At 34.2% G+C, this 72,089-nt stretch overlaps 3 protein-coding genes across 14 annotated transcripts; 1 reads left to right on the top strand and 2 right to left on the bottom strand.

Annotated features, from left to right (window-relative positions):
* Positions 1-6,509: 6,509 nt before the first annotated feature.
* Positions 6,510-17,970, bottom strand: LOC127846951 (opioid growth factor receptor-like protein 1). Of its 7 annotated transcripts, none has more exons than XM_052378402.1 (8): positions 17,688-17,970; positions 13,926-14,924; positions 13,564-13,633; positions 12,699-12,774; positions 11,728-11,797; positions 8,910-9,061; positions 8,116-8,569; positions 6,510-7,449 (listed from the first exon to the last, which is right to left on the bottom strand). In XM_052378402.1, the coding sequence occupies exons 2-8, from the start codon at positions 14,511-14,513 to the stop codon at positions 7,441-7,443; spliced, it is 1,419 nt and encodes a 472-aa protein (XP_052234362.1). In that variant the 5' UTR covers positions 14,514-14,924; positions 17,688-17,970; the 3' UTR covers positions 6,510-7,440. The 7 variants fall into 7 exon arrangements, with proteins under 7 accessions (XP_052234362.1, XP_052234365.1, XP_052234361.1 ...); XM_052378405.1 differs by having other exon boundaries at positions 13,926-14,884; XM_052378401.1 differs by having other exon boundaries at positions 13,926-14,594.
* Positions 17,971-39,713: 21,743 nt separating this feature from the next.
* LOC127846954 (opioid growth factor receptor-like protein 1) lies at positions 39,714-43,975 on the top strand. The gene is made up of 6 exons (XM_052378409.1): positions 39,714-39,903; positions 40,393-40,465; positions 40,996-41,071; positions 41,655-41,724; positions 42,608-42,759; positions 43,430-43,975. Exons 1-6 carry the CDS (start codon positions 39,748-39,750, stop codon positions 43,665-43,667), a joined length of 765 nt encoding a protein of 254 aa, XP_052234369.1. The 5' UTR covers positions 39,714-39,747; the 3' UTR covers positions 43,668-43,975.
* A 2,658-nt stretch (positions 43,976-46,633) lies between these two features.
* Positions 46,634-71,055, bottom strand: LOC127846950 (calpain-5-like). 6 transcript variants are annotated; one of them, XM_052378392.1, is made up of 16 exons: positions 70,913-71,055; positions 63,057-63,283; positions 62,130-62,261; positions 61,543-61,754; positions 60,879-61,068; positions 60,106-60,296; positions 59,592-59,669; positions 58,104-58,284; positions 57,265-57,387; positions 52,800-52,996; positions 52,138-52,155; positions 51,455-51,472; positions 50,228-50,346; positions 49,181-49,320; positions 48,074-48,134; positions 46,634-47,742 (listed from the first exon to the last, which is right to left on the bottom strand). In XM_052378392.1, the coding sequence occupies exons 2-16, from the start codon at positions 63,207-63,209 to the stop codon at positions 47,621-47,623; spliced, it is 1,935 nt and encodes a 644-aa protein (XP_052234352.1). In that variant the 5' UTR covers positions 63,210-63,283; positions 70,913-71,055; the 3' UTR covers positions 46,634-47,620. The 6 variants fall into 6 exon arrangements, with proteins under 6 accessions (XP_052234352.1, XP_052234354.1, XP_052234353.1 ...); XM_052378394.1 differs by lacking the exon at positions 70,913-71,055 and adding an exon at positions 67,903-68,034; XM_052378393.1 differs by lacking the exon at positions 70,913-71,055 and adding an exon at positions 66,287-66,484.
* Between the last annotated feature and the right edge of the window lie 1,034 nt (positions 71,056-72,089).

Below are 72,089 nucleotides of genomic sequence, written 5' to 3'. Positions count from 1 at the left end.
TTTTTTTGAATGACAAGAAAATAAATCATTGTTACAAAGCATTGTAGCTTTTTTTCTATTTACCAACACTTAATGGCATCTGTTCTGCTCCACATACAGAACTTTCCACAATGTTTTAATTATGTCAAACTTCACACTATGAATGTCCTACTCTTAGACAGTTGTTATAATGAATTCAAAACGTTATATGATCAGCTGGACGTTAACGTTTAATTTTCATCAACTGTGACGGATCTTGAGCATATAATGGGCAAATAAGTACATCTTTTTGCTTCAACGTCCTGGTATACATTGTTTAGGACTTTGAGACCATAGGGCCATTAGTTTGTGGTTATAGGGTCTTAATGAAGCCTAAAGTGTTCGTATGTTTCCGAAATTCGTTTTGAAAAAGATTACTTATTTTTTAAAAATAGTTAAAAAAAATAAATAAGTAACCATTTATACCATTTTGATTTCTTTTTAGAATTTATGCACATTAGAGAAGACTCTGTTTTGTTAATCAGTGTTCGCTGTACAATACACTATTAGCACGTTTTGAGCAATGCTAGGCCTCTGGTATTATCCATAGTAGCAGACAAATAATTGTTTTGTAAAAAAGTCAAATATTTTCATTTAATTTGCTCGATTTATGAATGGTAGAATGTTAGAATGGTAAAACACACCAATTTTATCAAGATTTCAATAAATAATGATATTTTATACCGTTCTTATTGTTGATTTCACATTCTATAAATTTTTGTTTCATAGGAAAACAAAGTGTGTGCGCGCATACTAGTGTCGGGTTGAACACCGTATAAAATGATGTATTCCCGTGACTGATCGAAAAAGGTGGTTATTGAAAAACGTGGTGGGAATACATGTATGTTGTATCATATTCATGTAGATCAGTCACTGAGTTTGGTCAATGAAAGTGAATTTTCATATAAAATGCTCTATAAATTCAGTCTCTGAATACATTTAAAAACTGACCAGAATGCAGGAGTTTACGTTTCAACATCCCCTCCCGCACATACTCCACATACTCCCTTCTCCACTTCGTTGCTCAATAACAATCGTCTATGACAAAACTTCGCACCCTCTTTTCAAAACCCTGGCTACGGGCCTAAACCAAATGTCAATCAATAAATTTATTGACTAATATGCATTTTAAATTTATGAATGAACAGTATGTGTTTATTATAATTATGTTTATATGTATCATACACAGTAAACATAAGAATAAACAAATCCCTTACAACCATAATACGTACTTTTAATGTCAGTAACAAAATTGGATGGCTTTTCGAACGTTTGAGGCAGCCTTGTTTACTCATGTAAGCAGGGCACGCTTGATCCGCTATTGTCCTAATTCTTCATTCCCTTTCGATGGTGCAAAATCTTAACAACGAAACAAAACCGAAATGGTGTTTTGCCGGAAGAAAGACTACTCAATGGCCTTTAAATACATGCATATACTTCTAACTTACCAACATAGTTGTAAAATGTGGCCGCGCTAAATGTCAAACCTCTTGCTCGTTTTAAAAGAAAATACGCTGAATATGCTTTCTGCAAAGTAACATATACAGTAACAATGATAACTATTTATCTTTATACGCATTCTTGAATATCAAAGTGATCCGCTTTTGGTAATGATCCGTTAATGGTAACTTGACCGTGTATGTTTTAATCTTCAGTTCAGTATAGAGAGAGATCTCCGTTGAAACCACAATAGTATATACAAAAAGCGAAAATTGGCTGAAAGTTTTGTGTCATATTTTGATGGACTTGGGTCCAAACAGAATAACGAAGACTGTTCTATTCTACACTACATTCGCAACCCGATGGCTCGAACTCGCCGGGACCGACAACAAAAGTACGAGCCATCCGGAATTCAAGCCATCCGATTTCTAATATTATTTTGTTTACTAACATAAGTCTGCAATACATTTGCACCAGTTGAAGAGTTTTCATACTGCTTGAACTCCGTACTATTGCGTACTACTTTATCCTTTCGAATTAATAAGAACCAAATATACTCTTAATATTTTTATTAACCAATATGTTACAACATGTATACTTTCAATCAAACACATATCATATACATGTAGTAAATTATATAAGCATGTTTTACGGTGCACATACACGGGTACATGCTACAGCGCATTTAGAAACAAAACATGCATTCCTAATTATTCGTCAATTTCCGCTTTTGTTGTTTTTGCCTATATCTACTGCCAAAAAATGGCTTAATATCTGTCTGTGTATTTTTTTTTTAATGTTTAACTTTCTCTTTGTCCCTTTACTTCCTACAGCTGACCCTTTTTTTGTAGTGCCTACTTAGATATCCACCCGAATTGAGTACCTGGGCCTTCTCTAGATTAAGCCGTTTCAGCGTAATACTACGTCTACGAGAAGCCAGATTTTATACGAAATGTCATCTTGTACTCAAATCATTAACGATTGAGTCGATGTTTGCAACCTGTGTGACATCAGTTTTTGTATTCCTTTTATCAAAAGGTTCCAATCGATTAACAGTTGTATGTGACCCGAAGCGAGTTGTTCGAGACAACCGAACAAAGGAACTTGTGAAAACTGTGGAAGAGACTGTGAAAACAGTTCGAAACCGTCCGATCATTCGAGCCAAGCGAGTTCGAGCCCTCCGATAAAAATTATATAAACATAAAGAAATACAAAATCGGTACTTCGAGGAGAGTTCGAGCCAATTCAATGAATAAAAAAACGGGGGTAGGAGAACTTCTTAACGATATAAGCAGGCAAATCACAACAATCATTTGTGTAGGGACACACAACGTCTTACCATCCCTTCCCTCAAGCGCTGTTGGTGGTGGGGTTAGAAAATAAAATGAATACTAGGAGAAAATATGGGCATTAATGTTTTCATTTAAGGCGTGCGTTTGTGGTGTTATGATAAAAATGTAACCGATTGTAGCTGTGTTTTTTTCTGTTTGTTTTTCTGTTTTTTTGTTGGCAAATGTCTAGATATTAATGTTGGTGAGTAGCTGGTTTATTAAAATACAGGTTTTAATGTTTTTATTGTGAATTTAACAGGCATGTCGCTTCCTGTTGTTATTTGACAGTTTGGTAGAAGTAGATTATACTGGTTGTGATGAAGTCGGCATATTAAGACGAACTTTATTGTGTTCCTAGTGCTATGTAAGCTGCTTTTGATCATAATGACCACGGCCTTACGTGCCGAAAAGTTTTGCTGTAGATGTTTATAAATGTGATAAATCTTGTGATGTTGTTGTCTGTTCTGGTTGCTGTTGTATTTTATGTCGTTTTCAATGTAAGTCAAGATGAACATAAATTATTATAATTCGTGTCGCTCTTACTTGCTGGAAGCCGACGACGACGTAAATAGTCGTAACATGAACTTTCTAGTAGTGCCAGCGTTTTTTGTCGTTGGGAATAGAACGTAGCGTCCTTTTTTAGCTCCACGCCTCCGTAAATACTTCTCGAGCCTCTGTACTCGGACTTGAAAATTAGGTCACCGTTCATGTGTACCCTGCTCCCTCGCTTGCTCTCGCTCTCTCTATCTCTCTCTCCTCTATCTCTCTCTCTCTCTCTCTCTCTCTATCTCTCTCTCTCTCTCTCTCTACTCTATCTCTCTCCTCGCGCTCTCTCTCGTATCTATCTCTATCTCTCTCTCTCTCTCTATCTCTCTCTCTCTCTCTTTCTCTCTCTACTTTCTATCTCTCTCTCTATGCCATATGTTAGTCGTCGGAGGTCGTTAGCTGTAGAGCTGTCGTGTGAGTGACATATGGTTAATACTTATCGTATGTGTGCATTGTTATTATTTTTCTAAAAGAATAACGGAAACTTTATAGATAAATAACATACACATATAAATCCGGGAATATTTTACAATAAAATGTTGTTTACATTCATCTCAAAAGAATATTATTTGGTTTACCGGTTTCTTATTAGAAATGGAAACTAAAATACTTTTTAAATAGTTTGTATGTTCTATTTTGCTACTATACTTGAAGATATAATTTTAAAATGATGCAAACATACAGCTTATAGATTACATATCAATGTTTCTTCCATAAATTGATGTCAACGTGTGAATGTTGTATTAATAATTCCGCGCTAAGTGTGAGGTAGTCTACCAATCAAACAGATTTTAACCCCTAATGCTTTAAATTAACCTTTACCATTTTTAAACATGGTTGTATGTTACAGTTTTGTTTTGTTTGTGTTGTATATTGTATAGACATTTGTTTACTTGCAGTAAATCGACGACTTGCGGAAAATAAAGAGAATTTCTCTTCTTATTTTTAATTGTTTGCATAAATATTTAAAACATAGGATTAAACAATTCAACTGTATTAGTGCCCCCTTCGAAGACGAGGGCGTAAATTTTTTTTCCTGGATGCCGGTCGGTTTGCCGGTAGATCAGTTCGTTTCCGATCAATAACTTATGAAACGATTGACAAATTGGCTTGATATTTCTTATGTGCATGGACAGAATATGATCTCCAGTGAAATTATTAAAGTGGGTAAGTCACACTTATATGACTTAATTAACTTTTATGATTATTGTTGCATAAAAGCCTGTGTCAAGACCCTGTTTTGGGGAGGCATCGGTGTTTGACCGCCGAGCTCTTGGTTAATGTTTGCTTATTTTACAACAAACATGTTACAAGTGATGATATCACTTTTAATTGATATAATAAAACACAATAAGTTTCTAACATAATGTTAGGGTATATATGAATCCTGATAGGATCGTGCCAAAATACAACTATGGTTTCATGTTTGAAAATAAATGTTCATGTAACTGTCCCTTCTGTGTATGTAAAATGTTTCAACGTTGGAGATGAGTTACGTGTTAGGGTGGGGTATATAACTGTGAATGAACCATCTTATTGGGGGGATGGAAATTTCATAGTATGTTTGCGTCATTCTGCATCGTAGCTAGGCGCGCACACCGGAGTCTCCAATGGAAATATTTATGTTTGTGTGTATGTCTGTGTATCTGGTTGTTCACACATATGTTTCTCCCTATATATAAAAAAACTCGACTGTGAACGAGTATCTAGTATTAGATTCCGGAAAAGGGAAATGACGTTGATGTGAAATATAATTATCTCCCTTTTAACACAGAAATACTCATAATTTCACTGTATCTTCTAGATCCAACGTATTTCCGCTGTGTTTCTAACATAGTGTTCGGGTATTTATGAATCCTGATCGGATTGTGCACAAATACAATTATGTTTTCATGTTTTAAAATAAATGTTCATGTAGCTGTCCCTTCTGTGTATGTAAAATGTTCCAACGTTGGAGATTTGTTACGATGTTAGGGTGGGGTATATAACTGTGAATGAACCATCTCTTGGGGAGATGGGGATTTCATAGTATGTTTGCTTTATTCTGCATCGTAGCTAGACGCACACGCCGTAGTCTCCAATGGAAATATGTATGTCTGTTTGTATCTCTGTGTATATGGTTGTTCACACATATGTATCTCCCTATATATAAAATAATTGACTGTGAACGAGTATCTAGTAATAGATTCCGGAAAAAGAAAATGACGTTGATGTGAAATATGATATCCCTTTAAACACAAACATACTCATAATTTCACTGTATCTTCTAGATCCAACGTATTTCCGCTGTGTTTCTTGCATAGTGTAGGGTATTTAAACTATTTATGAATCCTTATCGGATCGTGGCCAAATACAACTATGGTTTCATGTTTGAAAATAAATGTTCATGTAACTGTCCCTTCTGTGTATGTAAAATGTTCCAACGTTGGAGATGTGTTACGGTGTTAGGATGGGGTATATATCTGTGAATGAACCATCTGTTTTGGGGATGGGGATTTCATAGTATGTTTGCTTCATTCTTCATCGTAGCTAGGCGCACACACCGTAGTCTCCAATGGAAATATGTATGTCTGTTTGTATGTCTCTGTATCTGGTTGTTCACACATATGTTTCTTTTATATATAAAATAATTGACTGTGAACGAGTATTAATAGATTCCGGAAAAAGGAAATGACGTTGATGTGAAATATAATTATCTCCCTTAAGCATCAAAATACTCATAATTTCACTGTATCTTCTATATCTAACGTATTTCCGTTGTGTGTCTAACATAGTGTTAGGGTATTAATGAATCATGATCGGATCGTGCCCAAATACAACTATGGTTTCATGTTTGAACATAAATGTTCATGATACTGTCTCTTATGTGTATGTAAAATGTTCCAACGTTGGAGATGTGTTACGGTGTTAGGATGGGGTATATAACTGTGAATGAACCTTTGAATCTTTTTGGAGATGGGGATTTCATAGTATGTTTGCTTCGTTTTGCATCGTAGCTAGGCGAACACGCCGTAGTCTCCAATGTAAATATGTATGTCTGTTTGTATGTCTGTGTATCTGGTTGTTCACACATATGTTTCTCCAAATATATAACAAAGTCGCTTCTAGTCGTTTATAAAAAAATAACACGCGTTGATTAAATTTGTCGTAGCAAATATACAATAAAATCAATAATAGAATTAATTATGCTTTAAATTTTCAATTATATATGCATTTATGAAATAAAATACACAAACTCGACTGCGATACATATTCGTTATTATATAGAATGGTTCATTTCTAGGCAACGATATCGATTAAACCCCGTAAAAACAAGTCAATATAACAAATAAGAAAACCTGATGACATTTGTATCGTCACATGTGATGTCAATCCCAAAAGTGGCAACACCATTTCCAAAATTAATGAACAAATAGAAGAACTAGTCATACCTCAACAATACAATTTTGTTATATATAACATGGTACCACTCATAGAATGACGTTTTACATTAAGGTTCTCATATCCCAAATAAAATAAAGAAGCAATGTTTATTCACCGCACCAATGGAGTCAGTTTTTGGAACAGAATTAAAGATCAATGGAATATGCCTTGTTGGTGCAATGTTTGGACATGAAAGTCTGTTTAAGTCGGTGATTCATTGCTCTGGTATATGCTAGTGACTATAACGTGATAATCAAAATGTTTGAAAGATTCAGTTCTACTGGAGTTTTTACTTTGCGCTTCAGGATTATCATTCGACTCAGGATGTTTGACTGAGTCTTTGATGTTGACATTGTTATCAATAATGTTTTTCTTCGATGCTATCTCCTCAACAGTTGTGCTCGGTATTACCTTTTCGTCATGAACAACGATATCGTTTGATTTTTCTTCTTCTGGACTTATATGTATACCATCAGTGTGTGCCTGTGGAGTTGGATGCCCATTGCTGCAAAGTGTATTGCGTGCGTCTTTTATCGCTTCAATTCAATATCTCATGCTATTATAAATATCTGGTAACTCTTCATTCACTTTTGTAGCCAAGAAGTTAACTAGCGCATCTTTATACCGCTTATAACCAAGATCACCGAGGCTCATAACAATAATTGGTAAAAGACGGATTTCATCAACTGATCTGGAAAAGTCAAAAGAATATGGTTAATTTAATGGACAGAATACAGTCCCAGTACATGAAAGGTTTTGTGGAGTGGGGAAAATATACCGGTAATCATTTTAACCCCACACAACGTATTGCAAACACAGTTTGCTGATAATAATTTTATTGTGTTTATATCAATAAAATGACGAGATCTTTTAATTACAAGTTACTTATAAACTTTGCAATTTTGCAAACAAAAAGGTTAGTAAACTTATATTCATTATTATAATTTCTCTATTTTACAATTATATACTTCTCAGATGTTATTACATTGGTACCAACGAAGTGATTAAATCAATAATATCCACCACTGCATCTATGTTAATGTACATATATGTATATTCAAACGTTACAGCGATTAGCAAATAATAACACGATTATAAATGCAATGTTTGAAAACGTGAACATGTAAAATCAGGCTGATATATAGAAACCGGATCAACTATGTATTGATAAATGTTAAAACTTTTGTTTTGTCTACTTTCCAATAGTATTCAGCTGAAAATGAATATTTGAAATGTAGTGAGTGTTTTATAAAATGGAGAACCACTGACATAAATTAACAAAATTCCAATACTGACTTTCGCCGACTTTTCTAAATAATTTAAATAACATAGATTAGTCTTAATAAATTTTAATTACCGCATCTGCATATTTTGGGGTATTTTGATAGCTTTTATCCGAGGATTCTATCTCATTTTCTTCTTTCGCTGACGTATGGTCAGATTTGCTGTCTTCAACCTCTGTGATTTTCGGTGGTTCCCCCGTCTTCGCCACTGCATCAATACCTGCAACCATGCCACTCTGCTCTGCCAATTTGTTTTCTGAGTTATTTGATTTAACATTACCGAACTCATCAAAGTTTTCGGGGTTTTCGCACGTCTCTTGCCACAGTTCATACATCTCAGTCATTTCGCTGTGGTCTTTGATGGCATTTATCCAATAGTTCATACTGTCAGCGTTCAGGTTAGACAAATTTTTAGTTATAACCGCCTCCGCAATTATGAACTTTACAAGCGGTTTTTGGTATCTGTCGTACCCTAGTTCTCCAATACTTTTAAGTATTCTTGTTATTCGAAGGTAGTTGTGAAAGGACCTGTATTCAAATGTTACGATTATTGTAAGTTAAATGTAACCCAGCGGTTTAAGTATATCGTTTATGTGTTTTATTAGCCTCAGTATGGCTTTATATCTCAATGAAAAATATTTTAATTACCGTTCTTACAATATTTTGATTGTCCGTAAACACCATTTAATTATATTGTGTACGCTGCGTTGTTAAAAACAATACGTAATATGAGCGATGTTTGTATTGTCCTCAGATATTACCCTTATGTTTAGCGATATTCAAAATAAAACTGTTAGAGTCATAAAAGAACATTTAAAATATTTTGAACAGAAAAACTAATATGGTTCTCAAACATTGAGTTAAATACCTGTTTAGGTGTTCAAATCTTTCTACCCAGTTGGCTTCGCATCTACGTATCTTTCCACTTGTCTCATCAACAAGATCCATTCCGTAGAAATTCAGCATCATTTTATACGCACGAAGAACTCGATCAAGTGTTTCTTTGTTATTCCGTATTTCCTGATAAAATCATAAGATACGTAAAGAAAATATTTCGACCATTGATTATCATCATACATATAACTTTTTTTAACTATGATGTCCTGCAATAAAACATGTTCGCTTAATATATCCAGATATTTTCTTAATTATTGTGGCATTTAAGATTCATAAAATTCAAAATAAAACTTTTCATTTATTTTTGTATATTTAAGGTTAACGTTTTTTTGACAGAATACTATGGTTTTACATATTTTGTAATATGTTGCATGTTGAAGCATTGTGTTAAATAATAAATTAGTCATATTTGAAATGAATTTGTTTGTATATAGTACCAATTCTAAAACGTATCGTAATTTGTATTTCTTGCCAGACATTTTACGGATAAATACATGATACTTGAAAATATCTCCAATCTTAAGATGCCAAGTGTTAGAGATATTGAGAAAGGATAAAGCTCAAGAAAACACTATCATGAGAGAAGTTCTTATTCGGCAGTCTTTCATTTAAGGCAAACGGTCGATCGCATAGACAATACAAGATGATATTAACAATACGACATTTAACATAGATTATAGGGTCGAGATGGTCCTTAAGCACTAAACAAGGTTCACGGACACAAGGTTTTGAAGGCCTGACATGACTAAAGTTACGAACTGAGTGAAATAATAATAGAATATACCTAAATGAACAAGAAGTGTATCCATAGGGCATATTTAACACTCCGCCCCATTAAACTTTTCTCTAAACTCCGCATATGTCAAACACTAGCTGTTTATGTCTAAACGTTCCTTTTTACCTTTATGTGAGACTTTGTCCTGTGAGTAAATAAGAAAGGATAAACACGCTACACGCATTCCCCTGATAGTAAAAAATTGTTCAAATTCAATAATGAATAAAAACGTCCCAGCATGGAAAAGCTGTTTGTTAGCCATATTTGAACTTTGACCTCTAATTACCATCCTGACTTTTTAAGTAGAGTAACACTTTTGACACACAAAATGCCGTGTCCTTACGGTTGTCATAAGTGATAAGGTATCTTAAATAGCATGGCACGTTGCCAAGAAAAGTCTGAATAAGCTTTGGTATTGCAAATTTGACAAGTGACCTTAACCTGTGAGGTATGGAAACGAGTTAACACGTCTTCTCAATATGAATTGTGGTGTGCCCAATTTTTTAACAATCCATCAATATATGGTACCGTTATTGCTAAGAAAGGAGATTTCAAGCTTGTATATGCCCATTTTGACTTTTATTCTATAAGTATTACTTTAAACTTTCAGATAAAGAGACGGTTTCCACACAAAATGCCCTCTCCTCATGGTAACCTTTTGTAGTATTTATATTAAAATATTATTATGAATGACACATTTACATTCCGAACAAGCTGTTTCATTGCTTAACTTGATCTTTGTTCTTTTAATGGTTATAATAACGTCTGAGGTAAAAATCGACTTGTCGTCTTAAGGTGGATAGCAATTGTATGAAGTAATTTGAAAATCCACAAATACATGGAAACGTTATAGTGGAGGCAGGACATAATAAGATGTTTTATAGCCAAAGTTGACTTTTGACCGATACGTGTGCACTCGAAATTTGAGGTAGAAAGACCGTTGATATACGCAAAACGATTGTTTACTTTTCTACAAGTTATACAAATTTCCTCTATATATTAAGCTGTATTGGCTTACACGGGATTTTTCAGAGATTTTAAATCCTAATTCGACCTTATACCTTGAAATTGAACTTTGATAAAGGAACTTGGGTGCTACACTTCGTCTTATAATGGTGGACATATGTGCAAAGATATTTCAAAATCCATCAATTGTTGCAGAGGTATGTTTGAAACGGGAAACTATACACAGACATAAAAGACAAAAGGACGAACATGTCGACTGCTATATGCCGCCTTTTTCGAATGGGAGCATACAACAGTTGAACCTCGAATGACAATAGCACACACATAATACAAATAAGTAAATTAAACCATCATAACTACATTCTCCTAAGTTATGACTAAAGTCTTAACGAGGTTTTTTAAGAGTTGACCTGGTGACGTAGTTTTAACGCACTTGACCCAGATTTCACATAGATATTTTTTAAGATAAACACTAACACCAAGATTCCTTAAGATTGAGTCATACAAATGGCATCGAGTGGTAGCTTCGAACCAGGTGACATAGTTTTTAGACGCACTTGCACAGATTTTAATCTCGCCCAATATAATGTCAAAGTTGTATCAATATTAAATAACTTTTTCCTCACGAGTAGTAATTTTGTTTCTCAGATTTGACTTGAAGGCTTATTTTTGACGCACATGACTCAAAATCGAAATCGGGCTACATGTATTTATAGTCCGAATCACATTCTGTTTAGGTTTCATCGATATTTCCCTAACTGAGACATTCAGAGTGATAACAACGTTTTTTCTAAGATTTGAAATTACCTTACCTTTTATTACGCACGTGACCAAGATTAGAACTCTTCCTAGATAAATGGTAAGGAAAAAGTTTCAAAACATTGGAAGAAAACTGTGATAACGTATTGAAAGACTGCACAACGACAAACACCGGAAATAGCTCACCTGGAGCACTTCGTGCTTTGGTAATCTTAAAATTATAAAAGCATCGGTTTTGACCGATCTATAAAAAGCTTTAGGGTCTAAACCGTTGACCATTGCTTGTTACCTCCGCTTCGTATGGAAACAGTTCTTGTGCAGAATAGTTCAAACCAGATGACTCCGGAATCGGAAACAACCTAAAAAGGTAAGTTAAATACATTCATGTGGTAAATAAAGTGTCTTCATTGTAAATCAAAGGTTATTGGTTCGAATATATTTAAAGAGCGCTTATGAGATACTTCCGCTCTTAATAATATGACATCAATTAACCATGTTTTACTTTTTTTATAAAATCATGAAATTTTTAAACGGTTGCCACATGATACACATACAAATATTGTCATTTGTATGAGTATGATTTTTTATCTTATGTGATTAATGTTAAAATATAACCAGTGGGCACTTAATAAATAATTTTAAGTATTAACCGTGTATCACTGCCCTTGAATTTAAATAGTTTTCAAATGAAAACAAATGCATTGCAATGTAATAAGTGAATGGGTTAAAGCCACACACTTTTAAATGAAATACATAAATCAACACATATAGATGCAATTTGAAAGTGTGCAATATTGTTATTAAATCTATAGCCTAGTAAGCAAGTAATTTATTTATTTTTTACATTTTAAAAAACAAAAGTAGGATTTCTATACGTATACGTCCATTTCGACAAACGCGATTATTTTAAAGTTTTAAAGCGTAAAAAAGACGGATTTCTACCTTTGATACACCAGATATATTATAATTGGCATACATAAAATTAAATCTATAGCCTTGTAAGCAAGTAATTTAATATTTTTCAAACGGTCCCTCTTTTAAAACCGAAAGTAGGATTCCTAGACGTATACGTCCATTTCGACAAATGCGATTATTTCTACGTATAAAGCGCAAAAAAGACGGATTTGTACTTTGGAACCACCAGTTATATTCTAATTGGCATAGATAAAATATGTTTATTTATTATACTTAAATTTACTCTGCCATTCATTTCATTTCAAGGTGTGTGGCTTTAATGATCAACAATATTTTGTAACATACCACTGAATGTACGAATGCCCGTTTTCTAATTTTTTATAATCGCCGTGCCATTTTAACATTTCTTCAATATCACTGCCTGAAATGAGAGGTATTAAGATAAATAAAGTTTGATGATTGTAAGTTATTAAAATATGTAAAAAAAAACACCTCACATGTCAATTACACAAACAATAAAAACGATATATAGTTTTTTTGTGTTGATCTGACGACGTTAAGCTCGAAGAGAATTGCTAGATTTCAAATGTGAAATAAACTATAATTATCGCTTATTTTTATAGAACACCAGTAACGAGTTTTACCTGTTCGTGAAAACTGTATACAGCATGGCCGATACGTTTAAACTTGATAAAATATAGTTCTAAATTTAATAGTTCACCAAACAAATTTATCACAGAAACGCAGTGTGCAACTGTAGCTGCACCAGATCAAATCACGTTTATATTTACAAATAAAATAAACAAGTTATTTGAAGGTAAATAAACAGCTTTAACAATGTCGTTCAGATCATAATTATGTAAAATGAAAGACAAACTCTATGGTATAAAAATATAAACATTAATTATATATGTTGAATTCGATTCAGAATTAAGAGCTAATGACATCCAGTTTTATTTGAATTTTTGAAATTAAAATGCAACAAAATTATTTAAGGACAGTACAAATTGTAAGCCCATAACACGCATTACATTTAGTACATGTGGGTGCCCAATGCGCACTAACATTATTTATTTCAGACTTTATCACTTGCTTTGTCTTATCTATTAATTTGTTGAACCATTGTTTAAAATAGTGCCGAGCTTTTATAGCAATTCTTAGCATTTAAAGATATGTAAAAAAAACAATACCGACAGTTCGTAAAATATACCTGGAAACGGCTTAGACGCAATTTCATTTCTGTAAAACTTGAGGTTGTCTTCACGGCGTTCGGGGACTTTCTAAAAAGAGAATAAATAATAATAACACATATGTTTTTAACAAATAGTCACCGCATAGTGTGTTAATTTCCTGAAACGGATATAAGTACTTGAATCTCGTTTATGTTTAACTGATTATTATTAATTCGAGACATTTTGATACGTTTGCCAAAATATTTTCATATACAGGGGTCAATAGAACGAATCAATAAACATTAATAAAATATCATCAGCTCTAAACACATATAGGAGACATTACTTAATAAAAATACACATCTAGTATCGTAACGTGTTTGTCAGATTTACAACCTACTTCGTCATATGCCACAGATTTTTCGGTAGGTTTTGTAGCATCTGAACTATCGGAAGTTTCATAATCTGGTTGTTTTGAAGGAATGATTGGAATTGGTTCCGTTTTTGTACTCATTCCCAATGCTGCACCTGATTCGTTGGAAAGGCCTGCAATAGCTGATGAGTGTGGCGTTCCTTCTATTGTACCAGGCATTTCGTTAGAAGACTGATCCAAAACACGTTTTACTGTATCATCAGGTTCTTCCTTAGAAATGGTTTCTAGGGTTTTCGGAAAGTTTTCCAGATTTGTAATTGGTTCTTTGGTTTGGTTGCTGTTATATGGTTCGTGTTCATCTGCCGATCGTGTTGTCAGATTTTCTTTCGTCGTGTTATCCTCTTCAGCCTCCTCATTTTCCGAATCTTTGACAGAAGAAGCATGTAATGGTGTGACACGTGTGGTTCCTTTGCTTATATAACCTGTTTTCTCCATAGTTCCAACACTTAAGTCAACGAATGAACCATCTACCTGATTATCCAATTCTTTAGATACAACATTTGGCATTGTCATGACAGACTTAGGTTCTTCTTTTATACAACCTGTTCCCTCCATAGGTCCACCGATAAAGTCAACGGATGTACTATTATTATATTGGAAAGCTTTATTTGTATCAGCCTGTCTACTTGGTTTGTTCTGCAAGATGAAACACAAACTGCTGTTTATGATAGTTTCTAAAATTAATGGTGGACGGTTGATGTATAAATCTTCACGCAGTTACTTATCCAATTCCTTCACTTGACCATTGGATACTTTCGATGACAAGTTTTTGGATATGTGTTTCCTTTATTATTGAGTTGGTTTCCTTTTAACTTGTTTATTTTTCCGTGGTTAACGATTGCAAACCATATAAAGCATCGTTGGATTGTCTTATTGGTTTATTTCACATCCTCAAGCATTACTCAGATTTGATCTATTGTCATGTACTAGTACAACCACACGTCGCTTTGTTAAGTAACCCTTCGGCTATGGTTAATAAACAAAAACGTTTAGGTTTAAAAGTCCCTTACTTACATGTTTATTTGCCTATGTGATGATATACCTTAGCATGATCCAATTTAGGAATAAAAATATAATCTAAGTATCAACGAAAGTGTTAAAATGTGTGTGAAAAAATTCGAGCCATCATGCTAATAGCGAAATACATATTTGTAATGAGGTATTCTTCGTTATCTGATTTTTTATAGAGCTAAACATGATTTTCTCTTTGCTAAATCTCATTGAACTGTGGGGACTTAAAACGTTGTTTCTATTACACATTACACACTCTATGGGAATCAGTTTGAGTACATTCAATTTAAATAGTAATACAATACAACATTGAGTCATTTCAATATATGAACAATTAATATCTCCATTGTAAACCAGAGCTCATCACCCAGACGCACGTTGTTTTCTTTCACCGTGTTTGGTATAGGGCAAACAATCGCTGCGATTGACTTTAATTGGGAAACAGGTACAGTTGTTTTTGTGCTTATAAATACAATTAAAAATAGTTAAATATTAACGATGCTTTGAATATTATATTTACAGGCCTTTTCCGCTCCTTTTTGGAAAAAGCCACACTGGAATTTCGGGAATTTTGCGTCGTGATAAATCCCATTTTGGGAAAATATTATTCGCAAAACTGGCTCAATTGGGAAACATAATCGCATGTAAACAGTGTTTCTTATATTTCAAAGAAGCTTTTAACTGGTAAATAACAACTATTTTGCCAACATTTAATTAAAATTTTACGAAATATTATGAACATGTGGGATAAGTGCAGGGTTTTTAATCTGATTTTGGGGAAAGGGCCTAGCCTTTTTTGAGGGGAAAAAAATCGCGCGAAACGCCGGATTTTGGGGAAAATAAGGAAAGTCTTAAATAATCAATTTAACATATGTTACTGTTTTTAAAACAAATTCAAGGCAACAGATAATTCAATTATGCAATATTTTTCTATTTTCTACACTGGATCAAGTTAACTTTTATATTTAAAGGTTTAAAAAAATATTTTTATTTTGGAATTAGGATTCTTTTTTCAATTGGGAAAAAACAACCAGATTTGCATTGGGAATGGGGCCGAAATTCGGACCCGTGGCATAGGGCGGAAAAGGCCTGATTTACCAAGGTTCAACTTATTAGATATGGGAATGAACTAAATGTTGCAATTTTTTTTTCCATTTTGTTAAACCTTCAATTGGGAATATAATGAAGTTATCTGGGGAAAAAGTACGCATTTTCAGTTCGGCATTATGACGGGATTTTTTTGCCCAAATGTAAGAACAAATGCTCTATTATGGCCAAAATAGTATTTAATTTGAAACATGCGTCTAAACTTATAGAAAACAAATACCTCTGTGTAAGTTCTATTCAAGCTTCAAATTGAATTTGTCCCACAAACGATACTTATAACCTTGCTAACCCGTACCAGGTCGAAATCGAAAGTAAAGGTTCTCGAGTCAATTAGTACAAAAGTAACACTCATATAGCATGCATGATATTTTAAGCATTTTAAACGCTGTACGAAAGGTTTTTATCGATGAAAGCATATCGTACAATGTCAATTGTGTACTTGATGATTTTCAATAAACCTTTACCCCTTATCGACAAATAGCATTTCGATAGTATCCAAAAATTAGCGTTTTATTTATAAGTCTCTTCTCCTCTTTATATCAGCATATTGAAAAATGCATTTTGCATTAAGTATGACACACCATTCTTCCAGTATATTTAAATTTTCTGTAACTAAAGTTTATCTTTTATGCATTATTATTCAACATAAAATGATAAAGCTTCTGTTATGTTGCACTGCTCTAAATAAAACAATACCAAAGAATTATTTAGAAAGTGCTTCCAAATCCTTCGAACACTGACACTCATGAATTTTAAAGTTGCCAATTAACAGTTAAAAATCACTTAACTATAAATGATTTAATTAAACAAAGCTTGTGTAGTTTACATTTCTGTGTCGTGTAATATTGTGTGAAGTCTTTATGTTCAGCTTGAAAACGAAATCGAAAGAAGACGTGTACTGCGTGTTATACATATAACGAAATCGAAAGTAGGCAGTTTGTTTGTGTTTGAAATATAGCGAAATCGAAATTAGACTTTTCCCTTGTAATGTTTTTACAATTAGAACAACATACAAACATACAAATGCATAGCATTTCTATATTTCATTTAATCATAATTATATAAACATATTCCACGTTTTACTTAAATCGAAATATTCCATAATATTCACCAATATTTAATGTTTTGTGCATGATAAAGTACGTTTTAGTGAAAAGCTTACACAAACAACTTTTAACGACATATGATTTGTGTTTGTGTACGAATTCTACTTTATTGTCACTACGCTCATAAACATATATGACAATATTATGCTTGCAAACTTAAATGTAATACATTTCAAGCATTCACTAACCCTATCACAATACGTATCCGTGCGATTGCGTTCACAAGAACAAAAACATTGTAGGATAGCAAACAGATAAATCATTACATCGATACAAGTGATCACTGTTTAATATGTCCATGAATTAATGTAACACATGTACACGTTTTATGACGTATCCCATTCAAAAATGAATAAGAAACAATTTAGTTAAAATAACAGTTTATTAAGTTTTACTTTCGATTTCTTCCCTTGAAACTTTTTAAAGATTCGTGAGAATTTAATTGCCCTAATCCTTCATTCTTCTGATAAAAAACATGTATAAAAAGTAAAAGTTTCGAATTTACCTTTGAAGAACCAGTTCCCATTTTAAAATGTTTAATAACTGAGAATAATGTACACCGCAATCAAGTTTACTTCCCTGTCATTAAATCACCGTTTAAAGGTATGAGATCAAATCATGCTCTCTCAAATACAGATACAATTCAGGTATTCAGATAAATACAATCGACACAAGCTGTGAAGTATTTATAGCTTTGTATTTTAGTAACTAAATTACACTGACACGACCCCCCCCCCCCCCCCGATATTATTGGCGTCGCACTGAAGTGCGGCGACTAGTATGTAATACGTTTTTTTTCGCTTATGGGAGGAGAAGTTATTTTACGGATCAGTGTATATATTTTTGTTGTCAGAATATCTTGCATAGTGATGTTTTTTTGTGTAAATTAGTGTAAATAAGTACTGCATTTGTGCCTATTACATTTACTACAACATTTATTGCCAATAATGCAAAGCTAATTCTTTTAATTAATAACTGATCACAGGGGAAAGATCACAGGGACTGGGCAAATACGCGAACCGGTGAAACTTTCTGTTTTAGTATAAAAACAAAACTTCTTTGTTCCACTTTCCTAGCAAACACCTAGTAACTAACAAAGGCGCTATAGAGCGCGAAGCGCGACACGTATTATTAATTGTAATAATGAGTCTTGATAAAGGAAGCAGCCGCTTATCAATGAGGAGCACAATCACAGCACCTCAGTCTCATAACTATCAAGTCCTCCTACAGGTTTTTTTAAGAACCACTTATAGAAGGCCGCAGGCCTGATCCGTATCTTGCCAGTGGTATGGACCCTTTGGTATGGACCTTTAACCCCGCTAACTATCCAGCGTTTAAACTTCCGGGTTTACATTTAAACCGACTATTAATAGCTTATTAATATCTTAGTTAGAAGGTGATTTTCAAGCGGTTCCGTAGTGTAGTGGTTACACGATCGCTTCATATGTGAGAGGCCCAAGGTTCGAGCCCCAGTAGAATCAAATTATTTTATTTGTGTTCTATGTTAACTTTTTGTTTTGATGTAGACATTTTAGTTTAAACTAGAAATGGCGCGGCAGAGGCCGACGCGTATCCCCACGCCGCATGTTTGACCCAGGGGCGCCCCAGGGTTGGTAATGGGGCCATGCATAGTTGAGATTGACCGTATTGTTAAAAGAGAAGTTCAGTATCAATTAGAAGTGAATCGGTGGAGAAATGAAGAAGTTATTGTAAAAGGTAATTTTGGGTGACTGTGGTCTATGTGGGTGGGGCGCCCCAGGGTTGGTAATGGGGCCATTCATATTTGAGATTGACCGTATTGTCAAAAGAGAAGTTCATTATCAATTAGAAGTGAATCGGTGTAGAAATGAAGAAATTATAGTAAAAGGCAATTTTTTGGTGGTTGTGGCCTATGTTGGCGGGGCGCCCCAGGGTTGGTAATGGGGCCATGCATAGTTGAGATTGACCGTATTGTCATAAGAGGGGTTCAGTGTCAATTTGAAGTGAATCGGTGTAGAAATGAAGAAATTATAGTATAAGGCAATTTTTTGGTGGGTGTGGTCTATGTCGGCGGGGCGCCCCAGGGTTGGTAATGGGGCCATGCATAGTTGAGATTGACCGTATTTTCATAAGAGAGGTTCAGTATCAATTTGAAGTGAATCGGTGTAGAAATGAAGAAATTATTGTAAAAGGCAATTTTGGGTGGGTGTGGTCTATGTGGGCGGGGTGCCCCAGGGTTGGTAATGGGGCCATGCATAGTTGAGATTGACCGTATTGTCATAAGAGAGGTTCAGTATCAATTTGAAGTGAATCGGTGTAGAAATGAAGAAATTATAGTAAAAGGCAATTTTGGAAGGGTGTGGTCTATGTGGGCGGGGCGCCCCAGTGTTGGTAATGGGACCATGCATAGTTTTGATTGACCGTATTGTCATAAGAGTGGTTCAGTATCAATTTGAAGTAAATCGGTGTAGAAATAAAGAAGTTAATGTACAATGACCTAAAGAAATTAGTGAAAATCTCTGACCCGGCCCCACCCCAACACCCATAACTTTTGACCCAGGGGTCAGATCAAAATTCCAAATAGTGCAGGGTCACATATGCTCATAGCTTCCATGTGTGTAAGTTTCAAGGTTCTAGTGCTAATAGTGTAGGAAGAGATAGTGGCCAGGACGCAAGGACGGACGAACAGACAGATGGACGACGGAAATAACCACAATATCCCCACGCGTTTCAAAAAGCGTGGGGATAATACATATGCTGTTTTATTGTAACCATTTTTTGTTTTTATTATGCCCATGAAATATATGTGTGAGAGGGTGGGTAGGAGGGGGGGGGTCGTAAACACATTAAAACTTTTACAGCGTTTTCATATCAATGAGTACTCAACCCCTATCGTAAATGAGCAACGTAAGAATAAGTTCAGAATCATCTCCCCTTGAAGTTGAGAAAATTATTAAATTACGCTTACAACAATTAGCAGTTTTTTTTAAACCTACACAGTTCTGTTCCATTAATGAAAACTGCACACGGATGCCAGTAAAAAAAAGGAAACCAATGTAAATAAAATGAACTATGAAATGTTTGGGGGTTACAACACAAAATCATAGATAATGGTTATTATGGGGTAATAACACAAAACCATAGATACTTGTTATACCAGTATCTTTTTCTATTTTGTTTAAAATAATCGGCCAATATATTAATATTTACAGTAGAAAAAAAATCGTTCCATGTAACTTCATTGAGTGCCTTTTACACTGAAATTCCCGACGCCCTTTGATGCTTTGCATCAATACTTATCTTGTACAATACTCATATAAACACATGTAAATCAATACCCACTGGAAAAGGTGCAAAACATTTCAATACATGTGCATACTTACTAAACAAACTATACTCTATATAATACGCACATCCAGCTCAAACATGAGCGTATAAATTTGTCAATAGTAGTTACACCATTTAAGTATGTATTCACTATTCAATGAAAATGTTTTTTATACAATGCATGACTGCATAGTGCATGGACATTTCTGTAAGCTAAAGGTAAAATGCATGTTGCAATGATTACGGTTTTAAATGAAATGTGCCTTTAATGCATCAACTTTCTAGTTTGTTTGTGAACAGCTGTAAATTATAGAAACGCTTATCAGTTGAACAAAATGTATATACGAGTACATAACGACGCATGAATGAACATGAGCATAAATGAAAATATTCATTTATTAATTCCATTAAAATCGTTATTATTGTTTCATTAACAGCTTAGTCGATGTGTCAAAAATAAATTGGCAAATCAACAGTTATAATTAAAATGTGTTGATATGTCACTTAATATTCGCCATCGCAAAAGAGATACATGTTTGAACTAACACCTCCGGGAACGCCAATTTAACAAATAAACTATATCCCTGATAGCTTAAAGCCACAAACTCAAAATTAACGAATATTTTATATAATATTCCGTACAATAATGTAAACCCATTGCAAATCAGTGTGCCATATAGCAATATAGAAAAAATAAACGCTATATATGGTGTGGGGTAACATAAATTAAACGAGATACAAAAGGTTGGTTTTTATTGTTCGTGTCACTATATATTCGATGTCAATTTCCCGCGACGATATCCGAACATTTTGCGAGCAAACGCGAGATTTGCTTCGGGCAGCGTCGGAAGCACGACGTCGTTCTCATGAACCGTTTAAATCTTTATAATTTAAATGAATATATTCAGACTGTGTTTCGGTTAAATAATCATTGTTTTTATGATTCAGTAAAATATGCTTGAATCACTTCAGATAGTTTTCATGCTACACATTTTAAAGAAGTGTCCATATCATGAGAGGAGAAAATCAGATTATGTATCGTGTCATACATGACGTCGCTATAAGCTGGACGATCCATTCGTTTCAATCACAAAGCATGCATTGACGACTTTGCTGACCTTTCTTAAGTGACAGTCGATGGAAAACGTTGCGGTGAAACACTTGCGCTCTTAGCAAGTAAGAGAAATTGATCGAAAAATATGAATAGGCGGTTAAAGTAGATATTCAGTTAAACGATGAAATTAACTCGAAAGTCTTGAATGCGTTCTGTTCAAAACTTCTTCAGCGATTGACTGTAGTAAACAGAAAGGCTGCATGTGCCCAAAAGAAAACACAAAATAGTGAAAATCTCGATGATAAAATAGAGAAGATTGATTTGCACTAATTACTCGTTAGCAAAAGAGATTGTTTAGTGTACATCAGCAATATGATCACTTCTGTATGTAGAGATTTCTCGCCTGGAAAATTGTTCACATTCAGTTCAAATGGGTTATATAATTCGTACAATACTGATAATTCCACACATGTATAAAGTTTTGTGTGCTTAATATCCAATATATATTGTGTACAAGCACAATCTAAATACATTCTGTGTCGTAAGATTTCTACGATTTAATACGCCATCTTTAGCAACTTTAAATCAACGCCGTTCGGTAATTATCAAGTGTTGTAAATATGACACGAGTGAATTCTCTCATTCTACACTATGCAACTTCTGGTCATGGCCCTAATCCAATGTCATTTCGAGTACGCATGTTGTTTTTGGTATCATGGTATTACCAAATTTTGGAAAGATAAACTTCAGGTCACACGAAATAAATTAATAAGGTTTGTACTCAATTTAGGTCATATGTCACATATATGTAATGAACATTTTAAGATTTTGAACTGGTTACCTGTTCAAAAGAGAGTGGAGCAAGCTACCCTTTGTCATGTTTTCAAAATCAAAAATGGTTTGGCTCCTGAATATATGAGTGAAAACTTTGTTCCATTTGACTCTCTTTATTCATACAAGACTAGGTTAAGTGAAAGTGGGTGCTTTATTTTACCCAAAGTCAAAGGTTTTGGTGCTAAATCTTTTGCATATAATGCTTGTGTTCTATGGAACAAACTACCTTCTTCCTTAAGGAATATTACAAGTAAAGCTAATTTTAATTTGTCAGTTAAAATTCATCTTCTTTATATGAAATCATTCTTTTTTATCTATATATTTAGTTTTTAATTGATCCACATTTTAATATATCTACCTTTTTATGCAAATACTTGTCTGTTATAACTCAAATCTTTGATATTCATCTCATACCTCTCTATGCCACTACCATCAATATCCAAGGACCACAATTAAATTAAAGTTAGATTAAGTTCTCTTTTATGTGTAATCCTTGGTATAATGTTATTGGCATGGTTTCATTTCTCATACATGTTTATTGTTTTACTATTTTATCATGTATGTAGATATGTTTTTATCATGTTGTATCATTATACTGAAATACATCTATCTATTTAAAGAAAATATTGCCAAATATTGCCAAATATTGACTTTCCTGAGAGTGAAAGAGCGTGTTGACAAAGAAAAATAATATTTATAAAAGTACCATGAAAATTAGTACTGCTACCGCAATGTCACCATCGCGTCAAGCTAACAAGAAAACGACGGAAAACAAGAATTGAACTAAATGTGAAACTTAAACATTACCGTATAGAGAGCGAGATTACTTAAGTAATTCGATTGCAAGAAAAGATTACCGATTTATGTGAGAATCAACTTTCTTTTTACAAACCAAACAAAAGCATGGGTTGCATACTGGTCATGCACAAATTCAAATCAAGCGCGGCCTTCTTTGTAATTTATAAAGATCGAAAAGATTCCACGCACTCACGATTATCATTCGGTTACCGAACATTTAGCGCCAAGTAGATATTGTAGATCTTTCAAAAGTTATATCAATACATAAAAAGCATTCGACACGCTGAATATAAATATTATTTACCTGGGTTACTTTATACTGATCAAACATTTTCACCGCTTGGCTTTTATGTTTTTGTTGACATAGTCCCTTCAACGTTTTAAAATAACCTATACGATATCTAAACCATATCATGTACATTACACATGTTTCGATGGAGCACTGACATTTTAGTGGTTGTCTTCAAAGTTTAGAGTGAGTTGTAAATGATCAGTTTTGTTTTTTACAAAGAGAACAAAACAAGTTTGATATGTTACACCAGGATATAAACAGAACAATTAAGGTCCTAAGGAAATACGATTGTATACAATGTAAGTTGACGTTTTAACTAAACACATTTTGTTTCTCTTTATGCATGCAATAGTCTAAGATACAACATTATATAAAAAGCAACACATTTAAATGAGAAAGTATGAATACACTGTTCAACACGTGTGTTTTGTTAGTTTGTTAGATATTAACAGTTTCCTATTTCAATGTGTCACTTGTGCGATGATATGATTGTAGCCCAATACGTTCTTAAAAAGTGTGCTTGGTTATTTTTGATAATCATAACTTACGAAACTATGCATTTAGCGTCTTAAATCGAGCATTACCGTTTCTTCCTTAACTGAATTTCGATCATATTGAAATAAACATACCTGGTGTATTTATTTAAAATGTAATTGAAACAGAAGACATTCTTTTTCGCATTTTCAGTTGTTACTTTCTAATGCTAAGGACTGTGAATACGTATTTTCTTCATTTGCTTGAGAATTTAAATTGATGATGATTAAACTATAACACTTCGGGTAACTATTCAAACAAACCAGTTTTATATTAATGGTTCCAAACTGAAGAAACATGTTAAATTGATAAATGTTTTGTGTAACGTGTTGTTTTTGTAACGTGTCACCAGTTAATAACATCATACGTATAGCGCCCTAGCGTTTCGTTGTGTTTTACAACTCAGATAAAGATGTCGAAGGCAATGTCAGCCACATGTATGCTCTGCTCCTTGGAAGTAGCTGTCGGCTTTCTTTTGTAATAATTGCGGTTGTGTTTTGGGCAGAAACTGTTCAACGAACCATAAGAAAATGTCGATATTCGCTGATCACGTAATAGTGGAACCGGTAGATGTACGCGCCTTAGAAGAGTCAACAGATGAGCATTATTCAAGTGATTCATTAAACGATGCAACACTCTCATCGGAACCTGGTAAGGATATTCATTTGCAGAAGTTTTCAAATCATGGCACAGAAAATCAGACACTTTAAAGCGCCATACATGACATTGCGATATGTGGACGATGCTTACGTTTGAATCACAAATCTTGCATTGAGGACTGTGTTGATCTTTATGAAGTGGCAGTCGACGGATAACGTTTAAGTGATACTATTGCAACTCTTAACGAGTTTGAAAAAGAGATAGAAGAATGAAGAGGCGGTTTAACAAGATATAAAGATAAACAATAGTAGTAAATCAAACTCTTTGGAAGTTGTAAATGCGTTTTGTTCAAAACTTATGAAGCGATTGGCTAAATTAAAGGAAGCTGCTGAACTCGACTGCATACAAAGGAACGACCTAACCAACGAACTTTTGAATCATGTACTAGAGAAAACTGCGGCGGAAAAGTTACTTGTAACAAAAGGAAACAATTTATAGAGGTGTTTGTACAGCGGTATCATCATCGTCATCTGTATGTTGAGAATGGTCGTTTTGAAAGAGAAAAGAAAGAATTGTCAGTGTAATTCTCATTTGAGCTAAATGACGACTAGAAAATATGTTTCTTAATGAACAAAATTGGAACAATACATAAACGAATTGATGAAAGCAATGTGATAATCGAGGACAAACCTATTAACTAGATATTTAGTGATATGCATTTTGAAAATAACTTATAAGGTTGTCGATCGTTGAAATATGCGCCGGAGAAGCTGATGAATATCATTTTCGGATGACGAACTCTTGGATTCGAGATCCATGCTTCAGTGACCGAGCATTATACATTAAAGTACATAAATCTTGACGAGCCTGACTCAATGTCGCTTACATCAGCACGACGTTTAGTACTGCACAGACCGTAACAGCGAATATAACGTCTACCGCAGCATACGTGTTAGTCGGCTTTATACGCGATAGAGGATTTTTAGATACAAACAAGAATTGAGCGCGTTAGTTGAGGATGATGGTTTTTTATGATCCTTACTCATATACAATTAAAAAAAGTTTTTTGTTGTTTTAAATAATGAAATAACTTTTTGCAGAAAGACTGTGTGCTTCGATGAGACAACATTACATTTTATGCAATTGAGATTGCACCCAGGCCGTTGCGAAGCTTACATCTATAACTATATAAACATAAACGAAGAAAACCTTCCGCTGCATCATCAGGAGTGAATCTTGTTATAGGATGTGATTTTTACTCAACAGTTTTAAAACAAAAAAACATTTAACGCATAACAAAGAAATGCAAATAATGAATTTATTATAATAAAGTTTACAAGTATCTTATAACGATAGCATCAAGAATACCGTGATTTGAAGACTTAGCAATTGGTTCATTCATTAAATAAAAACTCCTCTAATGTTGCTGCTGGATATTGCATTTGTTTTAATATATTATGTGAGCTTATTGTTGGATGAGTATATCTCAAGTAACATCAATACTTTCTACATGTTTATCGATATAATTTATCAAATAGCGCAAATCTTAAGATAATGTATTGACAACATATATAAGCGCATATACAGACAAAATAATTTAACAAGTTGTTGCTGGTTTCACAGCATTTACTCTCCGACTGTCATGTCTCTATGTCTTCATATTTGTCAATTTACCCTTCCTCAAAAAGTTGATGCTTCATCATTTGCTGAAGATTTTAGGATTAAAAAAGAACTTTGCTTTAATTGTATATGCCTATTGTGATAACACCAAAGCAATATTTATTTTTGTATTTTAGGAAGCTATGTAGAAGACATGCTGGCGTTGAAAGGAGATTACGACACACAGGAAAATACACTTTCCAATATGCAGTTACGAGATTTAAATTTGTTTTGTGTCAATTATTTATATGTCAAGTTGCTTAAATATATTTTCGCAGTGTTTTCCTAAATGTTAAGAGTCTTAGATACTACCCATTTGCTTTGGCATTTGCCAGTACATGACCCCTATTGAAATTTGGGTCACAAGGTCAAAGGTCAAGGTCAATGTCTCTCTAAGAATGAAAATTGTTTCCGATCAATGACTTGTGAACGGAGCGACCGATTGGCTCGATACTTCTCATGTGCATTAACGGTGGACAGTAGTTGGCCCCTATTGAAATTGGGGTCACTTGATCAAAAATCGAGATAACTGTCACACTAAGTGTGAAATCGTGTCTGATCAAGAACTCGTCAACTGATTCGCCGCTTTGCTTCATACTTCCCGTGTACATTGGTCTTGGACAGTAGATGACCCCTGTTGAAATTGGGGTCACTTGGTCAAAGATCAACATCACTCTCACAATACGTGTGAAAATCGTTTCCAATTAATAACTCGTCAAAACATTGACATATTTGCTTGATACTTCACATGTGCATTGGCCTTGGACAGTATATGTCCCGTATTGAAATTGAAGTCACTAGTTCAAAGACAAAGATTACTGTGACAAGTGTTAAATTGGGATTCGTTCGATATGTCATCAAACGATTGATCCATGGTCCTCATACTTTACAGATACAAATGTCCATGTGACATGGAATGTCAAAATCACGTCCAATCGATTAGCCGTTAGCAGATTGTGTCAAGGCCCTGTGTTTGTTTGTTTGTGTTTTTTTGGGGGGGGAACAACTGTGTCCGAGCCCGGAGCTCTTGTTTATAATTGTTCTTAAAACTGGTATATATTCTTAGAGTTCTCCTCATTTTAAATAAACACATACTTGATCAGTATATAAATGTTCGTTACTATTATAAACATTTTTTTAGTTATTGTGCAATGCGATGAATGTTAAGACGCAATAAATTACTAAAGCTTTAAATGTTAATAACAAGGCATCTGTGAAATCCGACGATAAGTAAATTTATTTACTTATTTATTTCCTTTTTTATATTCGTATGGTTTTTATTAAACCAGTGATCAACTAAGCAACAAGCAGGCAGATGGTGTCGAACAAGGAACTGCTAGTGACACTCATCCAGATGTAGAGCATGAATATCAACAGACACTATCAACTGAAGACGCATCTAGCGATGAAAATGAACGTCAAGCTTGTCAGCCAGCTAAAACAACTTTGGTGGCTAAAGACCAAGAGGCATATAACAATCATAAAAATGAAAATCATAAAATGGGGTTAGGATGGATGTATAGATGAATTAATGCAATTATTGATGAATGGACTGAGGGATGCGTGTATGCGTTGATTTGTGCATGCATGCATGGATGAATTGATAGATGGGTGGTTGGATGGATGCAAGTTTACATGGAAAGAATAATAGATGCATGGATAAATTCATGAATACATGGATAGATTTTATGGCCCGATTTGGTGGTTGGGCGGGTGAGTCGTTGGGTAGGTTTGTTGGTGGGTCTTTTCGTGGTAGGGTGGAGATGTTGGTGGGTGGTTATGTGTGGGTGGGTGGAAGTCGATGGGTGGGTTGAAAGGTTGGTGTGTAATGTAGGTGGTTTGGTGGATTGATGAATCGGAGGGTTGGTGGGTGAATTTTGGTTGTAGCATTCTGTAAACGTCAGTAATAAAGTCGTTTGTCCGTGTGTCAATTTAAAAAAGCATGTGTACATTTAGCGATAAAGTGATTTGGTAAAAGCTGAGCAATGAAAATAACTTGTTTGAAATTAATATTTTTCTCAATAGCATTTACATTTAATTATGTTTATGTAATGTATGTTTTTAACTTTGAAACTATGCATTTGCATATCTTTAATACTGCATACATTAAATTGACAACCGATGCGAACAAGACGTTATCTATCGCTTCAAAGTTAAATGTGTGTTATACATTAACGTCGTAATCTCAACGAATTTTGATATGTGTAGAATCTTAAACAAGAACAATAAGTAACTATTCCATGTTTTTCAAGAAAGGTAAATCTTATTTTTAATTATGATATGGCTATCATTTATTTAAATACAGGAAGACGACGATTGTCGTGGAGAAAGCCTAGAGTTCTACAAAAATAAAATCATTAAAGAACCAGGTTAATCTTTTATGTAATTCCAATAAATTAATTTCGTGTTTCGTAATGTGTTTATGTGTTTTGACAAAAAGAAAAAATATACTTGACATACATAATTGACTTCGTGCTTATAACAACATTATGCCAAGCGTACAAAAATTAAAATGCTTTGTTCGGCTTAGCTGTCTAACATTGTTTTTATTTTGATTTATTGCAATTAATATTTTCATCGGGGACACTAAATAGCTTAAATGTTCACGTTTAAGGCAATGCATACTTATAACAGATGTTAAATGTATAACACGAACTGTTAAAGATTAAAATTCATATAGTTGTTAGCATTACCAATTAAATAAAAGTTAAAAACAAGTAAAAAAGTAATCGACATATCATCTAGAACTCAACATATTTATGGAAATTGTTTTATTGTATGTTGTGTTCACAACACAAAATGGGTACACCTACATAAATTATTAAATCTACATAAATATCAAATCAATACCACAAATCACAGGTTGGTAAGTAGGTATATACGAAGCGGTATTAATGCGTGTCACGTTTGCATTTTGCAATTATTTTTATACAGTTCATTATTAAAATGACTAATTAAAACCGGTACAATTCTTCTTATTATTTTTAAATAAATAGGGAAAAATATAATTACTATCACATTTGATAGAATTGTCAATCATCTACTATAATCGCGTCAAAATGTTTGGTGCTATCTGTAACTGGCTTCCCAACCCGTAAAGAAATTATTACTGTCTTAAATGAAAGTTTCCATCTTGAAAACAGCAATCGAGTGTGTTTATCAGACATTTTATTAGCGTAAGGAAGAACCATAAGGCCTACAATTTAGTTGTGTTTAGATTATTAATTATAAATGTACTGTTTGTGTTGATTAATGTGTATTTATTTATCATTGCAACAAACGATTACAACACGCGTATCCAGATGGTGTTATTCGATTTATAATTGCAAATGCATTTCTTTAAGTGAACTATATTGACAAAGGTGTTGTATTAATTTGAATTGCATTTATCTAATGTATTCATTTATGTATTCAATTAGCATATATACGCTATTTTCGATAAGAATGATGCGTTAAGTAGATCATTAACTTAACTCGATCTTTGTATACTTATCCGATAAAAAAAAGGTAAATATACTCTCAAAAATGACAATTTTAATATTCAGTCAACTGTGTAAGACATTTCATTAATTCTAAGAATGAACGTGTAAAGCTGAAAAGGTTCATTATGTACGTTTAATCAAATGTCTGAGAAGTATTTTTAATAACTGTTGCATATTTAGAACTAACATTCAACCAGTTTTAATTACAATGCCGATATTTAAGGACATTTCCTTATTTAAAATGAATATTAAATATTGTTTACTGTTCACTTTGCTTTTAGGAAGAACTATAGAAGAAGTGCTCACATTGAACACCGACACTCTACAAGCCGATGATGTCTATTGGCTTTGGTAAGTTTGTCAATTGTGTTCACTTTCAAAGCTCACACGCATTATTTCACTTTATTTGTAAATATTGTTACACTTTAATGACTGTGAATATTAAGTCAAACTAACATGAAATGGCATCTCAAAAACATCGTCACTTTCCCAATTTTGTATTACTTTCCCCAATAGCAAGTGTGTTCATTGTTTGTTCTTTGGATATGTTTCGAGAATATTGTTGTGTTTTTCTTCACAACAATAATTTTAATAAGCGTGTTTTATATTCATCACAGCTCATAATATATTGGTGACAATGCTGTATCTTTTGGTAAAATTTACAAACGTATATGTTATTTATAGGTTGTTTCCGGTACCCAAGTCAGACGGCATCGCTCCGAACCTTTCGCCCCAAGAAGCGATCGTGGGTATAAATTGTTCACGCAATTATACAATGCTTCCAATTAAAATGGTTTAACATGGCCTTATGTGGATCAATAAATGCTTACATGTCGACCATGTTCCACTTCTGCAGGCGATTCAAAACGATGCACAGATGCACGGGCGAGTCCTACGGGCATTTAAAATGGCACTGGCTATCTTCGGTATGGAATTGGTAGATGAGACGACGAAAGCAATTCGTAGATGTCAGTCGACATGGGAAGTCCGATATAAAAACTGGCAGAGCATTGAAAAAAGGTAAATATAATTTTTATTGTTTGTGTGAGTGTGTTGTTTTAATTTGTTGATTAATTTCTAGCTATATTTAGGTTTCAATTTTGCATTTCTTATTATTCGTTTAACAACACAAATGTAAATAACAACAAAAGCTTTAGTAATATTACACATTTAAGCACATCTGTTTATTTTTGTTGAAACTGTTAGTGAAATAATACTGCAATTTTTTTTACGTGAACTTGTGCTTATAATTTCGATACAATTGTTCAAAATATACATAACATATACGGACAATGAATTGTATATTCTATTAGAAATGTAATAGTGTTTATGCGAAATGTATGTTTATCATTTTTATATAATTTGCGAGTTAATATCTTTGCAATCAAAAAAACATAGTTTAAAAATATATTAGCACTTAATTGACTTGATCGGATGGTAAATACATTTTATTTATGCTAATATATCTGCATGTTCAATATTCATATATTTATAATCAATTACATCGTTATGTCGTATATGCATATGTCTAAATTAATTACATTAATAGTCAGCATCCTATTGTTCTAAACTTTTGTTTTATTGTAGGCGAGATCGCAATTGCAATCGTATAACCAGAATTCTTACAAGTCTTGGTGAACTCGGATATGAACAAGGTCCTTCGTCGAATTCATCATGACAGAAGTATTAATCAATAAATCGCTGAACAAAATTTCGAAAGAAAGTTTTGGACCCTGGATTAACGCAATAAAAAATGAAGACACTCGGAATACTTTATTACATAAAATGAGGGAGCAGGGATCATATTAATTGGTGATTTGGTGGGAAACAAAACTTCCACCCATGAACAAACTTTTGCAAGTTCATACTTATTATTTTGTTATGGCTTGCATAATGCACTACGCACACGTTATACTTATGTAATTAGTCTTTATTAATAAGATCACTTGCTAAGGAAATATCACTTAAATATATTCATACTCATGATTGATTACTCTATTTGAATGTATATTATTGCAACTGATGTCCAATGAATAGGAGTATGTTGTACGCAATTAAGCAAACGTAGTAAAGATGTAACAGTTTTTCAACGTATGCTTATCTAATTTATTCATGTGTTTGCCAAAAATATTGTTTACGGAGGAACTTACTATGGAGCTTACTAAGCTTTATTTGAAATATTTATTTCAGAAACAGGTATTGATTGATCATTCAAGAAAATTTCGCAATACACAATCTTAACATAAAATGGGTTTATATGATTTCTCTCTTGTTTTTGCAAGATAATATTTGGTTAAAATATTTTAATTATAATGTATGCAATTTTGTTAATTAAACATAACAAGGTTTACATCATCGTATTAGATAAGGCAATAATATGATTAACAATATATTACATCATTTTAAAAATAATACCAAAGATGGTTTGCTCTTTGATACAAGATATTATTAAATGTTAGTTATACAATACTAAACTTGTCTAAGAATTAATTCCTTTTTTCCACATTCCTTACTTGTAACTATTTGTTTTAATTTAAAAAAATTGTAAATATTTGTATGCATGTAATTCACTGTTCATCAAAATAAGACGACACATATTACACAGGAGTAAATGTACATGAAAGTAAATGTTAAAAAAACAGTTACAATACCTATTGACATTTGATATTAAATGAATAAATGATACCATCATTAAATGCCTTGCCTGCTAACTATCATTGGTTTGGTGTTTCCTCTGTCATCTTTGGCAAAGGTGACACGCCGAAATCGTCTGGTTGATAGTAATTAAACGCACCAGATATTGGAGCTCATCATCTTGAGACAAAAACCCTTTTTTAATATTGTTAATCCGATCCACCGAGTCTGCGCTCAGCGTTATATTATCCTCTAACAATTACAATATCTACTCAGAACACTCTTCCAACATACATCTTCGACAGTTTTGCATTTTAAAAAGCATACTGTACATCTGGTGTTCAACCTTTTTATGTAAAACATATTCGTATCAGTGGTGTGTTGCCATGAATCGACCAAAAGAGCTTGAACGCTGTGTTTTACATTATTTTAAAATGCAATGATTTCCGATGAATATTTTTTTCATAGCAGTCTTTTTGTAATATTTTAAACTTAAACAAGTTTGACTAAATAAAAAATAATGTTTATATGTATTAAAATGACAAGTACTACAGTAAACACATACACTACATCATCTTTCTCTTGTTGCTAGAAGTAAGACACATTCTTTTATTGAATTATCCATGGATTTAATCCGCAGTGTATTTGACTCGTATTGTTTTGCATGTGTTAAATGTTTAGTCTGTGTATCGTTATTATTAGGCTGCTTTTTAACCAGGAATTGTACTAATTTATTGTATGCTATCAATTACGTTTGATTATCATATATATTTTTTAATTGTTTATTGTTGGATATACGCAATATTCAATGTGTATTTTGAAATCAGTTGTTTTGTTTTGCATAATCTAAGGAAATAAAAATAGTGAAAAGATGTACACGATTGAGCCTTCAAAGAAGATTGAGCGGCCAATGGTTAGAATTGACCTTTCCAATTCGGTGACCTTTTAAATTTTGTTTTGTTTGCTGAATTGCATTTATCTTATAATAAAAACTTGCTCAACGAAATATGCATTACTCTCCGATATAGTTTCTGGAGTGTGATTTTTAATATATTTATATAAAACTTTAACTTAAACGTATATAGAATATGGAGAAATAAAACAGACATCTAACTGATAAATTGATTGAAATAATAAAATGTTAAAAAAAGGAAATTATATTAGTATGAATTTGAAAAATGCAGGTATGCTTGCGGCATTTTCACAGAAAGTCTGATGTTTGCATTATGCTATTTCGTATTATTACCTTTTGCGTAATATAAAACTTGAAAATACTTTTTATAAAGTTTCACGAACACACAAACGAAAAAAATAAATCCACATTGTTTATAACTATGAAGCATGCAAAACTTCTAAAATCAAACCAATCATATCAACACATTTTTGTCTTATATGAAGTATGCAAACCAATCATATCGTGTTTGTCTTCAAAACGTATTTAGAAGTTAATATACATTACATCGGTATGAACAAAGTCACCTGATGCGACTTAGTTGATCATTATGTATTCCCATTGTCCTTGTGACAGTAGAGTGCTTCTCTGAGTCGTTTTGGTTGTGTTCAATGTGTCAATCATATGGATGTTTTTCTGTTTTCTATATCGTAATAATATAGTTTGTCTCTTCACACTGATTGGCGATTGTGTTGCAATTTTTGGAAGAGATATTTATCTCATCATAAGCACTAGGATTGCAATATATATGCAATTACGAAAGGACAGGCTTAGAAATGTGGCTTTTTTAATGAGACCATATGGTTATTGAGTTTTAGGATCTAGATCTAATTAAAAATTGCATCGTCGTCAAATATACAAAATTTCGCCTAGTTAACTATGGTATTAAACGATGCGTTTCTGTTACATGCACAGCTATCTCTTTCATATTTCACCCTATTCAAAGATGAGACATTATGGTACTGTGTTTACTTTTTTTGCGAGATTCACTCCTAGGCAAAATCCCGAATGAGTACATGTGCTAAATTAAACACGTTATATAAGCTAAATGAAATACATCATACTGGAAAAGTACAAGAAATGACGGAAGCGATGAAATAGCCAAAGACAAACAGAAAATGGAGAACCAGAAGAATTTTCCGAAAAAAACTTTTTGAATCCTTACCAACTACTATGAAAAACGTGTTTTCTTTGTTAATCTTGTGTATCATTATTGGGATATGTTTAAATTATATCATTAAAGTGTATTGAAGGTGACGTATAATTTGTCGTTTATATGCATGAAGATCATAATACTATTTGGATACACATTATTTGACCCCAAATGGGTCGCGCGCAAATAAATTGTGATTGTGTTTTTTTACCTTTGAGATCACAAACAACAAATTCAAATATATGACATTTTAGTAGAATTTAATATATATTCTATATAATAGTAAAATAAAATTCAAAACCAAAATTGAATAATGCCGCTACCAATACTAAATGTTTAATTTATGTCGGCTAATTGAAGAGATTTCGCACAAAATATTCGCTAACAATCTTTTTCCAATATGAATGGGGAACGATTCGTAAGTCTGACTTATCTTATATATGTGTTACCTTTTGTTTACGGTTTTACTTGCTCACGTATAAATTTTCATTCAATGAAGTCACTGACTTTAAATTGTTCACACCATGCTAAAAGCCCTCTTAATAACCAAATCAGTCTGTGGCGAACGCACACCATATTATCACAAAAACAGCATATTATCACAAACACACAGCATATTATAACAAACACAATGCATACCATCTCAAACACACAGCATATCATTTCAAACACACGGCATTTCATCACACACACACAACATACCATCACAAACACACAGCATATCATCACAAACAAACAGCATATCATCATAAACACACAGCATATCATCACAAACACACAGTATACCATCACAAACACAAGGCATATCCTCTCAAACAGACATAATATCATCTCAAACACTCAGCATGTCATCAACAACACACAAAATTTCATCACAAACACACAGCATATAATCAAAAACACACAGCATATCATCACAAACACACAACATATCATCGCAATAACACAGCATAGCATCTCAAACGCACAGCGTTTCATCACAAACACACAATATATTATCACAAAAACACAGCATATTATCTCAAACACAGAGCATATCATCACAAACACACAACATATTATCGCAAACACACAGTATATCATCACAATCACACAGCATACCATCTCAAACACACAGCATTTAATCACAAACACACAATATTTTATCACAACACATAACATATCATCACGAACACACAGCACATCATCTCAAACACACAACATATCATCACAAACACACAGCACGTCATCCCATACACACAACATATCATCACATACACACAGCATAATATCACAAACACCCAGCATAGTATCACAAACACAGAGCATATCATCCCAAACACACAACATATTATCGAAAACACACATCGTATCATCTCAAACATACAGCATATCATATCAACAACACAGTATATCATCACAACCACCCAGCAGAGTATACCAAACACACACCATAGTATCACAAACAAACAGCATATCATCACATACACACAGCAGCTCATCACAAAAACACAGTAGCTCATCACATACACACAGCAGCTCATCACAAACACACAGCAGCTCATACATAAACACAGCATACCATCACAAACACACAGCATACCATCACAAAGACACAGCAGCTCATCACAAACACACAGCACATCATCACAAACACACAGCATATCATCACAAACACAAAGCAGCTCATCACAAACACACAGCAGCTCATCACATTCACACAGCAGCTCATCACAAACACACAGCAGCTCATCACATACACAGCAGCTCATCACATACACACAGCAGCTCATCACAAACACACAATATATTATCACAAAACACAGCAGCTCATCACATACACACAGCAGCTCATCGCAAACACTCAGCAGCTCATCACATACACACAGCAGTTCATCCCAAACACAGCATTTAATCATAAACACACAATATTTCATCACAAACACACAACATATCATCACGAACACACAGCATATCATCTCAAACACACAACATATCATCACAAACACACAGCACATCATCTCAAGCACACAACATATCATCACAAACACACTGTATAGTATCGCAAACACAGAGCATATCATCGCAAACACACAACATATAATCGAAAACACACATCATATCATCTTAAACACACAGCATATCATATAAACCACACAGTATACCATCACAACCACCCAGCAGAGTATCACAAACACATAGCAGCTCATCATAAACACACAGCGGCTCATCACAAACACACAGCAGCTTATCACAAACACACAGCATACCATCACAAAGATACAGCAGCTCATCACATACACCCAGCAGCTCATCACAAACACATAGCAGCTCATCACAAACACACAGCAGCTCATCACAAACACACAGCAGCTCATCACAAACACACAGCAGCTCATCACATACACACAGCAGCTCATCACAAACACACAGCAGCTCATACATACACACAGCAGCTCATAACAAACACACAGCAGCTCATCACAAACACACAGCAGCTCATACAAACACACAGCAGCTCATACAAACACACAGCAGCTCATCACAAACACACAGCAGCTCATCACAAACACACAGCAGCTCATCACAAACACACATCATGTTTTCACAAACACACATCAGCTCATCACATACACACAGCAGCTCATCACATACATACAGCAGGACATCACAAACACACAGCTGCTCATCACATGCACACATCAGCTCAGCACATACACACAGCAGCTCATCACAAAAACACAGCATGCCATCACAAACACACAGCAGCTCATCACATACACACAGCATACCATCACAAACACACAGCAGCTCATCACATACACACAACAGCTCATCACAAACACACAGCATACCATCACAAAGACACGGCAGCTCATAACAAACACACAGCATACCATCACAAACACACAGCATCTTATCACAAACACACAGCAGCTCACCACATACACACAGCAGCTTATCACATACACACAGCAGCTCATCACATACACACAGCAGCTCATCACAAACACACAGCATATCATCACAAACACACAGCAGCTCATCACAAACACACATCTTGTTTTCACAAACACACAGCATATCATCACAAACACACAGCATATTATCACAAACACACAAAATATCTTCACAAACACACATCATATTTTCACAAACACATATCTCAAACACACATTTTATCACAAGCACACAGTATATTCTCTCAAACACCCAACATATTATCACAAACACACAGTATATCATCACAAACACACAACCATTCATCATAAAACACAATGTATCTTCACAAAAAACACAGTATTATCATCACAAACACAAAGCATATCATCACAAACACACAGCATATCATCACACAACATACCATCACTAACATGCAGCATATCATCACAAACACACAGAATGTCATCTCAGACACACATCATTCCATCACAAACACACAACATACCAAAACAAACACACAGAATAGTATGGCAAGCACACAACATAATTTTATAAGCACATTTCATATTATTGAAACCCACATTATTTCAATCAAACAGCCCATATATCAATAGTCAACAAGCGTTACATAGAAACATATGCTTTGTGTATATGCTAATAGACGTTTAAATGATGATGTGTTTACTTTAAACCTAATATGGTATGTAAAAAATAAACATATTTTATACGTTTATATTTTCCGTATAATTTGTTTCAGATCGTCTTTACTCATGGCGACTGATACAATTCTCTTTTTCGTGGCCAAATGATCGTACGCTCGTCCTCGGATGGTCACTCTGAGGTCAATCTTTATCAAGACGCGCCCATTCATGGAACAAACTGTGTTTACCATTGTCGTTTCTAGCCTTATCTCGAAATGATATGAGCCACTGCTTACCCAAGCAAGGCAGTACCTTATAAAAAAACACATGGACCGGCATATAATGGTATCTCATAAGCGTTTAAGAAAATGTGTGACATTCAAATTTATTGCATACTATACTATTCAAAATTTGCTAAGGATCACTTTTTATTGAATGTGTCATTTGAAGTTCACCCCTAGCTAGATTCAGCCAGCGTCGCGCATCAATGATAAATCAATACATAAAAATAAAATCAAAAGCAAACATTCTTATATCAAAACCTGCAAAATAACAATTAAAAATGAACGTTATACAAAATTGAAATGTAAATTCGAACTTTATTTACCAGCTTTCTCTGCATTTTAATTTAACCTTTTGTATGATAATTCTTGCCTATTTGTTCGTTATATTCATGGTGTAATATTGGAAAGCATAATTCTTAAGCAAATTTAAACGTTTATATATTTTTAAAAACGCAACATAATATTTTACTCAAAAGGTATAGACAATATCAAATCACGTAATTTTAACTGATCAAAACAGCAGCAATGCTCCTTTAAGTCAGAGGTTAATAATTAACCGCTTTATCTGGTAGCAGTAGTTTAACCGTTCAATATCTTAAAATTCCAAAGCGGCATAAAATCCAATAGAGCAAGCTAAGTTAAGTGTACTGGTTTAATGACATGGAAGTTTGTAGGTCGAATCGTTCGACATATATAAACATTGCTTTAAATATCGTTTTGACTGTTGTAGTTATATACTGTTTGTGTAGTATAAAACTCGGAAGGATAAGTATTTATGGAATTAAGAGGTATTGAACTTAAAGGTTTTGCAAACAATCGTAGTAGAAACAAAAATATATATCCGTTGAACAGTAATGCTTTATAAACGCTTTTGGCATGTGAGTTGAGATTTGAATCCGGTTTGATTAACAAGTGTACTTATATTGTTCAGCTTAAATGGACTTGGTATCACAGTGCTTGAATTGTTTAGAGCCTCTCATTTCCAAAACCAATGTAAACATAATCTTCAACAAGGCGAAATAACCACAATGCCTATAAACAACATTTAAATTAATGTCTCATAAAGCATGAACATCAAACGAAAAAGATAAACGAACAAGTGGAAGTGAGCTTTATTTTGCTCTTGATGAAGTGCAAACACGTTGATTCGACTGTTCTTTGTTGACATTTTAAAAACGTTTTTGAGATTATTTCAAGTAGTTAACTGTTGTTGTGTTTTTAATGCATTTAATAACTTAAATGATTAAGCAAATATGTAAACGGGGCCCTTAATAGTCAGAGATACGTGTATATACTCGGTGTCTTCTGGATAATCCCTACAAAGCTTCCTTGGAGGGGGTCGTTCCAGGCACCGAACAGCTACCCAATGCATTCAAATTCATCTCAAAAAGGAGCTCGCTGAAATAAGAAAATTGTATTAATGGGTACGTCCGCGTCAAAGGACGAATCTCAGGAACCAGGAGCCAGCGCATCGAAAAATGAAGGAACAAACGTGAAGAAGGTTACATTCAATGCCTTTGACAGCGTTATAGTTGAACGCGACGGTAAACTGGTGAATATATCACCTACTGGAAATGTAAGTTTATTTCTGGTCTGTATCTGCCAATACTATAATCCATTAAATGTATTGTTCGGATGGGAATTTCGCTTTTTCTTTTTTATTATGTGTCGCTGAACTGGTTTATCCGACGCAACAAAAGTAATTGGGAACAATAAAACTTCGAATTTATTTATGAATGTTACTTCATTTACGACCTCAGCGAATCTGCTGTAGGAATGTATGATATCATGATTTTAGTGTTAATATCATATTGTATACATGGACTTGCGCTGTATCGGCGATTGGTCATATTCCTTTAATAAAATACCAATTGAAAAAGATTTATATCCTGATAAAACACAATGGAAGTAATTCATGACACAATAATTTGTTCCATATTAAACCGTACCAAAACAAAACAACTAACCTAGCTATGTTTTCATTATTTATTCTTTTTAAGAGCGGATCTGAACATAAATATATTATTTTTTGAAATCAAGACGTTATAATTTGTTTTATATTTAGGCCGGTCCCGATCCATCGAAGTGTCTGAACCTGATGTTCTACAGAAATGAAATACCGACAAAACCGCCTCCTGGTATGCTCTTTAGTTTCCTTGCGCTTATACCACATTTCATCTCATTAAATGGTTCATTAACAACCATATCATTCAAAATAGAAACCAACTCTACTTAAAACACACTAATGATTAGTTTTATGACAAAACGCGCAAGTATAAGTAATGCATGATTTGTTGGTGTTCTCCTTTAATAAATGGGTAAACGTGTTTAAAATATAACATACTAATAATAAGATACATGTAGTATGAATATTTCAGGAACTGTTTTTCATATTTAGTTTCGTTCATATGTAAATAAGAAGGTGGATGCTAATATCACTTTGAAAATACGGATAGAACCGAGTTTGCTGGATTTTACTTTTACTTGCGACCTGAGTAAGATTCAACTGGTGCACAAATCAATGATCTAGATTTGAATGAAAGACCCAGCACAGTTGTTGTGTGAATTATTATTATTATTAATATTATTAATATTTATCATAATAATATTTTTATAATTATTATAATTATAATTATTATTATTATTATTATTACCATTTATTTTTCAGGAGCGCTTATAGAGGAAATTTTGGCTTGGAAGGGAGACTACCTTAAATTAGAATTCGAGTTTCATTACCTCCCTTGGTAATGTGGACGTTATTCTGATTAATCTATACTTATTTATTTGCATTGTGTCGAGTAAATTTCAGAGTGGAAAATAGACGTGTAAGTTAAAAAATGAAAAAATAATCTTTGAAATCAATCATTACAAAAAAGACTCGTTAGAAATTAGATCAAAACAAATAACGAAAAGAAAAAAGCCCGTTTCATTTGATTAAAAAGACTCACCCTGATCGATGAACACCTTGTTTAGTAGAAGTAGTGGATATAATAATAGTAGGAAGAGGGAGAGTATTTGAATAGGTGAAGAAACCATTATATTGTTTCAACAATCAATCAACGATTCTTATATGTGTATATATTTATTTATTTATATATTTATGGATTTATTCGATTCTATAATGACATGATAAAATTGAAATTATTATTTCATAAAGCTAAATGTGCTTCCTGTGTTTTATAGTGTTAAAAATACGTTGTGTGTTGGCAAATTAAAAAATATAACACATATGGCTTTATCATATAATGTTTTACGAATAAACCTATTGCTATATGTAGTCTTTCAAACGTTCAGCTTGGTTATATTTATTCAATATCTTTGTTTAAGGTTGTTCCCAAATAAAGACGAGGCTATTGCGAACAAACATTCGGTTCCATTGCAACCAACAGAAGCTCAGGTATGCCGTCCTTTACTTATACAGACATAAATTCCAGTCTTAATAAGGGATTTTTTTCCTTCTTAACCATTTGATCTAGAGGTCTCAAACATTAGTAAGCCTGTTTTAACAGGATAAGCTTCAGCACTGTAATTTCATGTAGCAATAAAAACATTAAAAATATTACACGATTTTATTTACAATTATATATAACCTAAAACAAAATCAACACTTTTTTACTCTACCATCATCTTATAGTAATGTGAATCAAAGAAATATGTTAAAATACGTATCTGACTTGGCCAATTATTCTAAAACAAAGCTTGAGACTTTTTGAGAAATCGGGCCATGATCATGCATATAGGTAAGGCATCATCCAGTACTTCCAACTCATGCCTCTAAGACGATTTAGGATCACGTTTAACAAAATATACTACAAAAGAATAGCAATGTGAAAAAATGGCTGGAATTCATACAAAAGTTGACTTCAACACAATTTTATTTTCCTGAAACATACAAGTTTATTACTGATGCTATCGGATATTTCCGCAGAAGATCCCAGATGACTCAGTTCTACTTTTCAGAGTACGAGGGTCAATATAAGAATTGTATAGATATATCTTGAATAATAATTTTTATTTTAAAAGTCTTAAATGTGTAACAAATTAAATTGACTACATTTACAGAGTAACTTCGATGCATTTGTGTAGCATTTAGCTGAAACACACCAATGAGTGTTAATACGGAAAAAATAACCCGTTTTACTTAACAACTAGTAATTAAGATCCGTTGGGTGATATAAGACGCACAATAAAGTCCTTAAATGTGTAACAAAATATATTTAATGCGTGTTAAACCTGTACATAATAGTAGTTTATTACTCAAGGTCTGTTCTGTTTTTCAGGCGATACAAAACGACCCCGTTCTACGAGGCCGGGTCTTGAGGGCCTATAAGATGATGCTAGACTTCTTCGGAACGGAATTAGTCAGCGAGGAAACTGGCGCCGTACAAAGGAACGCTGCGAATTGGCGGGAGAGATTTGTCAATTTAAACAAGTATGTGTGCTCAATTAGTTGCTGATGTTTCTTCACATTGTGTTAATGGTTCATCCATTTGAGAGGCTGCTTCACGCACACTTTTAAAGAAATGTTCTAAACCTGACATTAAGCGAAACAACTTCGTCATAGGGTTGTAGAACTGGTAGTAGCAGCAGCAGCAGTAGCAGCAGTGGCAGTAGCAGCAGTGGCAGTTGCAGCAGTAGTAGTTGTAGTAGTAGAAGTAGTAGTAGTAGTAGTAGTATAGTAGTAGTAGTAGTAGTAGTAGTAGTAGTAGTAGTAGTAGTAGTAGTAGTAGTAGTAGTTGTAGTAGTAGTAGTTGTAGTAATAGTAGTATTAGTAGTAGTAGTAGTAGTAGTAGTAGTAGTAGTAGTAGTAGTAGTAGTAGTAGTAGTAGTAGTAGTAGTAGTAGTAGTGGTAGTAGTAGTAATAATAGTAGTAGTAGTAGTAGTAGTAGTAGAAGTAGTAGTAGTAGTAGTAGTAGTAGTAGTAGTAGTAGTAGTAGTAGTAGTAGTAGTAGTAGTAGTAGTAGTAGTAGTAGTAGTAGTAGTAGTAGTAGTAGTAGCAGAAGAAGTAGTAGTAGTAGTAGTTTTTTTTTTTTTTTTTTGTTGTTGTAGCAGCAATAGTAATTGATACAATTTTAGGTGTAAGTAGCTATGTCTTTTTTCAGATCGGCGAAAAACCATCTTCGAATTACGCGGATTATCAAAAGCCTGGGTGAGTTGGGATTCGAGCATTTTCAGTTACCATTGATATTGTTTATCATGAAAGAAGTCATGGAAACGAAAGAACTATCCCGAATTTCGAGCGATTCCATTGGTCATTTTATCGGTGCAGTGAAAAACGACGAAAAGCGAGCGTTACTAACAAAAGAGTTTACTCATATAGTTACTAGCGATAAATCTTGAAGTGGCTTCTCAAAGATACACTATATCTTTGAATCACAACGAGTGTTTTGATATGTACAGAGTCGTATCGAGGCTTCCAAATAAAACATGTGACAGTGGCATTTCGTCGCTGACAAGCCATTAATCAAGCATACGTGTGAATATAAGAAATGATCGACTGACGTTTGTAGCAGAAATAGTTAAGTCGCGCTTTGGGAAGACGGGGCTTGATGCATGTGAGTAAGGTGTCGTCTCAAATGAGCCTGTGCAGAACGCACCGGCTAATGATGGAAGACACTTTCCGTTCTAATGGAATTTTTCGCTTAAAGGAAGTCGTTTTTGACAAGCATGTGCGGACTGCACAGGCTAATCTGGGACGACACTTTACGCACATCCGTTAAATCCGGTTTTCTTAGAGCGAGGCTTGTTTTTAATAAAATTATCATAAACTTTGATGCACAGCGATTTGCTTCATTCAAACATTTGTCGTAGTGTGCATTTGTTTTACTACGCTCAGCAAGAGCGTAGTAATTATGTACAATTGGTTGCTTGAGATTGACTGTTCAATGGTGGTGACCGCAGTTTAAATCTTTTTTTGTTTGTTTATTGCTGTGCTGTTTTATCGTTTTGTATTGTCTAGGAAATTATTCTCTAACCTTAAAGGGGCCGTCCAACAGATTTTGGCATGTATTGAAGCATGTCATTAAATGCTTTTTATTGATACATTTTAACATTTGACTTAAAAATCTCCATTAAAAAAAAAAAACAAGAATACAATTTAAAAACGGAACAAAAGTAACCCTCAACAGGGCTCGAACCACTGACCCTTGGAGTCCTGGAGTAAAAGTCTTCGGCCTAGACCACTCATGCTTTGAGCGGATGTTTTTTTTTACCTATATAAGCCACAGGCACTCGGCAATAGCTTCTACCCCCCCCCCCCCCCCCCCAGCTGCTACCCCCTTCCAAAACTCTCAAAATTGTCCATTAGTAATAAAAAATAACATGACAAAAAAGTTCGTCGAAAAAAATTTTTTTACTTAAATATATATATATAATAGTAAAAAAAAATTAATTTTTTCGACGAACTTTTTTAGTAGTAGCTAATGCCGAGTGCCTGTGATATAAACAATCCTCGTAGCTTCCCAAAATATAACTACAACAACAGAACTTTCCAAATTATTCAATCGTTTCGCATCGCACGACGCTTAATAATTTTCAGGTTTTCAAATCGTCAAAAGATGCATAATTTATCATGGATATTTAAGAGCATGGTAAATGGTCAGTATTACTATTTCCTCAAACATATCATAACAAAAACGAAAATTTGCGAATTTGAAACAACTTTTTTTAATTTTGTCAATTTACCAATCTGTTGGACGGTCCCTTTAAACCTATAAGCGTGTGGTATTTAATAGTTTTGTTGGATTTAATTATTTCTATCTGTGAATCCGGTGGTTATAAGACAACTATAAGTGCTTTTAAAATAGTGTTAGTGTTTCAAAAACTTAAATTTTACAGTGAATTTTTTATCGATATTTTTCAATATTAAATTGTGTGTTCCTGATTCCCGAATTTATGTAATTACATGAAATAAATAATCAAAACCGCGCGATTCAACATTTGCAAAATTACATCATGTATTGGCGTCATTACATTATAAATCACGCTAAATTGTCCAATGAAACTTAATTAGTTTGTTAATTAATTAATAAAGATTTTAAACAGAAGAAAGCCTATAATCGATCATGTGTGTCTGCCATTCGATTATCGATTATCTATGTTTAATCTTTCTTGAAAATATTACTTTCCCTTATCTATCGTGGATTTTTTTTGACAAATAATGAAATGAGACAAGAATTGACAACTCGTGTCACAGCCTATAGTCATTTGCGTATTCGCTATAAACGAGAATTTTAAAAGACGTAAATTACTGCGGCTATGCCATGATACAACGATCTTAGTAAGAATTGAAAACGTACGATTTGAAACAACTGAAGCTGAATGCATCTTTTACAGGTAATAGGATAAAGGAAATAAAGTAAAACGTTTAAAAAGATAATCAAATTATTATTAATTCTTTTTATCACAGATAGGTGAAAATTAACAAAATCAATAAATAATAATCGCACACATTTCAAACATAATTTAAACAAAATTTAAGAAAACATTTTAAGAAGTAAAAAAGAAAATACAAAGTTAAGAACAATAAACGTGTATAAAACAATTTTAAATGCAATTGTGTTAAGAAAATGTATACGTTTATAAAAATATGTTTTTACTTCACATACATATATGGATAACATGTTTAGTCAATTAACAAGAAATCGCATAATGGAATCAAAATTTATCATTTTTAATCGTTGAATAATTTTCACCAATTTAAATCTCAAATGTCAAACGTATTATTTCATATGTAAATAACAAATATATATACATGTATTCCGTTTAAGTTATAAGAAAAACTTCATTTTTGGTAGACTTTTGAAAACCGCCACATTATAAACAGCGTGTTGCAAAATTAGTTTAAAAAAATCATTAAACAGATAAACAGTTTTGCACATAACACACAAAAAACTTAAAAGTACATTGTCACACGGAGACCTTACAAAACACTTAAAAAAAATAGACAGACATTTGATACACTTGTAGCTTATAAATATATTTTTATGGTATTATTTCAAAATCTTCACTAGAAGCAGCATTATCACACTGTTAACTATATTATTCATTTGACAGAGCGAACACTTCACACTATTTTTACTTTATAAGAAAACCCAAATCAGGGCAAATCAATCACTTAATCGTGACCGGCCAAACTGTCGTAATTCTGTATGGACCGAAGTCGATTGTAATTGGGCCCGAAGTATGTTCCAAAGATTTTCGTCACGTGGATCAACCAGTGTCTAATAAACGACGTCAGCAATACACTCCTTGACACAAATCGTATAACTCGAAAATCTTAGTTCTTATCAAGAAAATATTTACACTTCTTAATTTCTTTTAAATAAAATGTTTGATTGTGGGGTGTTGTTTTTTTTTCAAATAATTTAAAATCATAAATATCAGTTTCAAACAATCGTAAGTGTCAATATCAAAATACATTATGAAAAAGATGCGGTTTATTATTCACACAGCTGTGTGTAGCCAACGGCGGTGACGTCGCAAGGTCAATGTTTAACGTGTGCGGTCCAAATTAAGCCATCGCGGTCCATTTTAAAACATAAGTGACTGGTCCGTGTATTCCTGATTACAATTATCGTATTATGCGGATCTAGAGAGATAATGTAGTCAAAGAAGGAGAATTTATACGAGGTAGAATATAATACTATAATACTATATGTAATTAAAAGATAATAATTTATTTTAAATTCAACGGAAGTATTGCAACTAGAAAACAAAATATTTAAGCGATACTTTTACTTCATTTGCAATTCATAGAAAGAAATATTGTGTATCCACACAAAAAGCTAAGTTTGAATTCTAAATGAATACAAGCATACACAAACAAGAACATAAATGCACAAAATATCAATAACATATGGACGGACAAGATACACGATGGCTTACCACTTAGGAATAGTACAAAATCAAATATTGCAAATATTAAATCATTATAAGTTTGTACTAATGTTTTAAATCTAAATGCAGCACTTTTAATGGACAACAAATTTAATTCCTTAAAGAAAATATTAAAAAAGCAAATATAAAAATAATAAAATGAGAACTAACATCTACGTATTAGACATTACAGCACAAAGGCAAATCAACCCCAGTTTACAAAATACGTCAACAAATTAATCATGTTTTCTTAGTTTTCATTCCGGTATATCAATTACTCTTATTGATTAATCGCTATGTTTGATTAATCTTTATTCAACGCAGTGTTCGTGTACAAAATATACGAGTAAGCGAATACGTTCGTTTTCTTGAATTAAATTGATTGTTTTGCTTAATCGCTGTGTACTTTTGTCTTCTTAAAGCGCAGATAAATCGTGGCTGGATTTGATGAGGATGTGAAGATTTCCCGGCTGTTTTACGTCTTGTTCTTTCTTTCTACCGAATAGATCACACTTTTTCTTCAGGCCCTGTTCGTCTCCTGCAATTAAATTGTTTTGTCTTAAACAGCAAACATGTTGTTGGTGGTGTATTGTTATACAGGTTAAAGGATTGTATAAGTGTTAATTCTGTGTGTAAATTAAATTTGAATCGAAATATAGAGACACTGACAGCTAATTTTAACCTTATGTATTTTTCCTAATTTATCTTCATTAAGGCATCAATATGACTCGTTTCATTTTTATCATAGGTATCGATATCACCATTATTTCCGCGCTATCACTATTCACGTAATCATAAGATCGTCACCATGTATTATAACTTTAAGCTGTAAAACGCAAAACAAGACACTTTAAATTATGGAAACGCACCTTCTTCGGTAATTCTTGCCTCTGCCATGAAATCGTCAATCAATGTGTTGCCGTTCCAGATCTGAAAAAGAATGCGTGCCTTATTGGAACCTCGTTCTCGGAAAATGGACTTAATGCGTGTGCGTAAAGTGTCGTCTCAGACTATAATATGCAGTCAGGGACGACACTGTTCGCTTTTATGATATATGTTTCGTTAACAGGAAGTCTATTCTAAGCTTAAATCTAGTTTAGACGAAAAGTGTCGTGCCTGATTAGCCTGTGCGAACGACAATTTATGCCATGCATTAAGCCCAGTTTTCACAGAACACGGCTCATTTTGTCTCATGGTTTCGGACACGTTACGTGTTCCCGTATTTATTTTAAACTTTAGACCTTTCCATTTAGCTATTTTTTTATCGAAAGTATCCGACTTATTGAGGCTAGATCGATTTCGTTTTCTGGATAGAACCAGTACTTGGATTCTTTGGAGAATATCTAGAGAATAAGTCCATGGTTTTGATCACCCGATGGCTAGGCGTTATCATAACCACTGAGCCACCGTGATCTTTAAGTTTTAAGTTTAGACCAACACAATGACTTTTCGAAATCTGAAAACATTGCTATATCTGTAATATTGGAAAGGTTTACACAATAATGGGTACTCTGTTTGTTTTGTAAAACAATCGTACACACTTTAATATATATAAAGATATTTCAAATGTGTTAAGGATCTGTTGAGATTTTTTTCATTCAGAATAAGTAATGTTGTAAAGGGCACATTTATAAAACCCATGTCGACATTAAAATACATATCATAGCCATCACATCTAAAAATATCTCGCATTTCATTTCGCGTTCCATTTTGAGCAAGAGCTAACTAGTTACGGGTGATAATGTTGCATTCAGGAGACGAATGGTTCAAGAGACAAACCGTTGTCATTTTGGTGCCTGCTTTCAAGCTCCTTGTAAACTCCATCGTTTTTTACTCCCGATGCGACAGACGAGCTAGGTGTAGCAACGAATCGAACCTCCGACTCTTGGTTTATGATTCCAGAGTATCACTAGTATCACTACCGGTAGATCACGAATCTGCTCGTTTGCGATGTTGATCAGTAAAATCGTTCTTACCTCAACGACTACTGGCTCCAAATCCGGTTTCTTCCTGTAGAAAGTCGCCTTCACATTCCACTCGGGGCTGTTGGTCCGAGTCAGTTTCTCCGACACGACTTTCTCACCCTCGCAAATGATTTTCACGTATGGGTCGATAGCTGCAAATATTGTCACAAAATACGCCCTTTTCAGGTCTGAGATACATTTATTTTTAGTTAGTGACCGGACAGCATTACCGTAACCTAACACAGTTTGGAGAGTTATGAGTGAAGGAGCAGAAATCATTCACTTTAGAACAGCAACAGCCAACAAACTGTGTCGACTTAACGCTACACTAAAATGTCAAGTATTTCAGAATTCTACTCCAATGGATCCCCTTTCATTCCGGAAGACGCGGAAATTACGAGACAGACATAACAGGAGTTCCGCGGTCGGAGACATATCCCCCCCCCCCCCAAACAGGGCTTTGCACTAGTGACACCAATTTCAATAGAAGTCATCTACTGTCCAAGGCCAGTGCGCATGTGAAGTATCAAGCCAATCGGTCAATTCGTTTATGAGTTATTGATTGGAAACAATTTGTACACTTATAGTGACCTTGACCTTGACCTTTGACTTGGTGACCCCAATTTCAATAGGGGTCATCTACTGCCCAAGGCCAATGCACGTGTAAAGTATCAAGCCAATCGTTCAATTCGTTGACGAGTAATTGATCGGAAACGAACTAGTCTACCGACAGACAGACAGACAGACAGACCGACATCCAGCAAAACAATATATCCCCTATTCTTCGAAGGGAGGGGGGGGGGGGGCATAATAACAGAGTCGTTAGCGGGAAAAGACTAAGAGCAGACGAGAATCAGTAGTAGAAATGAACACCGTCGTCAAGAGCCTGCAGGAGAAGCTGCACACACAATTGGATTCTCATTAGAAGACCACCCGTGCCATCCTTTCCCTCAAACTCCAAACGCAGCGACGAACGAAAAAGAAGAAGAATGCAATCAACAACATCATAACCACCATCATAATCTTGAACAAACGCGTTAATACGAATACTACACTTACTCTTAACTTTAGACGTGGCGGGAATTTCCAGTCCTGAGGCACCCTCTACCGTAATTGTGGTGACCAGCAAAGGGGGCTTACCGCAGCAAGACGGTGTTGGGCATTCATCGATTAGCTCCCTGTGTTTTTTTATAAGTTATTTTAGTGTTATAATAACGTACACGATATTTATGTCGTAATTTTCTAATTTATAACAAACGTGTTTATCATAATTATAAATATTATCTATGTGTGCATAAGTATATTTTTATTTGTTTTATATGATTATACAGTATTCGATTTTAGGTTTGATAATTTACTTTTTAAACTACTAGCACATGATTAATCATAAACTATATTTACATATTTTCTTTATGATATTTAAATATATAATAAGTTGTATGAATATACATATATTTTATGATTAAGATATTCAATGTTCTAATAATATAAGTCAATGTCGTTTTTTTTAAATTAGTTAATGAATGGTGAGCCTTGTACAAGTGTATATGATATGCATTTATTTTTACAGGAATTTAATCTTAATTATAATAATATCATCTAAAACAATTAAGTTAAAGACAAAATATGTCATTTGATACTTAGCGTGTATGTAGGATCATAAGACGATATAAGAAAACATTACAAATTAACATTAAAAACATAGAAAAGGTAAATAAGCTGGTAGCAATAAAGCCATGTACCTTCCTTCCAAAGCTCTAGCAAATTTACCAGCTGAATAAGGTACAAGTATTTCATGCAAACTTTGTTAAATGATATGACTTCGTTTAAATACCCGAGTTTCTCAATCAAACATACGTATTGCTTGTACATTATCATCATAAAACCGGTTAGCCTGAATCGCAGAAATAGACGTACTTGAAAATGATGAATGGTAACAGATAGTAAGTTTGTCAGTAGAGTTTTACATAGTTAGGCTAACGTGTATAGATTATAATTGCTATGCAATTGCCAATAAAAGGCCTAACTTTTCAGTTCTATATTTTTTAATCTTCAGTAATGCGAGAGATCTCCTGGGAAATCACAACAATGTACAAAAAGCGAAAATTTGCTGAAAGCTTTTGTGTCATGTTTTGATGGACTCGAGTCCACACAGTATAGCGAAGATTGTTCTATTCTACACTGTATATATATGATAAATGAATAAAAAACTGGGGTAGGATGACTTCTTGACGATATAAACAGGAAAATCACAACATGCATTAGTGTAGGGACACAAAGTCTTACCATCCCTTCCCTCCAGCGCTGTTAGTGGTGGGGATAAGGAAACAGACAAGAACATGTTAGTATGATAAAGAGGAGGATTATCATGAAAACGATCATAATTATGATAGTAATAATGATTATGGTGATGATAATAATTATGATGACGATGCTGTGCCTTGTCTTGATGCTGATGATGATGACGCTGATGATGAATTTGATGGTGATTATGATGATAAAGAAGTTACAGTAATGAGCATGATGAGTGCGATCAAGAAATGACACTGATCGATACTTGAATCACTTTGTAAACTCAAATCTGAACATAAGAAAAGTGCAGCATCGTCTCTATTTAATTTTTTAAAGCTATCTTGTCTTTATAAATACTTTTATATTATCAACACACTGCTTAACCTAATAACAATATTTTAACTAAAATACAAATGAACAGTCAATATGATTTAGTTTACAATAAAGGGTGACAAAAGTTTTTTTTAAATGCATATCGTGAGCGCAAATAATCCCTTACATTATATTGTTATATATACTAAATACGAATACTGATTAGTAACCACTCATTTTAAAAACTGATTTAATAGCTGATAAACGTTTAGTAATCAATTCATCAGTTGTCTTGGTGAAAGTTAGCTTTAAAAGCGTGGATCTGGGCATTTCTGTGAGTCTTGGGAAACTAAGTTTTTTCTAACCTCACGGTTCCAATCAGTCTAAAAGAAACATGACGAAATTTAAGGAATAGGTGAATCCGGTTACAATCGAAGAAACAAACATTTCAACATATTACAAGTTCTACACTACATTCAATATTTTTCAGGAAGCTAAAAGTAATAAAATAAATACAAGGTGAAAATATATGTGCATTAATGTTTGCGTTGAAGGCTGGCGTGTTTGGTTTCATGATAAAAATGTGACCGATTGTAGTTGTAGGGTTTTTCTGGGGGGGGGGGGGTTCTTATGATTTTGTTGTTGTTGGAAATGTGATAATGTCTCGATATTAATGTTGGTGAGTAGCTGGTTTCTTAAGATACAGGTTCTAGTGTTTTAATTGCGCACTTAACAAGCATATCGCTTTCTGTTGATAGTTGACATTTTGGTAGAAGTAGATTATGCTGGTTGTGGTAAAGTCGGCATATTAAGACGAAATTTATTTTGTTCCTAGTGTGATGTAAGCTGTAAGCTGCTTATTATTATAATGACCACGGACTTACGTGCCGAAAAGTTTTGCTGTAAATGTTTATAAATATTATAAAATTTGTCATGTTGTTGTCTGTTCTGGTTTCTGTTGTAGTTCATGTCTTTTTCAATATAAGTCAAGATGAAGATGAATGATTATAATTCGTTCCGCTCTTACTTGCTGGAAGCCGGTGACGACGTAAACAGTCGTAACATGAACTTCCCAGTAGTGCCAGCGTTTTTTGTCGTTGGGAACAGAACGTAGCGTCCTTTTTTCAGCTCCACGCTTCCGTAAATACTTCTCGAGCCTCTGTACTCGGACTTGAAAATAAGGTCACCGTTCACGTGTACCCTGTACTTCCGATTTTCCTCGACCTAGTAATATAAATGGGGTATGCGTAATAAGATAAAAAAAAACAAGAGGGCCTGAAATGCTCACAGTCGCTCACCTGAGATAACAAGATATTATTGGGACAAAACTTCTGAGCAAGTTTCATGAAGATCGGAAAATAAATGTGGCCTCTAGAGTGTTAACAAGGTTTAACTATAGCCATATAAGCAAAAATGCCCCGTCCTCTGGCAGCCATGTTTTTCAACCAACCGGCATCATTTTTTAACTCGTCCAAGATATTATCAGGCTGAATCTTCTGACCAAGTTTCATGACGATGGACAGTAAATGTGGCCTCTAGAGAGTTAACACGATTTTACTATAGCCGTATAAAGCCATATAAGGAAAAATGCCCTGCCCCTTGGAAGCCATGTTTTTCAAGCAAACATAAGTATTTTAAATTTCATCCAAGATATCATTGAGAACAATCTTCTGACCCAATTTCATGAAGATTGGACAATAAATGTGGCCTCTAGAGTGTTAACAAGGTTTTACTATAGCCATATATAGCCATATAAGAGAAAATGCCCCGCCCCTGGTGGCCATGTTTTTAAAGCATCCAAAACTATTTTGGAACTCATCCAAGATATCATTGGGACAAATCTTCTGACCAAGTTTCATGATGATCGGAAAAAATGTGACCTCTAGAGTGTTAACAAGATTTTACTATAGCCATATAAGGAAAAATGCCCCGCCCCCGTGGTGGCCAAGTTTTTCAACCAACCGACATCATTTTAAAACTCATCCAAGATATTATTGGGATGCATCTTCTGACCGAGTTTCATGAAGATTGGACTATAAATGTGGCCTCTAGAGTGTTAACAAGATTTTACATAGCCATATAAAGCCATATAGGGAAAAATGCCCCGCCCCTTGGCAGCCATGTTTTTCATGCAAACGCTACCATTTTCTGTCTCATCCAAGATATCATTGGGAAAAATCTTCTGACAAAGTTTCATGAAGATCGGAAAATAAATGTGGCCTCCAGAATGTTAACAAGGTTTTACTATAGCCATATAAGGAAAAATGCCCCGCCCATGGCGGCCATGTTTTTCAACCAGCCGGCATCATTTTTTAAATCGTCTAAGATATTATTGGGATGAATCTTCTGACCGAGTTTCATGAAGATCGGTCTATAAATATGGCCTCTAGAGTGTTAACAAGATTTTACTATAGCCATTTATAGCCATATAAGGAAAAATGCCCCGCCCCTTGGCAGCCATGTTTTTCAAGCAAACGCTACCATTTTCTAAGTCAACCGAGATATCATTGGTACAAATCTTCTGACCAAGTGTCACGAAGATCGGAACATAAATGTGGCCTCTAGAGTGTTAACTAGGTTTTACTATAGCCATATAAGGAAAAATGCCCCGCCCCTGGCGGCCATGTTTTCCAAGCAACCGGCATCATTTTCAAAGTCGTCCAAGACATTATTGGGATACATCTTCTGCCTAAGTTTCATGAAGATAGAACAATAAATGTGGCCTATAGAGTGTTAACAAGATTTTACTATAGCCATATATAGCCATATAAGAAAAAATGCCCCGCCCCTTGGCAGCCATGTTTTTCAAGAAAATGTTACCATTTTTTAACTCATCCCAGATATCATTTGGACAAATCGTCTGGGCAAGTTTCATGAAGATCGGAAAATAAATGTGGCCTCTAGAGTGTAAACAAGGTTAAACTATAGCCATATCAGGACAAATGCCCCGCCCCCCCCCCCCCTGGCGGCCATGTTTTTCAACCAACCGGCATCATTTTCCAACTCGTCCAAGATATTATAGGGATGTATCTTCTGACCAAGTTTCATGAAGATCAGACAATAAATGTGGCCTCTAGAGTGTTAACAATATTTTACTATAGCCATATATAGCCATATAAGGAAAAATGCCCCGCCCCTTAGCAGTCATGTTTTTCAAGCAAAGGTTACCATTTTTTAACTCATCCAAGATATTATTGGGACAAAACTTCGGAGCAAGTTTCGTGAAGATCGGAAAATAAATGTGGCCTCTAGAGTGTTAACAAGGTTTTACTATAGCCATATAAGGAAAAATGCCCCGCTCCCTAGCGGCCATGTTTTTGAACCAACCAGCATCATTTTCAAACACGTCCAAGATATTTTTGGGATAAATCTTCTGACTAAGTTTAAAGAAGATCAGACAATAAATGTGGCCTCTAGAGTGTTAACAAGATTTTACTATAGCCATATATAGCCATATAAGGAAATATGCCCCGCCCCTTGGCAGCCATGTTTTTCAAGCAAACGTAAGCATTTTCAATTTCATCCAAGATATCATTGAGACCAATCTTCTTGCCAAATTTAATAAAGATTTGACAATAAATGTGGCCTCTAGAGAGTTAACAAGGCAAATATTGACGCCGCACAACGCACGACACACGACGCACGACGGACGACGGACAAAAGGCGATCACAAAAGCTCACCATGAGCACGTTGTGCTCAGGTGAGCTAAAAACTACAACTTATTCGACTTCTGATATGGTGCATCCTTTGATTGTTTTGTGTGGGGTTTTTCACAGATTTTCGCATGTTAAGAAGTTTGTCATTAAATGCTTTATCTTGATAAATGTAAACATTTGGTCCAACAAATATCCAGTTAAAACCAAGAATACAATTAAAGAATTTAAAAAAGGAACCCTCAACGGGGCTCGAACCACTGACCCCTGGGGTCATGGAGCAAAAATCTACTGCTCTATCCAATAGATCATCCACTCTCATACCATTTTCAATGTATTTTTTACGTCATATATGCAATCCTCGTAGTATCAAAAAATACAACGACAACAACAGAATTTTCCAAATTATTCAATCGTTTCGCGTTGCAACGCTTTATAATTTTCAGTTTTTAAATCGTCAAAAGATGCACATAATGGATATTTTAGTGCATGGTAAATGTTCAGTATTACTGTTTCCTAAAAAATATCATAACTTAAGAAAAATTTGCGAATCTGAAACAAATTTTTTTCAATTTTGTCAAGTTACCAAAGCGTGAAAGCCCTTTGAAGCCCTATTACTACTCAAAATCAACAAAAATTTCGTACAATATTTCGTAAAATAAAGTTAAACAATTAAAAATCCGTGTTCCTTATCGCAATTGCCGAAATTTCAACGCCAGATGTGGTCTGGTAAAATAGATGTTTGTAGATACAAATTGCTCGTTTTTATTATTGTTTTGCATATTTAATTCCATTTTAATTTCCCGCAACGATATCAATTCAAGCGACACATGAACACTAACATGGTACCATTTCAGTATTCGTGTGTCGTATGAATAGATATATTCGCGGGAAATTAACATGGAATTCATTGTGTCACAAATAAAAGAAAACGAGCATTTTGTATCTACAAAAATCTATGTAATCATACCAAATCTAGCGTTAAAGCGGGTATATACGATTTTTTATATGTGTTTAATTGTAATATATTGATAAAATATGTTACAATAACACAAAATAGTCAAGAGAAATTAAACATTAAAGCTGAATTTCATAAAATGCAGCAAAGACAAATTAGCGCCCCGAGCCGATAGTGACGTACATAATTTCCTACAATAACCGAAGCATTCGTTTTTGTATTAGGATCGGAGATAGTGTTCGTGTGTCGTATGAATAGATATCGCTGCAGGAATTCAAATAAACCGTTAAACTAAGTTTAGCTGCACATCGTACATGTATGAAATACATGCTGGCGAATTCGGCTGTACAGCCGTTTTCAATTTCAGAATTAAATATCTGGCTTATTTCGCATTTTTCGACACATGTTCTTCTGAACTTTTATTTTAATTTATATTGAAATATATATATATAATATTTTTTTTACACAGTTTATATAAATTCATAAATATTAGACAAAATCGTATATACCCGCTTTAAAATTGTGGCTATGTCTATAAGGAACACTGATTGCTTAGGTGTTTTATTTTTTACTTTAATTTACGAAATATTTTACGAAATTTTCGTTGGTTTTTAGCGTTACAGAGTCTTTAAATTAAATTACACAAACTTTATTGTATTACAGATGTCTTGTCCATAGTGCAGTGTTTGAAATGTTTTTCTTGTCTTTGCTAATCTCGCGTACATTACATTACTCTTTTTAAGTGCGCATTGATTGCGTTGTTAGCTAACGTGATAAACCTAAAATCTCCGTAATGCTCAGACAGATAGATTTTCTTTTTGAGACATAGTGTGTGCACCACGAGTGCGGCTTGACCGACCATAGGTTTAAAACCACTAACCTTCATAATCTGGAACCCGATTTCATTAAGTTTGATTCCCAATTGTTGCCTTGAGGTACTAATGTCATGTTGCTCGAGAGAAACCATGATCTTGTCTTTGATCCCGGTTATGTCAAACACGTACTGAAACAAAAACATAATAATTGATTTAATTCATTTAATTTATTTTATTATAAAATTAAACTCCGCGTCAGTTGCTTCTTTTGCGTGATTGTTATATTATTATTATAATTATTGTATTCTAATGGTCTCTCGTTTTCCGATGTGAAAACAAAATATGACTACTACTGTGAATGACACTACGAATGTGTTCAAAAAAATAAATCTTTCTATGGAAACAACATTTCACGTCATTAGATTATTAAAGTTAATTAATTAAATGTATTCGAAATGAATCACCAACAGATATACAAGTGTATCAATCGGCTGCTTAAAAATCAACTGAACGCCTAGTCCAATTTGCTTCCGCCCATATGACATATTTTATCGAAATTCATTATATGTATACCATAACTATAGTGGTTGCCATAAGAACGACATACCCCACTAGTTGGTTGCTTAGAAACGTACTTATATTTAAGTCGATACCATAATTTCTTACATGCTTGTCAACGTGAAATAGACGCTTGGGTGATTTTTCAGATAAAAAATTGTTCATTGGTAAAACCTCTGAAAGTATCATATATACCGTAGGCAGATATGGCTTTAGACGAAACGGTAACATTTACTTAACCTGCATGAGAAAGAAAGACGAGAGAACGGGAAAAGGGTGGACGGACGGGGAAATCACTATATGTCTCCAGCATCCAAATTCCGGGGATAAAAAAAATATCGCTGACCTGAGGGTTGCTTAGGAACGTTCTCGAATTCCAGTCGCTTCCACCATTTCTCCCAGAAACGTGCCATTCTCCGTGGAACAGGCTTTCTGTCCACGTTTTCTTGAGACTGAATATCGACGTATTCACGAAATGACAGATGTCAACATTCGTGAAATTCTTGACGAAATCATCGAGGCACATCCTAAAAAAATAACAGAGTCTATAAATAGTTACAGTCTTTAAATAGTTACAGATTTTTTATGGTGTAATGACGTTACTAGGGTGCAGGATCACGTGACTTTATGGGGATGATGTTAAATAGATGTTAATGGATGTAAACACACCGGTAAGTGTTGCTTTTTTTAAAGAACTTTTAAGAACATTTTGTCTTTAGAAGTTTAACTAGTGCATACAAAACAGTGTTTATGCAGCTTATGTTAATTTGAAAAATATCATAATTTCTTAATTTAATAAGCCTGTGTTCTTGGTCAAAAATTCGATTTTTACAGTTATTCATAAACACGGTTATACTGCACGCAACGTATAATTTTGGCACGATTTCAGACGTATTCAATAATAAATTCTTAAATCTTTAAGATATCGAAACACACTTCAAGTAAAAACTGTCGTTTATGCACTAAAGATGTGTGAAAACATATTTCAATAACTTATATTATATTAGATATTTGCAAAAATAAAGTTCTTAACGGTGTGTTTTCATTCTGTCCAACCCGTGTGTAAACCCCGTTGATCCTGCACCCTGGTTACATTGCCAAGTTTTGAAGGGTTCAGGAACTGACAGATGTCAAATTTTGCAAAGTTTATGGAAAAATCATACAAACATATGCTTACAAAGAATCATTTATATAATATCTGTCTGTAGTTTATAGGGAAATTGCGGTGATATCAAAGCGATATAGAGAATAATAGGTTAGTGTTGATTATAGATCAGGCCCCGTGTTCACAAAACAATTTTGCAATCAAAATCGATTTTAACTGACATCGATTTTCTTTTTTGCCTATCAACTACAATGGAAATCCATTTTCAATGACGAGCAAAATCGATTTTCAATTGCAAAAAATGTTTTGTGAACACGGGGCCAGGTTTATCATGCGAGGCTAAGAAAACAAAATGCACGAGCCTTGGCGAGTGCTTTTTCGTTTTCGTGCCGAGCATGATAAACCTGATCTATAATCAACACTCATCTATTATTCTATTTATCCCACATTTTATTTTGTAAACCTTTTTGTTTAAACAACATTAGTTAGATTGGATAATTTTGCTGGATTTATGAGGTCATTACGTCGATATATTGACGTCATTTCCTGCCGTTGATTATAGATGATATTTAATCGACGGGGCTTTAATCAACCGAATTCGCTGTAAAAGTGGGATAAAATTCACTGTTTCAAACAGTGACAAATAACATTGAAAATAATCGAGAATTTCACTGTTTTTAATATATTCTTTTGACACAATCAAACTTTAAAAAAAAAAAAGTAGCGCACCAGAATTCTCCCTCGTTTTCGAACTTCAAGCCGATCTTTCCCCACTCATGGGCAGTCAGAGCACTCCATTCCGCCGCTCTGAAGAGATAACACGCTACTAGAAATATAGTACATAGTTAAAAAAGAAATATATGAGGAAGCGACGGCGAATGAGTTAAGAAACTGTAAAAAGATAACTAAGACTGGAGAGAAAAGAAAAACTAAAAAAAGGGAAGTAAAACAGCAATGACAAAGAATATTTTTTTCCAAAGAAGAGAAGAAGAAAACTGGTGATAAATAGTGAAAAGAACTAAAACAAATGGCGAAGAAGAAAAAGAACCGTGCGAAATAGGATATGAAAACGAAACCGAATACGATGACGGTGAAAAACAAATGCAACAAGTTGAAATGAAAACTCACAATAAAACAACGTGTACAAAATCGTTAAGAAGAAAAGAGGAAATGAACACGGAAAACAAAAACAAAACAAGAAGAAGTAAGAGAAAAGAAGAAGAAGAAAAGAAGAAATAATCACCCATCACTCCAAGCCCCATTCCATTCCTTGACATTCCAAGGGTTTGCCAGTCTCAACATGTACAGTTCCTTAGAGCCTATCTTTCCCTGCAGCTTCTTGGGCACATCTATAGCGATCACGTTGGTGATGTTGTAGCCGTGACCGAGGATCAAACCTTGCGCGGTTTCTCTGCCGATATCATCATTTGTGCACTGGAAGTCACACAGATTAAAGCGGCGTTAAATGCAAAAACAAATTCTTACAACGTCTCACATTCTTAAAAATAACTCGTTTATTTCATTTATATGTATTATTATATTAACTTTGATGGTGTTGAACTACAAAATGTGTATGTGCTGTTGTTGTTGGTTTTTTATTTAAAATGCTAATTTAAGCTTTTCTTCCTAAAACAGGCTTTCATGGCGTTGTCGCCTTTTTCTAGAGTAAGGTGTTTGTTATATAGTGTCACTCATAAGGTAAATCAGATTTGCAAGTTATAAGAAGAGTCATGCAGTTGAGCTTTAAAATAATTAAATATACACGACGAGTTTACAATTTATCAATTTGTAAGTTGTTCAGTTGTTCAGTTAATCCTCAGTTGTTCAGTCACTCACATCAATATTGCAACATCAGCCAAAACAACTATTAAGCAGTTACTCGCGTAAATATGGCAATTTTTCAGTCAAATCTGCAATTTATGACTATATCACGTCTATTGTGCAATTATATGTCAAAAACTTAAATGAATTATTCAAAACCCTATGTACAAAACCCTATGTAAATCAGAAACTGACGTCAATATTGCAGTTGATCAGGGCGTGGTTCTCTACAGCCTCGCGAAGTTTGTTGAAGAATTCCATCTGCGAGTGCGTGTCGCTTAATCCGATTTCCGCCAAAACGAGTTTCTCCGCCACGCCCCCTGTGAAATCGACCAGAGCATCCGCCGTACGGCCCTTTGAGAGAGTTTCATAATCTCCATATAGCCTGGAAAGGGAAACTTCCATTAACTATAGGATCAATAGAAGAAGAAAATTATCACCATCGACGTTTTCATAACACCCCTTCTCCTCCTCCTCCTCCTCCTCCTCCTCCACTTCCCCTTATCATCATCATCACCACCACCACCAGCAACATCATCAAGCCATCATGATCAGATCATCATGATCAGATCAACATCCTCCTCCTCCTCATCATCATCATTAACATCATTATCATTATCATCTATATCATAATCACCATCATCATCATTTACAACAACAAAATCATCGTCATCATCACCACCAACACAATCAGCAGCAGACTAACCACCAATATGAACATCATCATCATCATCAACACACTCATCATAATCATCATCATGATCATCATCCTCATCATCATCATCATCACCACCGACACCATCATCATAATCATCATCCCCATCGTTATTATCATCGTGGTCGCTATTTGATCACTCACTTGGCATAGGCTTTTTCAAGCAGCGCGCTCCAGAACTCGTTCCTTTGTTTGGAATGACAGAAAATCAGTTTGTTGTCCTTGGTAGGCAGACGATCGTCGACAACGATATCAACCCATTCTCCGTATCGCCAGAACCGGAACTGGAAGATACCGGCATATGACGGTTTCTCCGCTTTTTCGTTGAATTCCTGGACTTTGAGGTCTGGAATCACCTGAATAAAGGAGAAATTAGGATACTTTCGGTGTTAAATACGTCATTATGTATTGTGTCTTGATGCCTGGTATTCAGGGTTTCGCTCGTCATTAGTTTGAGGTTAAGTAGTTTTAGCTCAATACTTCTAAATGAAATAACGTCATCTAGGTTTATACCGTAATTTAGTTTCAAAAAGTAGGACGAAAAATTAATATTTTATATTAATGTAAGAACGACTATATTGTGTTCGTATTTGCTATATTGATCTTACTTTGATGATTGTCTTAGGTTTTAAAAGGAATACAAAAAATGTATCCTTCTTTTCACTAAACCCAGATAAATGTTATATGTGAAGTTTTGCTTGTCAAAATAGCACATCCCTATGTTCGCTTACCCCTTGGAAAAGTTTCCTCTCCTTAGTAAGGCTGGCGCATGCGGTCACGTACCAAGAGTTCCCAAGCTCTCCTTCGTTTAAATCGTCAGTTGTCACCCCCTCCACAATTAACTTTGGGACTTTGCACAGCTCCTGAAAAACATATTTTAATGGTAGTAATCCATTATTTAACTTAATCATTTAATCCATAGTTGTTATCCTGATCTTTACTGTTTTGGAGAAAAAACAAACTCAAATGAGTCATGTTCTGGGTAAACTGGGCTGAACTCATGGGCGTAATGTTTTGTCCCAGAGTAGCTTGTTCAGTCATCACAGGCTAATCAAGAAACGCTTTCCGCCTAAACTGAATTTTCGTTTAGAAGAGACTTCATATAAACAAGAAAGTCCATAACGGCGGAAAGTGTCGTCCTTGATTAGCTTGTGTGGACTAAACAGGTTAATCTGGGACGACACTTTACGCACATGCATTTAGCCCTTTTCTTCAGAACGAATCTCATATAATCCTTCTAGATACCGACCACGCTCGCCCAGTTGATATCCCTAAGATAGTTTCAAAATTAATAATAGTATACGAGGGAAGTTTTTGGAAAGATTTGGGTAAGTTTTTGTACCCAAAGGAACATTTAGTTGTGACATTCTTCACGATCATTTTCTTGACTTAACACAGATCCTGAACAAATAATCATAATTGGCTTAAATCAATTCGTTAAGATCGTCAGTTGTGAAACCTTCCGTGATCAGTTAAGGAACTTCGCACAGTTCATATAACCAAAACACCGTTAATAATCCGTCTTACGGAATCATCCTTAATAGCTAGTACCGGTATATCGTCCGTTGTTTAATATCGAGGTATTGATCTTGTTGTCGAACAAATACTTGCTTTTGACGAGAAATGCTTAACTTATAGAAAAAAATAGCTCAATTTACCTTCGGTCGTTTCCATTCAATGTCCTGGTCGATCTTGCTGTAGAACAGAGATTTGCTATTTGCGGGAAATTCTGGGTCCTCAAAAAGCTCGCCTTTCTTCAGATAGGCGCTTTTAATGGACGAGTATTTCTGATTCTTGAAGTTTGTTGGCATGTTTATCGGTTTATTCACAGGGTTTATCGGTTGTGTCTTTTTGAGGAACTATTCACCCGTGGGTTAACATAATTCTGAAAAAAATACGCAAACTGTTAATTTACTTTAAATAATGAACTAAATTTACTTTAAATAATAAACAAAATACTATTTGAAAAACGGCCAAAGGATGACTACTTGGTAATTGGTAACACTCATCGTTTCGTTAACTCTGAAGTACACTTCTTTCGTACCCAGGATTCAGTAATTTAGAAGTATAAGAATTATTAGAATCCGTAAGGTATTAATAAAAGCTGAGAAGTTTAACTTACAACGAAACGCTTAAATTGTAACCGTAGGTTGCATGTAGGCCTAAATATATGAATGCATGAAAAAAGTGTATACTAACAAATGTGACGATTGGCGTATTTTTGTGTGTACTAGTTGTTGTACCTGCTTACGTTGGACCCAAATGTTACGTCAACTTGGAGCATTCCTGCCTAATTAACTTAATAGACTCACGAACGTTGTGACGAATTGTGAATTATAGCTGCTGTTTCCACTCTTTAGTATCAGCTGAGATTTTGAACTTTGGTTAGAACGCGGAAGTATAGAAAAACTAAAGTTACTTGAGGAAACACGACCTGCTCGGTATGATTATTAACAACCTAACTCCTGTGAGTCGGAAAAGGGGATTGAACAGTGGTTAACGTTCTCAGATAACTAATATGTTCAATGCTAATTAATATAAGTTAGCGCTTTGAGAAAACTGGGCATAATGCATGTGCGTAAAGTGTCGTCCAATATTAGTCTGTGCGGTCCACACAGGCTAATCAGGGACGACACTTTTCGCCTCAACAAGATTTTCGGTAAGAAGGGACTGCACAGGCTAATCTGGGACGACACTTTACGCACATACATTATGCCCAGTTTTCTCAAAACGCGACTCATAAAAGTTAGCTTAGTGATTGTGTGGAAATTATAAAAGAATGATTGTCGTTCTTTTCACCCTAAGTCGTAAACAAAACGACAACATAATATTCGACACTTTGCTGACCGGGTCAGAGATGTACATAATTAAGGCGTAGGTTTTAATATCAGAATCTATGAAAATCAAAGCTATGTTTAAGTGAATTTTCGTATTATTTCGCAACGTTTACGCTCAATATAAATTAAACACATGTATACTTCACGATATTTCCCAATTCAACCTAATCATATGCATGTTTATATATACAATAGATACTTAAAAATTTAAAATTTACTTAAGCACTCACGATCACTTGAAATCTGTCCGTATAAAGGATTATTAATTGAATTATTGTGTACATTTGGAACTCTTAAAGGCACAATCCGCTGAAAAAAATCATTTGTTTTTCACTTACCGTCATCGAAAATCACAGGGCTTTAAATACGATTACAAATTAAACATATGAGAACATATTCAAAATATAGCGGCCAACAAGAATATACTTTTATTTCCAGTTTTCAAATGTTCACGCAAGCCCTCAAGTTTTTTTATAACCTGGAATCTAGAGAAAAAATATCAGCATCACATTGGGAAAGCAATATTTGATGATGTCGAATCTCAATTCAAATTGTGTATTAAATTAATATTGATTAAAAACACAATCACACACACACGCACGTCAACGAAGGCAAGCGCGTACCTATACTTACAAATAAATTCAACATGTTTTAGTTTTCACAACGTTTTATTTACGAAATTACCAATAGTTTCACAGATACCGATGTATAACTTAAACTTAGTATTTCACAGTTACTCTTGATAGTTATCGCTATAGTGGACTGACTATTTCCGGAAACACTAGCATGAGGCCAAAAATAAAATATTGGTTTCCAATAATTTCTTAAAAAACAACAGGTAAGTAGGTCGATTAAACGCTTATTCGTTAACTATTTATTATGCGCATGTTATTTATAATATGCAATGACATTCAGAAACTTCCGAGACCCTATTTTTGCCCAAACTTTATTACGGGGTGTGGGGCGTGCGTCCTTCCGTCCGTCCTTCCGTCTCTTTGTCCCGCGCAAAACTTATATCTGTGCTATAACGATAAAACCTAGCAAACCTATCAACTAGAATGTGAAATTGCACCTTTTTTTTATTTTCGACATTACAGGAGTTATGGTCCCTTTTTTAGCGAAGACATTATTTTTTAACTTGTGTCGCGCGTTACTAAAACGTATTGCTGGCAGACAAATTCAACTTTACAAGCATATTAGAACAGCGTGTGAACTTGCGCTCTTTCATATTTTGCTTCGGCTCAATTCGTCAATTCGTTGCCCCTGTTTTACAAAAAAAATAATACATTTTTACATATTATACTGACGTCTCACATAACTCAAAAGGAATTGCTGCTGTGGAGCTGAAAGTTTACAGACATATTGACAAGCATTTGAAGTAGAGCGCCTGCATATTTTGGTAATGATAGTTTCTATATACCGGAGTTATGGCCTCTTTTTAACGAAAAATTTCCCTTTTTGGCTTGTGTCGCGCGTAACTATAAAATGATTTGGTGCAAGAAGTTGAAAGTTTACGCACATGTTACTCATCACATGAAAAATAGTGCACCTTCATACTTAGGCCCGACATAAGTGGAATTTTCAAAGAAAGGCTGACTATGGGGGCTTCGTGTCCGTATATTCGTGTCCTACGGACAAGTTCTTATAGGCGATTAACCCATTTATGCCTAGTTGACTCTACCCTCCTTCTAAATTGGATCAATTTATTTCCAAAGTTAGAGATGTCTAGTTTATTTATTTCTATATGTAGAATATTTCTTACAGAAATTCCTTTAAGCAAACAGCGCAGACCCTGATGCGGCGTCTCATCTGGGTCTACGCTGTTTGCCAATGCCTTCTTTCTAGACGCTAGGCATAAATGGGTTCATATCGAATGGAGCAAAAGTGATCGAAAAACTAAACCTGAAATAAATATATAAACACACAAAGATATGGATCTACAAATAAATTAGGGTCGGTCGGTTTAGTGGAAACAAACAACTTGCTATGCCTTCATTGAAAAATATATATGAATCTTTAGCCATTCAGGATATAGATTGAATGCTAGATACCTTCCATTCAGCCACCAAAGAGATTGTTCATATCAATGAATATTTGTGTGCCTTTCTTAGATAACTAAATGAATGTCTATTGGTACAACACATGGCGACATTTTGAAAATGCTTATCATAACACGCATTTTCCTCAACACGTAAGAAACAACTTGTGAACAGCAAAATCCATATTATGAGTAAAATAAACACGTTTTATCAGAAATTCGATAGCTTTGTATCCTTAATCAAACACAACGCGTATCTTTCAAATACCCTTTAAGACTAGTTTATACAGTAGCAGCAAATATTTTTCTGATAAAATGCAATCGCGGTTCAAAAGTACAATTGCAGTTTTGTGGATATGGTGAGAATAAAAAAGATAAGATGAGCAGTTGTTCAGTCTATTTATAGATTTAATTGAATGGACGCGTTGATGTTATAAAATAACATTAATTCTGGAATTGGTAAGAGTCGAAGATGGCAGGAGTGTCCGAAATAGTTATTGGGTTAATTACAAGAAAATAAATATGATAATGATTATATATATAAAAGAGATGATAACGACTGCTGCTGATGATGATAACGAAAATAAGAAGAAGAAGAAGAAGAAGAGGAATACGAAGAAGAAGAAGAAGAAGAACAAGAAAAAGAAGAAGAACAAGAACAAGAAGAAGAAAAACAAGAAGAAGAAGAAGAAGAGGAGAAAGAACAAGAACAAGAACAAAAAGAAGAAGAACAACAAGAAGAAGATGACAGATGTTGATACTAAATTTGAACGCGCTCCAAGAATGAAATAACGAATTTATTTCAACTATCGCAAACATACTCTTTTCATTAGTCGAACGGACACTCTAAAACCAAAATCATCAACCTCTTAGCACACATCCCTTTACAAACAATGTTCTCAAGATAAGTTACAAGTTTGCAGACGAAAAACTTTAATCATGCGTATCAGCTGTTTTTTTCTTACATAAGTTGAAAAAAAACTACATGACGTAATGAGAAATTGTGTAGTGTGTTGATGCTGTGTCGGTATTGAGGGAAATGACGATCATAATATTGATAAAGAAGAAAAACATGAAAATGATGATGCCGAAAATGACGACGATGAAGACGGTGGCGATTACGACGACGATGCTGCTGCTTCTGCTGAGGATGATGATGATGACGACGACGACGATGACGATGATGATGATGATGATGATGATGATGATGATGATGATGATGATGATGATGATGATGATGATGATGATGATGATGATGATGATGATGATGATGATGATGATGATGATGATGATGATGATGATTCTACGCAAGCAAATACATAATGACCTGGATCGCAAATTTTTATAAAAAAATATCACTTTACAATCAATTTTCGCATATTTAAAAAAAAACAATTTTACAGACGACTTTTCCTTAATATAAACAAGCACCACGGCGAATAAATAGGTTTTTTTAAATAATGTTTTACCTTCTTTTATTTTAAGACGAGGGTATATAGCATGAAAATGTCCCATTTTCACAAAAGAGACCGATATATAAACACATAAAGCGCAATCACAAATACATCACAAAGTTATAAAAAGGCAACACACGCAAATATTCACTTTAAACTTTCAAACACAACATACCCTAGCTATTCGATCAGGCAAATATCCCAATAATGTGTTATGTTTACTTTTTAACTCCAATGCTCTATTCACATTTTTATGATATTGATGTTGAATAGAAATAACTATCGATTATTGATTTTGATTTTAAAGGGATACTTCACACAAGTCGAAATGAAACTAGTCTTTTCACTGTAAATGAGCCTCGCTCTGGGATAACGGTGATTAATACACGCGCGTAAAGTGTCGTCCCAGATGAGCACAGGCTCATCAGGGACGACACTCTTTGCTCGGATCTGATTTCTTGTTTAAATGAAGTCTCTTCTAATCAAAAATCCAGTTGAGGCGGAAAGAGTAGTCCATGATTAGGCTGTGCGGACCGCACGTACTAAACTGGGTCGACACTTTACGGACATTCATGAAGCCTCGTTTTCCTAGCGTGTACTATTTGTGTCTTGTTCTGTGAAAGCTGGTCATAATGCATGTGCGTAAAGTGTCGTCCCAGATTACAGGCTAATCAGGGACGACACTTTCCGCAAACTAGATTTTCGGTTAAAAGGGACTTCCTTTAAACGGAAAATACCATTTAAGCGGAAAGTGTCGTCCCTGATTAGCCTGTGCGGACTGCACAGGCTAATCTGGGACGACACTTTACGCACATGCATTATGACCAGCTTTCACAGAACAAGACACATTTAATATTTTGAAAATCGGAGTTTTTATCACAGTTTCAAAATGTGTGAAATTGATAGATATTTATTTGAACTTAAAAATATAAATATCTGAATTTTGTTAAATATTCTTCGCAAGCAATACATGAACATTTGGTATTGACGTTTCCTATAATTATGTATATGCTTTGTAATGTACGTTCTTTCGTTCATTTGTTCGTTCTTGGGTGGGTGGGTGTTTTTCGCGCGTTGTTTCATTCGTCTGTTCGTTCGTTGTTTCATTTGTTCTCTCATTCGTTCTTGCGCGCGTGCGTTTATTTGAGTGCTCTTTCGTTGGTTCGTTCCTTTGTTCGCTTGATCGGGCGTGCGTGCGTGCGTGCGTTCGTACTTGCACATGTGCATTCGTTTTTGGTTCATTAGTTTATTCATTCGTACGTGAGTGCTTGTGTGCGTGTGTTTGTGCGTGTACTCATTCATTCATTCTTTCTTTCATTCGTTCGTTCGATCGTTCGTTTGTTTGTTTGTTCGTTTTGTTCGTTCGTTTTGTTCGTTCGTTGCTATTTAAACAGACTTTAATGAAAAATATCATTTGATCGATTTGTAGATGTAAACTGTAAAAATACAATGACTTTTAGTTCAAAAGCGTTACGAAATTAGAATAAAAATAAAAAGTGTCGTTTTAAGATAATAAACAAAGTGAAAATTATTTCAATTTAACATTTGTGTTAGCTGATGAAGACATTTAGCGAACATGTTTTACTTTACTGACTACATCTGTTTATAACGTGCAAAGTGACAACATATAACACATAACAGTGACATGTCAGTTATGGAAGCCAGAACTAGTCGTCTGCCTGTCTTGCATATGTATTTAGTGATTACTATGAAAACTACGTTGTTGTTTTTTCATGAAAAAATATGACAAAAATACCGATTATTGTAATTAAGTATTAATATATATAAGAGTTGAAAACAGACTTTCAATCAAATAAAACCTTACCTTTTGGAAATCATGTGTTTATTCAAAGTGAAATTTTTCATAATCTGGAATAAAACAGCGTTTTCAATCAATGACAATTGTGTATGTTCTATCTTTAAAAATTCGCAAACCAATTATTATTACTTACGCAGCCTTAGAAAAAATGGCGCCATCGATAATACTTAAAAGAAACGTAATTATTTGAAACACACTATTATTCGTGTTCACAAATGCCTCATAATAAAGATTCTTTTTTTCAAAGATCAGAAATTGTTTCACAAAAAAAACTTTTCAATCTAAGCATTCAATTTTTTTCCCAAAAGCTATACAGTTCGTGCAAATATTACAAAATAATTGTTTATTCCTAAATATTATGAAAACAAATTGGCACATTGGAAATTCAAGCTTTCTGCAGATAATGACATACTTAGCAAGAATCTCTGCTGTACACACTATGCTATGTTATTTTTATAATGATGAAGGTGGTGTATCATAATATTATTTACGCTGAATTATCATATGTGTCGTGTTCTGAGAAAACTGGGCATAATGCATGTGCGTAAAGTGTTGTCCCAGATTAGCATGTGCAGTCCGCACAGGCTAATCAGGGACGACACTTTCCGCCTAAACTTGATTTTTGGTAAGGAGGGACTTCCTTGAAACTAAAACTACCATAAAAGCGGAAAGTGTCGTCCCTGATTAGCCTGTGCGGACTGCACAGGCTAATCTGGGACGACACTTTACGCACATGCATTAAGAACAGTTTTGTCAGAACATGACTCATATGTTTAAGTGTATCGGTTGACTGTTGCTTAAGATGTGTTTATGTTGTGCTTCCTGGTATTACAAATGAGTATTATTGGAATAGTCAGCAAAAAGTATGTTGTTGAGGTGTGGTTTGTAGTGCTGCTGCTGAAACAGCTGATGATGATGCAGATAATGATGATGACGTAAATGACGACGATGACGATTACGACGAAGATAACGACAACGAGTAAGGTTGTTGTTGTTGAAGATAATGATGGTGATAATAATGATGATCATGATGGTGATATTGATGATGGCGATAATGGCGATAATGATGATGGCGACGATTAAAACAACGATGACAAAGATGATGATGATTATCACATTCGTTCTTAAATATACAAATTCAAATGTTATAATTAAGGCACGTTTGTTAGCGATTTGAGAGATGTTGATGCCGCGTTAAAAATGTTCTAATACAAGATAACATTATCAATCAGATCGTGTAATTAAATTAGTATGTTTTTGCAGAAACAATGACTAACTAGTACGTTTTTTCTTAAGTGTTATACCTGACTGATGATTAAGCACACATACATGTCCGTGTATTCATTTAACAATTCAAGAAACTTACGTCAAAGAAAAATACCGAAATAAAATCCACCACGGTTTAAATCCAAGATTTTATTAATTTAAATGCCCTATGCGATCAGTTTTAAGTCGCTGGTTATATTAATAATAGCAACTAAAGCCTGTCTACCTTAAAGGCATTATTATCGATAATTTCATTTCTGAACCCCATTCACTGAAGCCGCGTCGCTTTTTAAGACCGTACGTATATTCACGGTGTACGATCGAAATAAACTCATTGAGAACAAGAAATATCTTTAAAAAAGATATACGGCGTAAATAGTTTAATGAATGAGATCAAGGATAGCGAATGTCTTTTTCTGTGCAGTTCTTAGCTGCATCACACGCAGTACGGGATGTTACGGGGAGTTTTCGCGGCTTATTTTACATTATAACATATTGCTGGTCATAAACCTATAGATACAAAACAGAAAACCAAAAGAAGAATGGAAGTGAAATTTAAACATATGAGTCAACCGGCCACACGAGAAGTATCCGTATTTATAGGCGCGTTCTTCGAACAAACCTGTTTTAGTGGTTTGTCGGGCATTGCTATTTGTTTCGATTATTAACAGTATCAATTATCATCGTGCTAATGCTTTAAGTGATATTATGGGCATTTTGCACTGTTGAATTGAGCTGAAAAGAATTAACAGGTCAAAATAGTTAGTTAAAATGTGGTTACTGATTAATTATCTGCAACTCACCTTGCTACCAGTTGTTTATAAAAATATATTTTATATTCGATTATCTTACGTGACCCACCCAGTCCTGTAAGCTGAAATGATCCGTAAAACAATTTCGTGTCTTTGTGACGTATGAACAAATCTGCACTAAAACTAAATTTAGGTTCAACTCGTAAACGCATGATCAGTTGTCAAACGAAAGTACGGTTGATATTCAAATGCATTATTTTTCTCTTTCTGGTATATTGTTTTAGTATGATGATGCTGCATTAATTAATATAAGTGTATATGAAGTAGAAACATCAAAAATAATCAACGGTTGCGATAGACACCTATAAACTGTTACATGCTCATAATATCACTTTAGTACATTAAGCAATATGGACGAATAATTATTGTTAAATTTATCAACAATAATATTTATCATTGTATTGTTGAAAACACATTAAGAATCTATTATTTACATACCATAAGTATATTGCTGAATATCTTCAT

This window comes from Dreissena polymorpha, chromosome 10 (assembly GCF_020536995.1).
Source record: "Dreissena polymorpha isolate Duluth1 chromosome 10, UMN_Dpol_1.0, whole genome shotgun sequence".
In the NCBI taxonomy this organism is placed as follows: Eukaryota; Metazoa; Mollusca; class Bivalvia; order Myida; family Dreissenidae; genus Dreissena; species Dreissena polymorpha.
The sequence above is the reverse complement of the archived record's forward strand: the minus strand, read 5'-3'. Positions and strand labels throughout refer to the sequence as shown.

What these genes read in the sequence shown, in the direction of transcription:
- LOC127846951 (XM_052378399.1), bottom strand. Translation starts at nt 16,989, where the DNA reads ATGTATAACACGCAGTACACGTCTTCTTTCGATTTCGTTTTCAAGCTG. An exon ending in ATATTACACGACACAGAAAT is followed by an intron (nt 14,595 to 16,902) that starts GTAAACTACACA and finishes TTCATCTTGCAG; the next exon opens with AACAAACCAAGTAGACAGGC. An exon ending in TGCGTCTAAGCCGTTTCCAG is followed by an intron (nt 12,775 to 13,563) that starts GTATATTTTACG and finishes CTCTCATTTCAG; the next exon opens with GCAGTGATATTGAAGAAATG.
- LOC127846954 (XM_052378409.1), top strand. Translation starts at nt 39,748, where the DNA reads ATGGGTACGTCCGCGTCAAAGGACGAATCTCAGGAACCAGGAGCCAGC. An exon ending in ATATATCACCTACTGGAAAT is followed by an intron (nt 39,904 to 40,392) that starts GTAAGTTTATTT and finishes TTTTATATTTAG; the next exon opens with GCCGGTCCCGATCCATCGAA. An exon ending in GAGTTTCATTACCTCCCTTG is followed by an intron (nt 41,072 to 41,654) that starts GTAATGTGGACG and finishes TCTTTGTTTAAG; the next exon opens with GTTGTTCCCAAATAAAGACG.
- LOC127846950 (XM_052378392.1), bottom strand. Translation starts at nt 63,209, where the DNA reads ATGCCAACAAACTTCAAGAATCAGAAATACTCGTCCATTAAAAGCGCC. An exon ending in GAAAACGAGGGAGAATTCTG is followed by an intron (nt 58,285 to 59,591) that starts GTGCGCTACTTT and finishes TTATTTTTTTAG; the next exon opens with GATGTGCCTCGATGATTTCG. An exon ending in CGCCACGTCTAAAGTTAAGA is followed by an intron (nt 49,321 to 50,227) that starts GTAAGTGTAGTA and finishes CAATATTTGCAG; the next exon opens with CTATCGACCCATACGTGAAA.